Source organism: Zingiber officinale, chromosome 5B (genome assembly GCF_018446385.1).
Source record: "Zingiber officinale cultivar Zhangliang chromosome 5B, Zo_v1.1, whole genome shotgun sequence".
Lineage (NCBI taxonomy): Eukaryota > Viridiplantae > Streptophyta > Magnoliopsida > Zingiberales > Zingiberaceae > Zingiber > Zingiber officinale.
The window spans coordinates 121,748,037-121,818,331 of NC_055995.1; the positions used below are offsets into that span (position 1 = coordinate 121,748,037).

General features: G+C 43.1%; 7 protein-coding genes and 1 pseudogene across 8 annotated transcripts in view; 6 read left to right on the top strand and 2 right to left on the bottom strand.

Moving 5' to 3' along the window:
* LOC121985694 (cysteine synthase-like) overlaps nucleotides 1-1,331 on the top strand; it is a 5,976-nt gene extending 4,645 nt beyond the window's left edge. Inside the window, exons 7-11 of the mRNA XM_042539294.1 lie at nucleotides 66-117; nucleotides 386-465; nucleotides 560-619; nucleotides 711-791; nucleotides 1,053-1,331. Of these exons, the coding sequence (XP_042395228.1) occupies nucleotides 66-117; nucleotides 386-465; nucleotides 560-619; nucleotides 711-791; nucleotides 1,053-1,145 (366 nt within the window). The 3' untranslated portion in view covers nucleotides 1,146-1,331. The remainder of the gene's footprint in view (nucleotides 1-65; nucleotides 118-385; nucleotides 466-559; nucleotides 620-710; nucleotides 792-1,052) is intronic.
* Nucleotides 1,332-17,012: 15,681 nt separating this feature from the next.
* Nucleotides 17,013-18,880, top strand: LOC121985696 (probable galacturonosyltransferase-like 7). Its single transcript, XM_042539296.1, has one exon. The coding sequence runs from the start codon at nucleotides 17,476-17,478 to the stop codon at nucleotides 18,598-18,600; it is 1,125 nt and encodes a 374-aa protein (XP_042395230.1). The 5' UTR covers nucleotides 17,013-17,475; the 3' UTR covers nucleotides 18,601-18,880.
* A 7,383-nt stretch (nucleotides 18,881-26,263) lies between these two features.
* On the top strand, nucleotides 26,264-28,612 carry LOC121985695 (COBRA-like protein 7). The gene has a single exon (XM_042539295.1). It carries the CDS (start codon nucleotides 26,424-26,426, stop codon nucleotides 28,488-28,490), a length of 2,067 nt encoding a protein of 688 aa, XP_042395229.1. The 5' UTR covers nucleotides 26,264-26,423; the 3' UTR covers nucleotides 28,491-28,612.
* A 1,789-nt stretch (nucleotides 28,613-30,401) lies between these two features.
* On the top strand, nucleotides 30,402-31,686 carry LOC121985698 (heavy metal-associated isoprenylated plant protein 5-like). Its single transcript, XM_042539299.1, has 3 exons — nucleotides 30,402-30,602; nucleotides 30,707-30,791; nucleotides 30,856-31,686. Exons 1-3 carry the CDS (start codon nucleotides 30,585-30,587, stop codon nucleotides 31,464-31,466), a joined length of 714 nt encoding a protein of 237 aa, XP_042395233.1. The 5' UTR covers nucleotides 30,402-30,584; the 3' UTR covers nucleotides 31,467-31,686.
* A 133-nt stretch (nucleotides 31,687-31,819) lies between these two features.
* On the bottom strand, nucleotides 31,820-52,450 carry LOC121985697 (phospholipase D zeta 1-like). 2 transcript variants are annotated; one of them, XM_042539297.1, is made up of 20 exons: nucleotides 52,103-52,450; nucleotides 50,076-50,177; nucleotides 49,463-49,584; nucleotides 48,388-48,529; nucleotides 47,775-47,942; nucleotides 47,528-47,701; nucleotides 43,493-43,735; nucleotides 43,283-43,399; nucleotides 41,897-42,036; nucleotides 41,652-41,801; nucleotides 41,375-41,531; nucleotides 40,768-41,292; nucleotides 39,468-39,578; nucleotides 37,242-37,388; nucleotides 36,981-37,178; nucleotides 35,945-36,046; nucleotides 33,846-33,977; nucleotides 33,394-33,459; nucleotides 32,318-32,379; nucleotides 31,820-32,234 (listed from the first exon to the last, which is right to left on the bottom strand). In XM_042539297.1, exons 1-20 carry the CDS (start codon nucleotides 52,322-52,324, stop codon nucleotides 31,985-31,987), a joined length of 3,330 nt encoding a protein of 1,109 aa, XP_042395231.1. In that variant the 5' UTR covers nucleotides 52,325-52,450; the 3' UTR covers nucleotides 31,820-31,984. The 2 variants fall into 2 exon arrangements, with proteins under 2 accessions (XP_042395231.1, XP_042395232.1); XM_042539298.1 differs by lacking the exon at nucleotides 52,103-52,450 and having other exon boundaries at nucleotides 49,463-49,553; nucleotides 50,076-50,183.
* A 584-nt stretch (nucleotides 52,451-53,034) lies between these two features.
* LOC121985701 lies at nucleotides 53,035-55,717 on the bottom strand. Its single transcript, XM_042539302.1, has 3 exons — nucleotides 55,605-55,717; nucleotides 53,552-53,816; nucleotides 53,035-53,482 (listed from the first exon to the last, which is right to left on the bottom strand). The coding sequence occupies exons 2-3, from the start codon at nucleotides 53,576-53,578 to the stop codon at nucleotides 53,141-53,143; spliced, it is 369 nt and encodes a 122-aa protein (XP_042395236.1). The 5' UTR covers nucleotides 53,579-53,816; nucleotides 55,605-55,717; the 3' UTR covers nucleotides 53,035-53,140.
* LOC121985699 (pectinesterase-like) lies at nucleotides 54,094-57,398 on the top strand. The gene is made up of 2 exons (XM_042539301.1): nucleotides 54,094-55,698; nucleotides 56,623-57,398. The coding sequence occupies exons 1-2, from the start codon at nucleotides 54,675-54,677 to the stop codon at nucleotides 57,315-57,317; spliced, it is 1,719 nt and encodes a 572-aa protein (XP_042395235.1). The 5' UTR covers nucleotides 54,094-54,674; the 3' UTR covers nucleotides 57,318-57,398.
* Nucleotides 57,399-57,485: 87 nt separating this feature from the next.
* Nucleotides 57,486-58,958, top strand: LOC121985700 (annotated as a pseudogene).
* Nucleotides 58,959-70,295: the final 11,337 nt, after the last annotated feature.

The following is a 70,295-nucleotide window of genomic DNA, read 5'->3' on the forward strand; positions in this document are numbered from 1 at the left end:
CTTTTAATATTAACAAAAGTTCCAATCACTCTTTTTGATATTTACATCTTTCCCCATTCTCTCAGCTATATGGCGTAGAGCCAGTTGAAAGTGCAGTCCTGTCCGGAGGGAAACCTGGTAGGTTGTTCTTTCCACTGTATTTCTCATCTGATGTTTTCATTTGACTGAATAACTTGCTTGTCTGTTTATTTTCTAAATGCAAACATTAATGTTAAGCTCATAGGGAGGAAATATCAATGCCTGTTTCTATTGAAACATTAATGTTAAGCTCATAGTGTTTGTGTGAATAATACATGATTTCAGGTCATAATAACAATGTCACTTTCCATCTAAAAAAACAAGAAAGTTCTATTGAATCTGATCTAAGTTGATTTATATGTCCCAGGTCCCCATAAAATTCAAGGAATAGGAGCTGGCTTCATTCCCGGTGTTCTTAATGTGGATCTCATCGATGAAGTTATCCAAGTTGGCCTCTCTTCCTAAGAGCAAATTGCTTTCCATCTTGAAATAGTTCATTGCTACGTACCTAAAATTCTTATTTCACATGCTCACTGTTTAGGTTTCAAGTGATGAAGCTGTTGAGACGGCTAAACTTCTTGCTTTGAAAGAAGGGCTACTGGTGATTGTTTCTACTATAGCAAGACCACTATAGCCTAATGTTTAGCACTCAGCCATGTTGATACAAACATATCTTGGTAAAATATTTGCAGGTTGGAATTTCATCTGGGGCTGCAGCGGCGGCTGCTATTAAGCTCGCACAGCGACCTGAGAATACGGGGAAATTGATTGTTGTGAGTTCCTCATGCTTTGTTTTGTTCCACAATTTAGTTTTATAATTGCAAGATGCACAAGGATTCGTATCCTGAGCAAAGAATACAAATTTTTTGTTTCTGCTTACAACCAACGGCGAATCTCAGCTTCATCTTTAGTTTCCTATCCACAAAACCATGCGGCATGCCATCAGTGGCACCGCCTTTCTCATTAGCTTAAACAGTGCTTGCTGCTTTCGGCTTACAGATCCATTCATGCCAATGAATTTTTTGCTGATTTAGGTTGTTTTCCCGAGTTTCGGGGAGCGATACCTTTCCTCTGTGCTTTTCCAGTCAATCAAGAAAGAAGCAGAAAGCATGGTGTTCGAAGCCTGAGAGTTTGTTTGAATACGATCCTGAAGTCAGTCCAGTCGATGGTCCTCTCACTCTTCTCGAATCAAGATGGTTGTATTAATAAGTGTACCACAGAAAGTGTGTTTCTCTTGTTATCACGGACAAACGCTTGCATGAAATACAGTTACTACCTTTACCTGGTGCAATAATGGTATCACTATTTGCTCATCTTATCATGAGAAAAAGAATTCTGGATTTTATGCCATGGGAATCAATGTTAGTGCCGCCATGAGAATTCTTTAGTTCCAACTGCGATCAACATAATCCACTTTTCTCTCTGTGAATCTGCACTGGCATCCAGTTATTCAATCCTGTAGCTCGTTTCTTCCTTTGACTTTGCACATGTCCGGCTGCACGTGCCTCGTGAGGCAGGAAGGCTCTTTAAGTAATAAGTGCACAACTTCAAGCCAATAATGAGACTCAAGTGTCGACGGTTTCCAAGGAATGGAAAGTGAAGGAATTGCCGTACTTGAAAGCAATCCCTTTCTCCCCTTTGATTGCCCTTTCCCAAATGCCAACATTTTTTAATTGTTGTCTCCCAATACCCCAAAACGTTTTATTTACTTGATGATATTAATTTAATAGATGATGTAAAAGAAATTATATAGCCGACCGACCTCATTTTGTCAACCATGTAATCTAATTTTAGTTACTAGAATAATGACAACGTATCAAACTTAAGTTCAATTAAAACAGATGGTTTTGTTAATTAATATATAAGAAAATTCACGTCAAATATTATATTTAAAAAATTTACCATAAATTTAGGATAGGATAGCTAAAAATTTTTTATATTACATTAACTACTCTATCTATTTTTTAAATTATATATTTATGAATAATACTTCTTTAAATTTAGGACCTCCGATGAGACGAGCCTGCAAGCATAAAGTGTTAGTGCCGAGTCAGGGAGTGGTTCCCCAACGATGGCTCTCCGACGCTCAAGTCAGATCTCCGGTGATGGCAACAAGAAAGCAAAGTAGTGAAACGAAAGCAATGGAGTAACAGTAGCTACGGTAGATTATATATACCTCCGACGAAGCTTAGGGCTCCTTATATAGCACCCCGGGAGGGCACGTGCACGCTTCTCGACGTGTTCACACTTCTCAAAGCCTTCCCTAAAAGGACATGCCAGAAAAAGTACCTCTGACGCTATACCTTAATGACCCGAACATATCCTGACAAGACAATGGAAGCTTCTGTCGTACGATTCTCTGCCTGATCTCTGTCTACCATGCCGCAGACCATGCTGTCTGTCAACAGCACGGGTCTTGAGAAGGATATCAATCGATCCTGCTTTTGTCTGCTGGTGGGCCGAGCAGATGATCGCTCGGCTACTTTCGTTGTCCGGGCCGAGCGGGGTGGCCGCTCTGCTATTTCCACTGTCTAGGCTTACTGGGTCGTGTTTCCGCTTCGTTGGCTGTGATCTGAGCTTTGGTCGATCCAGATGTCCGCCCGGCACATGCCCAGCCGCTCGGCACATGACCTGTCGGTCGGTGCCTACTTTGGTGATACTGGGTCTTTAAGCGTCGGAAGTTCGGTGTGAGACCGAGTTGTGATAACGTCGAACCGATCATTCCTTAGTCCGATTGGCTGATGGGGTCGCCCGGTTGGACGCTGGCCTGAGGTGTTGACCGTCTTGACTTTAACCTTCCATGTGGCGCTGACCTCCTACGAGGCGGGGCACCACCTTACCATCGTATCACGTGCCTCCCCTCAAGTATAGTCGAAGGAGCCTACAAATCTGACTGACTGGACAAGTAGTCTGGAGATCGGTTGGTCGATCAGCCATGATGCTAGTTAGACCCCAACCGATCCGTGCAAGACTAATCTTCTGGGCCGCTCGACGATCCGATGGTTTGCACTTAGGAGGTTTTTCCTTCGGCATCTTTGGATGGGCACGGACCGCGCGGCCAAATGCTGACGTCGCTCGAATCTCCTCAGAATTCGTGCAAATCTCATCCATTAAAGACGAGCACACGCCCACGCCTAATAATGGCACCCCTTAAGTGGTCCTGTAGGAGTATGCCACATGTCGCCGTCGCTGCACGTTCGAAGTGACAGCTACTGATGTGACGCTTGACGGTTTGAATTTGACGGCTGGATTTGTACTTCGGTTCCCGTGACCTAGATCCGACGGCTCCGGTCAGTCAAGCTGACCTTTATAAAGCTGCAGCACCACCTTCGTCTCCACTTTGCGTCTTCCTTCCCAGCGACTACCGACGACTTTGCGCGACCAGTGCTCCGGCGACCATTCGTCTTCTTCCTCGGCAACCTTCTCTTTCTGTAAGCCTCTTTGACCTTCCCTGTCGTTTAACCTTTAGCGATCTTGTTCCTTTCATCCCACGCCCGTCTAGCGTCTGTTTTGTGTTTCTTCGATGACCTTTCCGCGGAACTTCTCGTTTCCTCAATGGCCAGTTTGTCGCAACTGTCAAACATTGCTCTCAGACTTTGGTATACCACTACGGAGACTAGATTCGACGCAGGCGACGCTGCCAGCCTCGTAAATGCCTTCAACCTTTCTTCTGACCACAAAATCATTCCGGCCACCCTGTCTGATCGGCCCAATGACCCGCCGACCGGCACAGTCTATTTTTTTCGAGACCAATTCGTGGTCGGTCTTCGATTCCCCATCCATCCTTTCATAACTGAGGTATGCAATTACTTCCGCGTCCCTCTCCCGCAGCTCACCCCTAATTCTTTTCGTTTGATATGCGGCGTTGTCGTGCTGTTCCGGCTGCACGGCATCCCGCAGACCCCGCAAGCTTTCCATTACTTCTATTATCCCAAGCAGTCCGAGTTGGGAACTTATCTTTTTTAGTCTCGGGTCGGCCTTGCCTTTTTTGACAAAATGTCCACTTCAAACAAGCACTGGAAGAGTACTTATTCTTCCTACGCCTCCCCGAGCGGCCGAGCTTTCGCACTAAGTTGCAGGTCGGACTGCCACCCTCACTAGTTCTGAAGAAATACAAGAGCCAGACGAACTACCTCCATGTGGCGAACATGCTAGCCGCCCAGAAGTATGACATCCGCAAGTTTCTACTGGAAGGTGTCATGTATATGTTCGGGTTGAGTCCGATCCGGACGAGGCTCCCGAGCAACTTAAGTATGCAACTTCCCGCCCCTTTTCTCTGGGGTCTAATTGATTCTTTCCTTCTTTTGCAGCCGACCTCATGATGCGTGCACGACCAACCGGTCTAATGAAGCTTAAGAATGTGGAGATCGAGGCGGTCGCAGCCAAGGAAATGGCGAACCTCGGCTTGACTCCGATCGGCTCTCACGAAGGCACCTCGTGGAGAGCGAGGGAACACCGACTGTGGGCGAAGGCACCGCCGAACGGAAGCCCAGCGTAGACGTGGCGACCAACCCCCTCCCGGCCTCCGAAGCGCAACACGCTGCTCGAACCGAAGGCTCGGGGTCTTCAGGTGATGGAGTTCCCCTTTCCCGACGCAAGAGGCGCCGAACGGTCCCCCCCTCCCACTCTGCCTCTTCGGCAGTGTGTGTCTCCGAGCAGGGGGCCAATGTGTCTCCCATGGTCGTCGCTGAGATGGTGGAGACTACTTCCTCCGATCGGACGGCTTCCCTGTCTGCTCTGCCACCCGAGCCCATCGCAGCCCCGCCTCTTGCCTCTCTTCCTCCGATTCAGCGAAGGATTCTTTGGTCTGGCATTCTTCCTACCTCAACTACCCAAGCCTCCAGCCCAGCGTCTTCTTCCCAATCAGCTCCGAGTGGCCGCCGATCCCTGACGACCATCCTCCATCTCCCAACGGAGGAGTTTTTGGCGGCCGACGATCAACCGCAAACTCACGAACATCAGATACTCATCCGCGGACTGCTCGCCAAGGTTTGGGAGGAGGCCCAAGCACGTGCCGCAACCATGCCTCCAGGGTTGCTCGCTAACAGCCACCTGCAAATGTCCACCGGGGTATGTATGCAATGATCCATTAATGATTTTAGCTCTGTTCGGCACTAACATTCTTCGATTATGCGGCAGTACTGGGTGGAGAGAGTGGCAATGTGTCGGCGTCTTGCCTTCGTGGAGGATGAGCTGAAGAATCTCAAAATCTCTAGTGGTGCATCCTCCTCTCAGGGGCCTTCGCTCACCAGTCTGCAGGCTGATCTAGACAAGGCTAACAAGCTTCTGGAGGTTGAGCGGAAGAAATCCGCTGATCAAGCCATAATGCTGGACCGACTCAAGACTCAAGTAAAAACGTATGACAAGAAGATCGATCTGGCTACCAATAGGAAGAACCGAGCCATAACTGACCTGGAGCTGATAAACCAGGAGGCTCGGAATTTGGCTCAGAAGTTAAAGGAAGCTAAAGACCTGCTGGTCACCGAGCAGGAAGGTCATTCGGCTGGGGATGCCGCTCTTCGAGAGCAAGTGAAGACCCTTGAAGATGCTCTGGAGGCTTCCCATACTGCAATGAAGACCTACCAAGAGCACGAGCCAAACCACTTTGCAGCCATGAAACAGGAATACCTTCGCTCAGAAAATTCACGGACAAAGTCGTTCATCGGGTCGTCCGGACTTTCGAGCTGGCTACCACCGGGACGTTCAACCAGCTAAGGGCGAACAACATATTCCCGGCACCCTAACAGATGGCATCATCAACAGGATCCAGCTGAACGACTCCATGCCTGACGACATTTTCGACTTCATTGAGTGAGCGAAGGGTTCTGTAAAGTATTTTTGAAGCATGCATGTAAGCCCGCCGGTCGGTGGTGCCCTTTATCTTTTAATGAATGCTTGTCGTTTGGATTAGCTTTTCTGTGGCAACTTTGTTTTGTATGCTTGCATCGACTACTTCCGATCGGCGAAAAGCGAAGGCCGAGCTTTCCTGATCCTTTTGTCACGACGCAAGTATTTGATCACAGAGCCTTAGGCGGGCTTTCGGGTTTAACACTGCCACTCGATTCTCGGATTTATAGTCGTCACTCGACTGTCGGTGGAGACCGGGGTTTAACGTCGTCGCTCGACTATTTGTTGAAGACTCGGGTTTAAGGTCACCACTCGACCGTCGATGGAGACTTGGGTTTAACGTCGCTGCTCGACGATTTGTTGAAGGCTCGGGTTTAAGGTCGTCGCTCGACCATCCATGGAGACCTGGGTTTAACGTCGCTGCTCGATGATTTGTTGAAGACTCGGGTTTAAGGTCACCGCTGGACCATCGATCCTGGGTTTAACGTCACCGCTTGACGATTTCTTGAAGACTCGGGTTTGAGGTCGTCACTCGACCGTCGATGGAGACCTGGGTTTAACGTTGCACGCTCGACGATTTGTTGAAAACTTGGGTTTAAGGTCGCCGCTTAACCGTCGATGGAGACTTGGGTTTAACGTCGTCGCTCGACGATTTGTTGAAGACTCGGGATTAAGCTCGCCGCTAAATCGTCGATGGAAACCTGGATTTAACGTCGCCGCTCAACAATTTGTTGAAGACTCGGGTTTAAGGTCACCGCTCGACTGTCAATGGAGACCTGGGTTTAACGTCGTCATTCGACGATTTGTTGAAGACTCGGGTTTAAGGTCACCGTTCGACTGTCAATGGAGACCTGGGTTTAACGTTGTCGCTCGACGATTTGTCGAAGACTCGGGTTTAAGGTCATCTCTCGACTGTCGATGGAGACCTGGATTTAACGTCGCCGCTCGACAATTTGTTGAAGACTCGGGCTTAAGGTCGTCACTCGATCGTCGATGGAGACCTGGGTTTAACGTCGCCGCTCAACGATTTGTTGAAGACTTGGGTTTAAGGTCATCGCTCGACCGTCGATGGAGACCTAGGTTTAACGTCACCGCTCAACGATTTGTTGAAGGCACATCATCCAGCACGACTTTTGAGAATCTTTCAATTTCAGTCCTACACTCACAGGGTGTAGGAGTAAAATACATTGATTACATCGGCGCACCTCTCATCCGGCTCGGTATGGCTGGAGGTGGTTCGCGCTCCATGGATGTTAGAGACGTCGCCCATCTTTGTCCTCTAAATAATAGGCGCCCAAGCGGAGCTTTTTCACAATCTTGAAGGGTCTAGCTCACGGAGCTTCCATCTTGGTGACGTCGCTGACCGACTTCACCTTCTTCCATACAAAGTCGCCGACCTGAAATGACCTTGGGATTATCCTTCAATTGTAGGTATGCTTCATCCTTTTCCGGTAGGCCATCAGTCGGGCGGCGACTTTGGCACGTGCCTTATCCACCAAATCCAGCTCCAGGAGCCTCCGCTCAGCGTTGTCCTCGCTGTAGTGCAGTGTCCAATCGGACTCGACACCGACCCCTACGAGGACGATCGCTTCGCCGTCGTACACCAAGTGAAAGGGGATTGCTCCCGTTCCTTTTTTGGGGGTCGTCCGGATTGCCCAGAGCACGCTGGGGAGTTCGTCCACCCAGCTGCCTCTCATATGGTCGAGCCGCGTGCGTAGGATCCGTATGATCTCTCAATTGGCGACTTCGCCCTGCTCATTACTCTTATGGTATGCCACTGATGTGAAGGCCTGCTTAATGTCATACCCTTCGCACCATGCTCTGAGCCCTTAACCCACGAATTGCCTCTTGTTGTCCGAGACGAGCCGACACGGGATGTCAAACTGACAGATGATGTGCTGCCAGATGATGTGCTGCCAGATGAACTTCTTGACCGTCTGCTCGGTTATTCTGGCTAACGGCTCGACTTCAACTAGTTAGAGAAGTAATCGACCACCACAAGTAGGAATCTCCGTTATCCTGTCGTCATTGGGAAGGGCCCCACGATGTCCATGCCCCACTGGTCGAACGGGCAAGACACTGTAGACGTCTTCATCTCCTCGGCCAGTGCGAGAGAGTATGATACTTCTGGCAGGATAGGCAGGTGGCGACCATCCGAGCGGCATCCTCCTTGAGGGTCAGCCAAAAGTATCTCGCGAGTAGAATATTCCTGGCTAATGAGCGGCCACCCAAGTGTTTTTCGCACGATCCTTGATGCACCTCTTGCAGTATATAGTCAGCGTCCTCTGCTCCGAAGCACTTAAGCAGAGACCTAGAGAAGACTTTTTTTGTAGAGCTGATCTCCGATGAGTGTGAACCGACCGACCCTCTTCTTTAGCAAAAGGGCCTCCTCCCGATCGGATGGTATGACTCCTGATTGTAAAACTTCTATCAACATCGTTCTCCAATCATTCGGGAAAGTGAGTCCCTCCATCCGATCGATGTGAGCCACCAGAGATACCTGCTCGACCGGCTGTGCGATGACGATCGACGAGAACGAGCTGGCCAATTTGGCCAATTCATCTGCAGCTTGGTTCTCCGCTCGAGGGATCTTTTGTATGATGACCTCCCAGAAATCAGCCCTCAATTTTTAGAAGACTTCCGCATAGAGCTTGAGACACGCGTTGCTTATCTTGAATGACCCGGCCAGTTGCTGAGCGGCTAGTTGTGAATCCGAATGAATTATGACTTTAAGGGCTCCGACGTGTCGAACAGCCTGTAGCCTAACTATAAGTGCTTCGTACTCGGCTTCGTTGTTGGTAGCCCAATAATTCAACCGAACGGACGACTGCATCCGCTCTTCCTGGGAGGAGATTAGCAGTATGCTGATCCTGCTTCCCTGCCGAGTGGACGACCCATCCACATATATCTTCCAAACAGCCTCTGATTCAAGATTTTGTATTTCCGTGACAAAATCCACCAAAGATTGCGCTTTGATGGTCGTTCGGGGTTGATATTGAATGTCGAACTCGCTGAGCTCCGTTGTCCATTTGATCAGCCGTCCGGAAGCCTCTGGATTGAGGAGGACCCTTCCTAGGGGCCTGTTGGTCATAACAATGATTGAGTGTGCGAGGAAGTAGGGTCGGTGCCTCCGAGCGACGAGTACCAACGCGTAAGCCAACTTCTCAAGACTGATGTAGCGAGACTCAGCATCCTTCAATATATGGCTAAGAAAGTACACCGACTGCTCATCACCGTTCTGCTTGACTAGTGCCGAGCCGACCGTATGCTCAGTCGAAGACAGGTAAATTCGAAGCGGCTCACCGGCAATGGGTTTAGCAAGTACAGGCAATGAGTTGAGATATGCTTTAAGTTCCTCGAACGACCGGTCGCACTCCTCGTCCCACTGAAACTTGGTAGCTCGGCGTAGGATTTTGAAGAAGGGTAGGCTCTGGTTGGACGACTTAGAAATGAACCGTGACAGGGCGGTTATTCGACCGGTGAGCCTCTGTAACACCCCAAATTTCATGATTTGGAGTCCTAAAAGATCTTATTAAAATCTAGAGATATTTTAGAAAATTTCTAGAGATTTTTAGGAATTTATAGAGTATTTTTATGTAATTTTTGGATTTCGTTTGGTATTTTTACCAAAAGGAACAAGTTGCAAAAGAATAAGAAATTAAGCCGAGATTCGAATTGTGAACCTCGGGTTAAATAGAGATTCGCTTAACCAACAGACCAGAAAAGTTTTCATAATTAAATTTATGAAAAATTTATTTAAGTTATAAGTAGAAACGAAGGAAGAAATAGGAGTCGGCCGAGTTTCGAACCCACAACTTCGGCCAAACCGAAGCTTTAAGCGGAGCGGGCTAACCAACTGTCCCACGATTATTTCGTGAACAAATTAATAGCGAAATAGTCTTAAGCCATAAACTTTAGGTTATAAAAGAGGGATAAGTTAGGGATTAATTATCCCGTGACCGAAACCTTTCTCTCCTTCTCCTCTCGCGACGGCGCTGTGCGGGCGATTCCTGCTTGGGCGAAATCGCAGCCGAGGGGTTTTCTCCACTTCTCGACGAGGAGAAGCTGTAAGCACGAAGAAGAGCAGGAATTTGAGCTGCCCGAACCCTAGAACCTTCCTTTCTTCTCGGTTTGAGTCCAAGGATAGGTAAGTTGCTCACTCACCTGCGGTAAGATAGCTTCGAGCCTTTTGATTAGAGTTTTCTTGTTTTGTGAATGTGCCGTGAGGTTCTTGTTTTCGATTGAGGGATTCTGTGATGATCTTGATTCGTTTCGTGTTCCTATGAGGTTTTGGATTTTGTTTCCTTCATGAGGTCCTTCCGAAGCATACTGTAAGAAGTATGTTCTTGAGGCTAACTATTGTGAATTCAATTCGGATTGTTTGGGGTTTGCTGGGAAGGTAGGTTTGTTTTGTAGCTCACGGCAGAATAGTATGCTTTGTTAAGTTAACCCTGCATTACTTGAATTGCAGTCCTATCTTTATGAAATTGTGAAGAACAGCCCATTCCTTTTGTGCTATAAGTTGAACAAGAACATCCCATTAAACCTATCCTAGCTTTAGAGCTTGCATTGCAGATATTTGATTGTCTAGCATAGCAGATTTTAAATGGTTAGCATTGTAGATTAGCATTGCAGAGTTTTTTGGTTTATTCTAGCATGCTGTTTGGGCTTTCCCATTTGCTATTGAATATGCATGATTAGATTTCATTTTCTATTTCGTGGCTATAGGTTTGAGCATGAGTAGATTTAGAGTTCTAGTTCCTTATGTAATTAAATGTGCATGAGTGACATTCCTTTAAAGCAATCAGTTTCTGGTTTCTTTTGTATTGGTTATGTATGCAGAATTTGTCATTGTAGGTTAGTTTTTCCTTGCTAATTCTATGCACATGTTCAGTTTAAGGTTGGTTTCTCCTTGTTAATTCCTTAATTGAAGCATGTGAACTCAAATTACGAGCATGAACAGTTTATGTTAAGTTCAGCAAGTCTAGTTTTGTGTTACACTTCAATTTCAGCAAGTTTAAATTCCAGTTAGTAGATCTTGTTGTTTCATTACTACCTCATTTAGCATGGACAGATTTATTTCGGCTTTAGTTGTGGTTTCCTACTAAAGTACCAAAAGATAAGAGTAAAAAGAGATAAAGAAAAGAAAAGGCCGAGGCCTTAAGTAGATCCCAAAGTCGAGACTTTAGGGATTTTTGGCACACAAGGTGCATATTAAAATGCCAAAGCATTTAAAGAAGAAGTAAATAAGATTATAAATATTTTACTTTTAAGAAGAGGCTAGTACTCGACATCCAAGAGTTTGTCGTTAAACAAATCCAGGTGTCCAATTCCGAGGTCTTGGCCCTGGTAGACCGAGGTCTGCTCTTTTAGGATTGGTGGCTCGCTACCCCAACCTATTAGGGAACGCGCATAAGATGGTACTACGCCTGGGCCCAAGAAGAAGTTGATTAGTATTTTGAAGTATTATAAGTATAAGTTTTTGAACAAGTAAAGCAAGTTTTTACATAAGTATAAAGTATTAAAGAATAAGTCTTTAAACAAGTGAAATAAGAATCAGAAAGTGTTTAGAATTCAGTAAGTTTAGTTCTTTATTCTACCATGTTTATCTAGTAGATGAGTAGATTTCATGTTTACCTATTAGATAAGTAGCATGATTAGCCATTAGAATTACATGAGTAGATTCCTTAGCTTTCTTTGCTATTAGTTTGACATGAGCAGTTATGTTTATGCTTTATTTCTTTTTAGAGCATATAGTTTCTAGTTCTTTTCGTATACATGCACATTCGTGATTTTGTGAGTTAGATAGCGCTTACTAAGCAAATTTCACTTATAGACTACACTTTCTCTTACTGCAGATAAAGGAAAAGAAAAGATTTAGCAAGGAAGGCGACAAGGTGGCGCGGATGGTGTGTGATGCCAGGACTATGGAAGCCTTGGGACTTAGTTTTAAGAATTTATTAAGATTGTCATTTATTAAGAATGTATTAGATGAGTCATTTAGTCTTCCGCTGTTAGTTAATTGTATGTTTTTATTTTGTTTCCGCTATTCATTACTTGCATGATTTGATTTCATTTAACTGCATGGTTGATTGATATGTGTTCCATGTATATTATGTTATGTATGTCAGTTTAAGGTCACCGGTACGGGGGAGACTCTGTCGGAATTTTTCGGTAGGGTTTCCATGTGGTTTTTAATCACACCGGTTAAGTAGAGTCAGTAGATAAGTAACGGTCATCCTTAGAGAGTAGTAGTAGTAAGAAGGGTGGTCGTTACAGCCTCTGTGCTTCCTTCAAATTTCTTGGTAGTGGCATATTCTGCAGGGCCTTTACTTTGCTGGGGTTCGCCTCAATGTCGTGCTCAGTGACGATGTAGCCCAGGAAACGCCCGCTTCTTATGCCGAACAGACACTTATTGGGATTTAGCTTGATTTCGTATGTCCTAAGTGTCTGGCAGGTCTCCTTGATATCTGCACAGAGGTCGGCAACACGGAGGGACTAGATAATATGTCATCGACATATACCTCCATGTTACGGCCGATCTGCCCCCGAAACACTTTATTCATCAGCATTTGGTAGGTGGCTCCCACGTTTTTCAATCCGAATGGCATGACGTTATAGTAGTAAGTTCCGTCAGTCGTGATAAAGCTAATCTTCTCTTGATCTTCTCGAGCGAGTGGCACTCGATGGATCTGCCCTCAAAACACTTTATTCATCAGCCTTTGGTAGGTGACTCCCGCGTTCTTCAATCCGAACGGCATGACGTTATAGCAGTAGGTTCCGTCGGCCGTGATAAAGCTAATCTTCTCTTGATCTTCTCAAGCGAGCAACACTTGATGGTACCCTTGGTATGCGTCCAACATGCATATCAGCTCACACCCGACAGTGGAGTCTACCATCTGATCGATTCTGGGCAAGGGATAGAAGTTTTTTGGGCACGTCTTATTGAGGTCCCGGAAGTCAATGCAGACTCGCCACTTATTGTCGGGCTTGGAGAATAGCACGACGTTTACGAGCCATCTCGGGAACTGAACCTCCCATATGTGACCGGCCTCCAGAATCTTCTCGATTTCTGCCCGGATGATGAGGTTTTGTTCAGCGCTAAAATCTCTCTTTCTCTGCTTCAATGGCCGAGCGTCCGGTAAGACATGGAGTGCGTGCTGCTCACTCCTGGAGAGATCCCCGGAAACTTGTGTGTCGACTATGAGAAGACATCGTGGTTCTGCTGGAGACACGCGATTAGCTTGGCTTTCTGCTCAGCCTCCAGATCAGAAGCTATGAAGGTAGTAGCTTCCGCTCGGCTTGGGTGGATCTGCACCTCTTCCTTCTCTTCGTACACCAAAGTAGGGAGCTTTTCGGTTATGGCGCTTACCTTTAGCCGGGGTGTTTTCTGAGTAGACTTAACCTCGGTCTTGACCATCTCGATATAGTAACGTCGAGCAGCCAACTGATCACCCTTGACTTGTCCCATCCGGTCTTCCATCGGAAACTTGATCTTCTAGCAGTAGGTGGAGACTACCACTCGGAACTCATTAAGGGTCGGTCGGCCCAAGATGACGTTATATGCTGAGGGAGCGTCCACCACGATGAAATTTGTGGTCCTCGTCCTTCTGAGTGACTCCTCCCCGAGCGACATGGCTAACCTCGTCTGGCACGATCGACAAAACTTCATTGCTGGTAAATCCTTACAGCGGGGTTGTCATTGGCAGCAACTCACTCCGATCGATTTGGAGTTGGTCAAACGCCTTCTTGAAAATTATATTCACCGAGCTACCTATGTCAACGAAAATTCAGTGAATAGTATAGTTAGCGATTACCGCTCGGATGATGAGGGCGTCGTCGTGAGGAACTTCCACTCCCTCTAGATCTTTGGGCCCAAAGCTGATTTCGAACCCATTTGCTTGCTCTCGGCTGCAGCCCACTGCGTGGATCTCTAGTCGCCGATCGTATGATTTTCTGGCTCAGTTGGAGTCTCCGTTGGTCGAACCGTCGACGATGATGTTGATCTCACCTCGCGCAGCAATACTTCTGTCCTCTTCCTCCCGAGTGGACGGTCTGCTTCGCTCGCGTGTAGCTCGGGCGGGGTCAGCGCTTCTCCTATGGGGCTGCTGTGGTGATCTCCTTGCGTCATCTCATCGTCCGGCGTCCTGATGCCCGTGTCGTCTTTCAGGAGAGGGAGACCGACGGTGATAACTTCTGGGCGTCGGTTGGGCGATCGAATTGAATCCGCGACAATCGCGGGTGTTATGAGTTGCTGACTGATGGAAAGAACAGAACATAGGGGTCCATACATTCCCTTTTGGTTTTGGATGCCCCGAGACCACATGCTGAACGGCATGGAGTCTTGCTTCTTGCTTCCTGGTGTGGTCGTGTCCCTTCGGCTCGGGGTCCTCGTGGTGGCTGATGGCTGATCGACGACCTCCGTTCGATCGACGCTAATGGTTCGGACGGCGTTTCCTTCTTCCTCGCCGCTTGGGTCTCTTCCATGTTTATGTATTCGTTGGCCTTCTTCAATATGTGATCGTAATCCCGAGGTGGCTTTCGGATGAGAGACCGGAAGAAGTCTCCGTCCACGAACCCTTGGGCGAACGCATTCATCATGTTCTTGGACGAGACCGATAGGATGCCCATGACCACCTGATTGAAGCGTTGGATGTATGCTCGGAGGGACTCTTTGGGGCCTTGCTTCATGGAGAACAAGATGACGCTCGCCTTTTGGTATTGTCTGCTGCTTGTGAAATGTTGTAAGAAGGCCGTTCGGAACTCTTTGAAGCTCCTTGTTGATCCGTCCAGCAGCCTTCTGAACCACAGCTGAGCCGAACCAGAGAGTATTGTGAGGAAGACTCGACACTTTACTCCATCTGTATATTGGTGGAGGGTGGCTGCGTTGTCGAATTTTCCCAAGTGGTCGTCTGGATCGATTGACCCGTTGTATTCCCCGATCGCCAAGGGAGCGTAATGTCTCGGTAGTGGATCTTGCAGTATCGCCTCAGAGAACTGGTGATTGATCCGCTCGGGAGACAAATTAGTTCGAGACGCTTTTTCTTTCCTCGCATCCCGCACGGACGCTTCATCTGAAGAACTCTTTTCCTGATTAGCCTAAGCAATCTCTAAGGGCATTTGAAACAACACCCGGTGGAATGGAATAGGCGCGGGTGGAGCCTCTCCGTGAGTGTCGGTCGACATTTTATTCTACTCCCAGATGGAGTACTACTCCGGTCGGTCTTCATGCGCCACTCGACCTCCCGAAGCTGAGGTCGCCTGCTGTGCTTGCCGATCGACAAGCGCTTTCTTCTGTTGTTGTTGCTCGACTATCTTCGCAGCTCGTGCCTGTGTGAGCCCATCGAGCTCCTCCTGGGTGAGTGTCACAATATGTAGTCGTCCAGCTTCTTCCATCTTCTCGACACGGATGTTGGTGCGTTCCCACAGACGGCGCCAAACTTGATCCTGTTTGAGAGTCGAGACAACGGACGCTGGGGACGTCGCACTCCTATTGACTGTGCGTGGACCTCCGACGAGACGAGCCTACAAGCACAAAGCGTTAGTGCCGAGCGAGGGAGTGGTTCCCCAGTGATGACCCTCCGACACTCAAGTCAGATCTCCGACGATGGCAACAAGAAAGCAAAGTAGTGAAACGAAAGCAGCAGAGTAACAGTAGCTACAGTAGATTATTCATACCGCCGACGAAGCTTAGGGCTCCTTATATAGGACCCCGAGAGCGTGCACGCACGCTTCTCGACGCGTGCACACTTCTCAAAGCCTTCCCTAAAAGGACATGTCAGAAAAAATACCTTTGACGCCATACCTCAATGACCCAAGCATATCCTGACAAGACAGTGGAAGCTTTCGTCGTATAATTCTCTGCCTAATCTCTACCTGACCATGCCGCCGACCATGCTGTCTGTCAGCGGCACGGGTCTCGAGAAGGATATCAATCGATCCTGCTTTTGTCTGCTGGTGGGCCGAGTGGATGATCGCTCGGCTACTTCCGCTGTCCGGGCTAAGCGAGGTGGCCGCTCGGCTACTTCCACTGTTTAGGTTTACTGGGTCATGTTTCCGCTTCGCTGGCTGTGATATGATCTTTGGTCGATCCAGATGTCCGCCTGGTACATGCCCAGCCGTTCGACGCATGTCCTGCCGATTGACGCCTGCTTTGGTGATACTGGGTCTTTGAGCGTCGGAAGCTCGGTGTGAGACCGAGCTATGATAACGTCAGACTGACCATTCCTTAGTCCGATCGGCTGATGGGGTCGCTCGGTCGGACGTTGGCCTGGGGGCATTGATCGTCTTGATTTTGACCTTCCACGTGGCGTTAACCACTTATGAGGCGGGGTCCCATCTTACCATCGGATCATATATATTTTGGATAGAAAAATTAAGATTCTTTGATTAATTATTAGTAGTAGGTGCACTAACTACTAGAGCAACATGTCAACTAACATATAATTAAAGGTAATGAATCTCTCGTATAGCCAAATGAGTTTTCTTTTAACTAGCCAAAAGGTAACTACACCTCTTATCAGTTGAAATTGATTTTATTCAAAGAAATACAAAAAAAAAAAAAATCTTATTAACTATATAAGCTCTTTACTTAGCCCATTAAAATCTGTCCCTTCCCCTAACCCTAATTCATTGTCGGCCCCTAACTAGAATAATTTGTGAGCACTAGGATTCAATTAAAGTATGTGCTTAAATCATATCTAAGATAAGTAAAAATATTTTTTCCTTATTAAAAGGATATATCTTATCTTAAGAACATATCAAAATGGTATCCTATTTTAATATTTTGATTTTAAAATGTTTTTAATAAGTAATAATATTATAGCAATTTTAGCTAAAAGTAATTCGATGTTTACCAAAACTATTTTAAAATTGTTAAAATTAATTTAATATTATTTAAAAGTGCTTTCTAATTTAGACGGTTTAAAATAGTTTTAATCAAAAGAGAGCAGTCTAATAAAAAGAATAAATAGAAAAGAATTTTTAGAATAAAAGATTATTTTAATATTGTTTAGATACAGGATCTAATGATAATAAAAATGAAGAGAGCTGATTAAAAATTATCATTTCCAAGCGAACCGGTTCGGCTCCTTTTGGCCGGTTTGGTTCATTCAATTAAACGTCCTCCACCTGTCTCTCTCTCTCTCTCTCTCTCTCTCTCTCTCTCGCGGAAACTGCTTTTAGAATAGAAATTAGGAAGAGAGGCTGCGGCGAGGCGAGCAGAAGAGCGAAAAAGAGAGACACAGAGAGAGAGAGAGAGGGAGGAGCGGAGGAGCTCACCGCGAGTGGGCTTACCGCATCGCTTCCTTCGTCGCCTCCTCGTCCATGGATTCTTCTCTCTCTCTTTAGGGTTCCTCGCGGCTTCCCCACGTCTCCGGCGATTGCTTCGGGCTCAAGGGAAGTGACGAGGACCCCAATTGGTTCCGCCGGCGCTGAGGCCGTGGTCCTTGCTCATCCCATTGGTTGTAGGGCCGATTCTCCTCCTCCGCCTCTTCGCTGGCGGCGATCCGGCGATCCGTCGCCCTGCTCGCCAATCTGTTGCATTTCAAGATCCGGAGTTGCAGGCGCCGCAAGGCCTGCGGCCGCGGCCTGCACTTGGGGGCCGGGACCATGCTCTGGCTCGTCCGCCTCTCCGGCCTCTGCTCCGCCGCCATGCTGATGGTCGTCCTCTCCCCTTCCTTCCAATCCTTCCCTCCTGCCGAGGCCATCCGGTCTTCGCACTATCTCCGGACCCCTGGTGGCAGGTACCACCGTGTCGCCGCCCTATCCGATTTCACCGACGTCTCTGGATTTCGGCGCGCGCCGAGTTTCCGCAATGCCGGCGATTGCGAGGTCCCTTCGGCCAATGGAACCTCGGTCTGCGACCCGTCGCTCGTGCACATCGCCATTACCCTAGATGAGGAGTACCTGCGCGGTTCCATCGCAGCGGTCCACTCGGTGCTCACCCACGCCCGGTGTCCAGAGAGCGTCTTCTTCCATTTCTTGGTTTCGCAACCTGGCTTGGAGACCGTTGTGCGATCCGCCTTCCCCGGGCTCCGATTCAAGGCGTACTTCTTCGACCCGGATCGCGTCCGGGGGCTGATCTCGACGTCGGTGCGCCAGGCCCTGGAGCAGCCCCTCAACTACGCACGCAACTACCTCGCTGACATCCTCGAACGGTGCGTGCGCCGAGTGATCTACCTGGACTCGGACCTCGTGGTCGTCGATGACATCGCCAAACTATGGCGGACGGGGTTAGGGTCGCGCGCCGTGGGAGCGCCGGAGTATTGTCACGCCAACTTCACCAAGTACTTCACCCCCCGCTTCTGGTCCGATCAACGACTCGCAGCGGCGTTCGCCGGTCGCCGGCCATGCTATTTCAATACCGGGGTGATGGTGCTCGACCTCGTCCGGTGGCGACGCTCTGGGTACACGCGGCAGATCGAGCAGTGGATGGAAGTACAGAAAGGCGGTGAGGCACCCGGCGGCCCGGGGCGGATCTACGAGCTGGGCTCGTTGCCACCTTTCCTTCTCGTCTTCGCCGGGCACGTGGCGCCCATCGAGCACCGGTGGAACCAGCACGGGCTAGGCGGCGACAACATCAAAGGCAGCTGCAGGGACCTGCACGCGGGGCCGGTGAGCCTCCTCCACTGGAGCGGCAGCGGCAAGCCGTGGGTGCGGCTCGATTCAAATAGGCCGTGCCCGCTCGATCACCTCTGGGCGCCTTACGATCTCTACGGTCCCGACGTCGCTTGACACTACATTCACGGCCGCTGCTCTCCGGTAAATCCTCTGCCTCGTCTACTTCTACTGCTCCCCATCAATTTTCATACAAAAAAAACATCAGGATCGTCGACTATTTCAAAATTTCACGTTTGTTATTCTTTTCGGTTTTAATGTGGATTTAGTGACTTCTCTCTTCGCTTCCCTTACTTTTGCTCCCAAACCCCGTTCTTGCGAGGCGATTTATATTTTACATTCCATTGTTACTGCCTCAATGAAATAAAAGGGAAGCAAGATGATTAAATTTGTTCCATATTGAATCCCTTTCTCTCAATTTGTGTTCGCCTTGTTTTAGTTCATCCAATCTAGTAATAACCACGCATTGGGTTAATCGGGGGAAACACAAAAAAAAACAATGCCCAAGTCCAACTTCTTGGTTTGGATGTGCAAAATCTGTTTTTTAGCCCTTGTAAGGGTTTAGATTTTGTTGATATTTCCAATATCAGAAGAAAGATTCAACCTTGTGGCTAGAAAAAGGGGAGGCCATGGATGTGTGGCTCAACGTTCGTCAGCAGCTAAAAACCTGTGAAATACCTGGTAAACGCGCCTCCTTTTTTGCCCCTGTTCCTCTAATTTAGCAATTCAATGAATGATAATTAGGTGCTCCATCGTTATCCCCCTCGATATATCCCGTTTGTAATTTAATTGTTTTTTTGTTCTCCAGTTTGCTGTCGGTGAGTTCCTGTGACGGAGACTGCTCCGTTTATGGCCACTTTTGCATATCTATCTTATTCTCTTTAGCAGTTGGCATCCTTCCATCATCACACGTTAACAAAGAAGAAAATTTGTATTATTCCACTCATCTCTCTCTCGATTTTAGGACAAGTCGGGCTTTTGAGTTAGTCAACCATTGAGCGGCTGACTTTTCCTAGATTGTTTATGAAGCGGCTAGTGAGCTGGAAGGATCGATTGATTAAGAAGAATATAGACAATTTGGATGCTCTCTTTAGGAGTTCCCTTTAGCAAGGAAAAATAAATGGCGGTCCATATTCTATTCGGCCACATAATTCCTGGGTCCATTGATTGATTAAGCAGCATTTTAGGGTTTGATTAATACTCTCTAACCATTATGAGGACAGGGAAATCAAATTTGTCACGTGTCGATGAATGATAGAGTTGTGCCAGGTCTGTTTCTTGAAGTGGCACTCATAGGTTTTCATTTTTGGGGAGGGAAAGGGATAGATTGTGTGTTACAATCGATCGAACTTGTATTCAGAAATATTTTGGATTTAGGGTTTAGGATTTAATAATTCATTTGCCCTCACCGAAAGAAATAGACGAAGAGTTTTTGCATTTGTATAACTTGTTTAACCTCGAAGTAGGATGAAATAGTAAATGGTTCAAATTAGGCCTGATACCTATTTGATCTCGTCTTGGTTTAGGTACGACGAGAAGTTATGTGGCTAGCCAAACTTCTAGTGTTTGGTAACGACATCAACGTTAGCTGAAAGAGAAGGATACATATACATCCAATTGTCTTTCATTTTTGTTTTTAATGATTAATTTTGTGGTAGAAATATTGTGCCATTTTTGTGGCCAATATTTTGATTATGAACAACAATTTGGTTGTTAGGAGGCTTCCATCAGCTTATATTTCATTTCCCTTTTAAACAACCGTTGGATGTGCTTTCTTAATCGAATTACAACCTAATCATTAAAGAAATATTGCTCTTGTTTGAAAGATGAGAAGTTTTTTGACACTTCCACCATCATGATTTTTCTATATGGAACAATTTATGAGCGACAATTAATATTATGCAATTAGAGAGTCCCGGGGAAATTTCGGATCATATTGGGTCAATTGTATTACCTTGTATAAGAGATTGTTTTTATAACTCATTTCAAGATCATGTGGTAGTAATTTAGGGTTGGCAAACTCCCCTTCAAAAGGTCTAATGTTATTAGCATATATTTAAATATTATAAAAATAAATAAATAAAAACTAAAGGAGATCTTATTTTTTATCGTCAGTTGAAGGTGTCTCATATTGAGAAATATGAAAGGATATCTCATCCTAATTTTTTTATATCCTAATTCAAATATAAAAAGGTCTAACAATGATGTAGCAATTTTAGATAAAATTGTTTCAACATTAGGTAAAACTGCTTCGTCAGTGATCAAAACAATTTCAATGCGGATAAAATTATTTTAATGTTAGCCAAAATTGCTTTAATATTGATTGAAAAATAAAACTATGTTGATATTGATTAAATTTGTTCCAATATTGATCAAAATTGCTCTAATACTGTTAAAATTACTATAATGATGGTCAAAATAGTTCATATATTGATTAAAATTATTTCAATTTAATTAAAATTATTTCAATTTAATTAAAATTATTTAAACTTAATCAAAAACTCCAACACTATTATAGTAATTTTGATAAAGGTACAATGTTGATTAAAATTGCTTTCACATTTAGATCAAAACTATTCTTATAATTTTAATTAAAATTATTTTAATAGTAATTAACATTATTCTAATACGGATTAAAATTGTTATAACTTAATTAAAATTACTCTAATTTAATTTAAAGTATTATAATAATTTTAATCAAAATTACTATAATGTGAAGTATGTTTTTGTAGTTAGCACTATGTATTTAGTCCTTCGGATGGATTAATACTAGAGATGATTGATTTAGTTTCATAGAAATTTTTTATCAGTCATCAAGATAAATTCAGAAGTACTTATAATTGATAGTTTAGTAAACTAATATCCTAAGCTTATTATTCCGGAGAAAAATATCTTATAATATATCATAGTTGAAAATCAAATTATAAATATTTAAAAGATTACATAGATACACTGCCGCTAGGACTAAATGTGAAGCAATTTTGATGGTCTTGTAGAAGCAAAACAGATAATTTGAATGATATTTCAAAATATAAAAGTATTTTAATATATTTTTTAAAAAAATAGAATGTATAATAAAAGTAAAAAGTGCTTCTGTGGCAGAGATAATCGGTACTACATGGTAAAGTCAAGTCAAAAGTTAAACAGAAATTGACAATCAAGTCAAACTGAGTTCGAATCAGATCAAACTGAGTTTGAGCTACGTCTCACCAAGTCGGCCCTCTTAAAAGACCTTAAGTCAAGTCCCTCCCAGTCGGGTATGCCCCAATTGAATTTCTAATTCGACACGGTAATTATTGAAACGCCAATCATCAAGAGATATGTCCTCGGAAGAGATGTGTCCTCTCAGTCATTAGAAAAGAGGTGTGCCCTTTAGAATCAACCTCATCTTTTCACTTTCTAGTTAAAGGTACTGATAGCAATATCAAGAAAACCTCATCTTTTCTCTTTATTGTTCATTTTCATTTTTTTGTTTTCAACATTTGTCTTGGAAATCTCACTTGAATGTTAGAGCGATAATTTATCAAAGGGTGCACGTAGAGATTTAAATTTATTAAAAGGTGTATATTATTTTGGTATTTACCAAAGAACGTATTTTTTTAAATGCATTTCCTATTTTACCCTTATGATAATTTGACTTTTTTTACTGTTTTCTTTTCTTCACTATATTTTTCTTTCTCTTCTCTTTTTTATGGGCAGAACATATGAATAACATTAGTCAATTTTTTAACAACATTTTAATACATTTGAAGAAGCAAAAATAAACAATGAATAGCATATTTGAACTCCTTGCAATTTCAGAAATCCACTGGAATTAAAATGAGTGTAATTGGAGCTCTCTAGGTCGATCAGTGGATTTTGATCGGACCTAGAGAGTTCCGATTGAACTCATTTCAGTTCCTATGAATTTCTGATGTTACAAGGAGTTCAAATATGACGTTCATTATTTATTTCGGCTTTTCATAGAGGTTAACATGCAAAATCAAAGAATCGGCAAAAAAATCTCACGTTGGGTTTGATATAGATGTTAACATCTATGAAAAGCCGAACTAAATAATGGACATCATATTTGAACTCCTTGCAACATCGGAAATCTATAAGAACTGAAATGGGTTCAATCGAAACTCTCTAGGTCCATCAGTGAGTTTTGACCGAAACCCACTGATGGACCTAGGGATCCGATTGCATCCATTTCAGTTCCTATAGATTTCTGATGTTGCAAGGAGTTCAAATATGATGTTCATTATTTATTTCAATTTTTCATAGATGTTAACATGCAAAAATAAAAAATCAACAAAAAATTTCACGTTGGACCTGATATGGACTCATATCAGGCCAACGTGGGCCTGATATGATTTCATATCGGACCTAATTTTCATCAACACTACTAACCTAGTCATTAGGCATTGGCCTCTTTGCCAGCATCTCATGGGTTGACACTGTAAAAATGTTTCATGTACTGAATACTTACTCCTAATGTGTGGCTTATAAAATTCTTTGGTGTTTATTTGATCTTTAGTTCAAGACACTTGTTTCTATAGCCAAGCCTTGATGTGAAAAATATTTGTTTTACCCAATGATTATTGTCTTGGCTCTGACATTTCATCATATTGATGTCATCTACTTATTTAATGGAAATATCAGGATTCTTGATATTTTATATTTATAATTTTTTCCTCCAACTCCTACAAATATATATATATGCAAATTCATATTTTAAGACATTATTTACCTCAGGGACCAAGGATGGTGTGGGATGTTTTTTTGTCTTGTTAAAGAAAATGCACCGGTAATCATATTTATTGATGAGGTTGATGTTATTACTACTGCACGCTTTGATGCATAAACTGGAGCTGACAGGGAAGTTCAACATATCCTCATGGAATTATGGAATCAGGTAAAGAAATTTAGAGGAATATGTGATGGAAGAATATTGGTTTTGTATCAGGCCCACGTTGGGCCTGATATGAGTCCATATTAGGCCCAACGTGAGGTTTTTTTTATCGATTTTTTGATTTTGCATATTAACATCTATGAAAAGTTAAAATAAATAATGAACACCATATTTGAACTCCTTGAAACATCGAAAATCCATAGGAATTGAAATGGGTTCAATCGGAGCTCTCTAAGTCCATCAGTGAGTTTCGGTTAAAACCCACTAACCTAGTCATTAGGCATTGGCCTCTTTGCCAACATCTCATGGGTTGACACTGCAAAAATGTCAGAGCCATAGACAATAATCATTGTGTAAAACAAACATTTTTCACATCAAGACTTGGCTATAGAAACAAGTGCCTTGAACTGAAGGTCAAATAAACACCAAAAAATTTCATAAGCCACACATTAGGAGTAAGTATTCAATACATGAAGCATTTTTGCAGTGCCAACCCATGAGATGCTAACAAAGAGGCCAATGCCTAATGACTAGGTTAGTAGTGTTGATGAAAATTGGGCCTGATATGATTCCATATCAGACCCACGTTGAGCCTGATATGAGTCCATATCAGGCCCAATATGGAGTTTTTTGTTGATATTTTATTTTTACATGTTAATATCTATGAAAAACTGAAATAAATAATGAACACCATATTTGAACTCCTTGCAACATTAGAAATCCATAGGAACTGAAATGGATGCAATCGGAGCTCCCTAGGTCCATTAGTGAGTTTCAGTCAAAATCTACTGATGGACCTAGAGAGCTCCGATTGAACCCATTTCAGTTCCTATATATTTCTGATGTTGCATGAAGTTCAAATATGATGTCCATTATTTATTTCAGCTTTTCATATATGTTAACATGCAAAATCAAAGAATCGGCAAAAAAACCTCACGTATTAAAAGTTGAAATAAATAATGAACACCGTATTAAAAATTTATTTATTTCAGCTTTTCATAGATGTTAATATGAGTCCATATCAGGCTCAACATGAGTGTTTTTGCCGATTCTTTGATTTTGTATGTTAACATCTATGAAAAGTTGAAATAAATAATGAACACCATATTTGAGCTCCTTGCAACATCAGAAATCCATAAGAACTGAAATAGGTTCAATCGGAGCTCTCTAGGTCCATCAGTAGATTTTGACCGAAACTCACTAATGGACCTAGGGAGCTCCGATTACATCCATTTCAGTTCCTATGAATTTCTGATGTTGCAAGGAGTTCAAATATGATGTCCATTGTTTATTTTTACTTCTTAAAATGTATTAAAATGTTGTTAAAAAATTGACTAATGTTATTCATATGTTCTGTCCATAAAAAAAGAGAAGAGAGAGATAAATATAGTAAAGAAAAAAAAACGTTAGAAAAAGTTAAATTGTCAGGAGGATAAAATAGGAAATGTATTTTAAAAAATATATTCTTTGTAAATACTAAAGTAATTTACGTCTTTTGATAAATTTAAATTTCTATATGTATCTTTTGATAAATTATCGATGTTAGAGGGACTTTGCCAAGGCCGCCTTGCCCTTCTAATATCTTTCTGGTGTCTTTTCATACTCCTAACATGAAGAAAGGGGCGACCTCCTGACTCAATCCGATTGGTATCCAACCGACTAAAAGTATGTGATTATTTAATGTAGTCATCCTATCTCTCGATCTCAGACCAAATCATGTACTATATTTATATTAATTTTAATTTTAATTTTTCAAAAAAGAATATTGCCTGAACCAGCTGATGTAAAATGCAGAGAGGGAAAGAATACACACGTCTCCCCTTTCGTTGCAAACTACGCGGAAACCCAACGCAACGCAGGAAATCAGGAATCTCTGCCGCATCTCCTCTGACCACCAAACATCTTTAATGGATTCTCATCAGGCTTTTTGTAAGCCCATCAACCTTTTCCTCGATTGAAGCTCCGAAGTGGGCCACGCTCATCAAGGCAAGCAGGCCTGGCCCTTTCGCCGGCCCCCGCAATCTGTATCCCTCTCTTCCCAACTAATTTACCAGTTTTAATTAGAGTTTTCCTCTGGATTATTAAAAAAAAACAATTTTAATTCACCCCACAGCTTTACCTTTCACTTTGCCTATAATCATTTGACATGAATGGAATTTTACTTTTGGCAAGTTTCGAATTTTAGATGAATTTTCAATTAAATCATTTGATGAGATTATTTTAGGACAATGAGTTGGCAGATGGGAGGATGGATGCCTTGCGCCTGAAATAGTAGACATTCTTAAATAGGAAAACAAATAAAGAAAATTTTAAAATACTTTAAATATTTTATTTTTCTCTTTTTTAGTGACTGCTTAGATTGCTCATTTTTTTCTTAAAATATTTAAATAATAAAAATATTCGTAACAAATTTAATGGTTACGTAGGACAGGAAACAGGCCGTCACCATCCTGGACGATTGTGGACACCACGCCGCGGGGCCCTCTTGCTTGCCCCGCCCCATGCGAATCGCCAGCTTTGGAGTCACACTTTCTTCGCTCTTTTCTCCGCGTACGGATGTATTTGTATTTGAATTAATGTAAAGAATTTCACATTGAAGTTGTGCACTTTGCCCCTCTAAGTTTAGTAAAATAATTTCACAAGTGATATTTAAGCTAGTTGCCTCTGAATTACGGGATAAAATGTAAATTTCTAAACTATAACGGAGAATTAGAACAGTATGAGAAACTAAGGGCGTAAAGTGAAATTTTCTCAAAGAAAGAAAGAAGACAACTCACGTCACACACCAGTCACATGCTAGTGACGTCAGCGCCATTTTTCAAAATTGCAAATAGTCCGAAAGCCTCCCTTAAAATTACGCCTCCATTAAGTTCCCCTTCCGCCTCCTCCGCCTATCTTCCTCTTCCTGCTTAATTTGGTAGCGAAACAGAGTGAGAAACCCTAACGTGCTTCTCTTCCTTTCTTGTTCGTTCTCCCAGCGATCCTGCATCGAGATCACGCCAAGCTTCACGAATCTTGTGTTTCTGTGTGATCTGGAAGCGATCATATGATGGATCATTCGCGTTCTCGGCCCTCGGTTTTACTTTTTCTTCTCGTTTGTTTGCTTTCCGCCGACTCTTCTTGGTCACAGCGAACTAGGCCGCCGTCAATCGCGGCGGCGCCGGTGCTCGTCCCTGCCCCTGCTCCGGCCCTTGCTCCTGCTCCGGCCCTTGCCCCTGCTCCTGCCCCTGGCCCGTCGCCGGAGTCTCAATGCAACGGCATCTACATCTCTTACGTCATCGAGAAGCGGGAGAGGATCTACCCGATCACCAGGAACCCGGCGGACCAACCCTACTCCTTCCGTGCCACCGCCACCGTCCTCAACCACGGCACCGCCGACCTCGTGTCCTGGACGCTCCTCGTCCCCTTCCGCCACGATGAGCTCCTCGTCTCCATCGACGGCGGCGTTCTCGCCAACGGCTCCGCCTCCGCTCTACCCTACAACACCACTATCGATGCAAATGTCACTGCCTTCTCCGGCTACCCAAACACCGATCTGAAGACTCCGATCGAAACGGCCAACGATCTGACGCAGATTCAGGCTAAGATTTCCTTGGTGGGCACCCTCTTCGGCTCGCCGCCCCCTGCGGTGCCTCTGCCTGACTTCCTCGATCTCGGTGACCCTTCCTACAGCTGCGAGCCCCTCCCCGGTTTCAACGGCTCCGGCTCCGTTGATAGGTGCTGCCTCCGCGATCCTAATTACGTTCCTATACCGGCCAACATCACCGGCTACCTCGATCGCCGATCCGGCGATTTAACAATCGCCTACGACGTGCTTCAGTCCTTCGAGAGCAACTACCTCGCCCTCGTCACCATCGAGAATCATAACCCCATCGGCCGCCTCGACCACTGGTATCTCTCATGGGAGTGGGCGCGCGGCGAGTTCATCTCCTCGATGAGGGGCGCGTACCCTACGGTCGTCGACTCTTCCGATTGCATCTTCGGCAAGCAAGGGCAGTACTACAAGGACTTCGACTTCACCAAGGTGCTCAGCTGCAAGCAGAATCCCGTCATCTCCGACCTAACCCCATGGCAATACAATGACACCAATCTCGGCCGCATCCCCCACTGCTGCCGCAACGGCAGCCTTCTTCCTACCGAGATGGACCAGGAGCAGTCCATCTCGGCCTTCCAGATCCAGGTGTACAAGATGATGCCGGACCTCAACCGCTCCGTCCTCTTCCCGCCGGTCAATTGGAACATCTCCGGCTCGGGTCTCAATCCCGACTACAAGTGCGGCCAGCCCATCCGCGTCAGCCCGGCGCAGTTCCCGGACCCGAGCGGCCTCGACTCGGAAAGCCTCGCCCTCGCCAGTTGGCAGGTGGTCTGCAACATCACCCGCCCTAGGGGCACCAGCCCCAAATGCTGCGTCTCCTTCTCTGCCTTCTACAACGACTCTGTCGTCCCCTGCAACACCTGCGCCTGCGGGTGCTCAACCAGCAACCGTGCCCGGGCCTGCAACGCAATCGCGCCGGCGATGCTCCTCCCTCCCGAAGCTCTCCTGGTGCCATTCGACAACCGGACGGAAAAAACCCTCGCCTGGGCGGAGATCAAGCACTACAACGTGCCCTCCCTCATGCCCTGCGCCGACAACTGCGGCGTCAGCGTCAACTGGCACATCGTCACCAACTACGAAAAGGGGTGGTCGGCCAGGGTGACGCTGTTCAACTGGCGCGAGGACCAGTTCGCCGATTGGTTCGTGGCCGCCAAGATGGAGAAAGCCTATCCGGGCTTCCAGCAGATGTACTCCTTCAACGGGACCAAGATGGGCAACGACACCATCTTCATGGTGGGCATGCCCGGACTCAACTACTTAAACGGAGAAACAAACGGTACCAGGGACGGCGACCCCAGAGTGCCGGGAAAGCAGCAGTCCGTGATCTCGTTCACGAAGAAATTGACGCCGGGCATTGACATCCTCGCCGGCGACGGCTTCCCTTCGAAGGTCTACTTCAACGGGGAGGAGTGCTCGATGCCGGACACGATTCCTACCAGCTGGGCATTCAGGACCAGTCGACCTCGAATCTTCACTGCTCTGGTTTCCTTCTGCTTGCTGCTTCTCTCATCTCCCTAGAGCTGTAGCTCTCACTTGCCCGTTTGTCACTTGGAGCAGAGCAAAGCACGGCGTTGGATCTCTTGTTCATAGAATTGTTGCATGATATCTATTTAATATATTAGAAAATTGAATTAAACCAAGAAGAGAATTATATTATATATTATATATACCTTTGCTCTCATGCTCAATGTTGTGGCAAAAGTCTATGCGCATGTTTCTGATGATGAGTGGAACGTTTTAACTCAGAGAATGAACCCACAAGAAGAATTGAGGGGGCGTTTGGTTTAGGGTAATAGGAGTGAGGAATGGGAATGAGAATCATTGATTCCCATTGTTAATGTTTGGATTATAGGAATAGGAATACAAATAAGGGAATGAATCCTTGAAATTGGGTAATAACTCATTCCCATGTATCTCCCCTTCAATGAGCCATTACCCTTTTTTCATCAATCAAAATATTCCCTTATTCCAAAAATATCCTTGACTTAAAACTAAAATTTTCTCCATTAATATCAAATATCAAAATATATTTATTTATTTTTTCTTTCATATCACTTATCTCTCCTTATTCTCTCTCATTATATTTTCTCTCTCATCATAGTTTCTCTTTCATCATTTTATCACACACTTTCTCTCTCCTTAATCTATCCTATCACACTCTCTTTCCTCTTTTTTCTCATTACACGTTCTCTCTCATCATACTTTCTCTCTCCTCAATCTCTTCCATCGCATTCTCTTCCTTCTTCTTTTCCTCATCACACTTTCTCTCTCATCATGCTTTCTCTCTCCTCAATCTCTCCCATTACACTCTTTTTTTTCTCATCACACTTTCTCTCTCATCATACTTTCTCTCTCCTCAATCTCTCTCATCACACTTCCTCCTTTTTCCTCAACACACTATCTCTCTCATCATACTTTCTCTCTCCTCAATCTCTCTTATCACACTTACTCCTTTTTTCCTCAACACACTTTCTCTCTCATCATACTTTCTCTCTCCTCAATCTCTCTTATCACACTTACTCCTTTTTTCCTCAACACACTTTCTCTCTCATCATATTTTCTCTCTCCTCAATCTCTCCCATCATATTCACTGTTCTTTTTTCTCTCACCATACTTTCTCTCTCCTCAATCTCTCTCATGACACACTCTCTCCTCATTTTTTTCTCACTATATTTTCTCTCTCTTCATCCTCTCCTATCATACTTTTTCTCACATCATATTTTCTCTCATCATGCTCTCTCCAATCACACTCTCTTTTTTCATTTTCTCTCATCACACTTTCTCTCTCTTCATTCTTTCTTATCACACTTACTCTCTCATAATACTTTCTCTCTCATCATTCTCTTTCATCATATTTTTCTCTCACATCTAATTTTTTCTCTTATTTTCCTTTAAGGGTAAAAAAGGAAACTTTGATTTATTCCGATAGAAGATATACAACTAACCAAACATTGCTTTTAAGAGTGATATCCATGCTCATACCCATTCTCATTCCACAATACAATGATTTCCATTCCGATTCCTATTCCTAGGAAAGAACCAAACGCCCCCTGATTCTTCCTCCTAATGTGGTAAATCACCAGCCAAGTATCAACTGCGGCTATGCTCCTGGGTGTTTTGTCTACACTGAATGTTTAACTTGCCATACGCAAGAATCTACTTTCTGTATTCACATCATCGCCATAAACTTTTTACCCATATTTTAGATAAATATTCATCAAATGCCCATTCAAATGAATTATAGGCATTCACTTGTCAAAACTAGCGATAGCTATTCTTTTCTTTGTCCGGAAGGATTCTTCTTCGGTGGACATATCCCAAAAACAAAACAAAGATTTTATTTTATTTTTTTAATTTTTGACAGAAAAAACAACAAAAGAAGAGAAAACAAACCCCATAATGCTCTCTCTTTTAATCCTTGTGGTCGGCTGATGGATATATCGCCAAAGCAAGTTCTTTCCGGGATGCGTTCCATAACCCCAAACCAACCAACCACACTACTCCACCACGCTTTCAGCGATTCTCCCCCTTCGAATTCCTTTAGTACAAATACGCAGCCGACTCTCATCTTTCAGTTCCATCCCAAGAACAACGCTTACACAAGAGCTAGCCATGGTTCCGGAGCTTGAGGTGAGTTAGCACGATGGCCATTTTTCTGTCTGAACTCTGAACTCATCGTCGCCTGTTCTGATTTTTTTTTCTTCTTTTTTTTTTTTTTCAATATCGAATTGCAGAAAGCTCGAGTGACGGAGCTGCATGTCCGAATGGACTGCCGTGGCTGCGTGCAGAAGATCAAGAAGGCACTGCACAGCATCGACGGTGAGAATTCCTTTCTGGGAGTAAGCCAACGGTCGAATTGGCTAAACTTGGCATTGGTCTGCAGGAATTTTCAGCACGAACATCGACTTAGCCAGTCAAAAGCTGACGGTGGTGGGCACGGCCGAGCCAGAGGCGATCGTGAAGGCCATCAAGAAGGCGAGGAAGATTGCGACGGTCTGCTCGCACACGGAACCGGCCGGTGAGGCCACCGGAGGAGCAGCAGAGCCAGCAGCAGCACCGCCGCCTCCGGCAGCTGAGCCACCGGCGAACCAGCCTCCGGCGGAGTCTGAGACAACGCCACCCAAGGAAGAGGCACCACCTTCACAAGGCCAGGCTGCAGCCCCCGAGGTGAAAGAGGCAGTACCCGGCGAGCCCAAGGAGGTGGGCGCGATCATCCCCGTAGTCCATCACTATCCTTACGATCGCATCCCAAATTACTATCACTACAACGACCACTGCTACTACCCTTTTCCTCGGAGATATGAGCCTCCTGACTATGCATATAGCGGTTATAGTCACTACAGGACCTCGCCTTATGCTCTGCCGCAGCGTGTTCGCTACATCCAGGATGGTGTCGCCGGAGACGACTACAGTTATGGTGGCAATTACCGCCGTGGAGGAGGAGAAGTCTGCGTCTTCAGTGAGGAAAATCCGAATGCGTGCACCATCGTGTAACGGTTGAAGAATCGGAGGCATGTCTTCCTAGCCACAGCAAGCGAAGTGATGGAGATGACTTTTTTTCAAGTTCTCTCTGTCTAATTTCTTGTACACTGCACTATTTTTGTCTTTTAAATCTGAATTAAATAACATCGAATAGAGGAAGCAGAAGGACAACTTTATCGAGATTTAATTATGAGCTGCAGAGGAAATTGTCAATAAACAAAACAAACCAGTTAGCTATCTTCGAGTGGAAAATGCCTAGATCGAGCATGTTTTCCAACATTTTGACGATCATGCAAGATCAATGATAGATTACATCAAAATTATGCTATAATGGTAAATTAACCCAGGTAACAAAAGGACCGTCATTTTGAAAAGGCTTTTATTCTTTAGCCTATAAAAATCAATGAATGATTTATCTATCATGTATAGCTTACTCTGCTCCTGCACGTACAAGTTGAGAACATTTACAAGCCATGGGCTGCTGTGGTACACAATATACAGTGTATCGAAAAAGAATGTAAGTTCATAAGCTAATGAAAAACCTGAGAGGACGCATAGAACTCGCCCTCACTGAAACCAGGCCTCAAATCCTCATTGCACATAAAATCCAGAGGAAATGAAACCAGGTGACCTCTAACCATCTGTAGTTTCTCCATCGGATCCATGTCTTTGACATCTCCATTCTCGTATGTCTCCAACTTTTCAGGACATATTCCTAAATCAATGGTGGTATGTCTGAGTTTCTCTTTACAATAATTAGTGCTCTGTCGGAAGGCAGATCTGCATATTTGATCATTTTTCAGAGGAAATGTGAAAATAGAACTGAGATGCTGGAGCAAAAATGTTCGAGAATATGATTGTACCTGGTGTGGATAAGATCATTGGGAACGCATGAAAAGATAGCCTGGTATATCATTGTGTTTGTCTGACAGAAACAGATTTACTACCTTTAGTTAGAGCTAGTATCAGAAGCACACATGCATTTTTTTTTTCTTTAAAGGCAAACAAGAGTTTTATCCCCTTTCTTGTAATAATAAGCTAGTTTGCAAGAGAACAATGTGTCTCCCTATCTTGTAATGGTATGTATCTGGATGATGAATGATACAAGGAGTGTGCAAATTTCCGATGTCAGAGTTTTCTGTGCTAGGTGTCGGGAAAAAAAAAAACAAGCAAACTTGCATGCAATCAACATTACCCCATGGGACGAGAGAGGTTTACCAATTTGGAATGTCATTCCTGTGTCATAATTAGAACCCTCAGCTAATGCATATTTAAATGTTCTTTTTGTTTTCCCTTTAATTTCATTTAAAAGACTTTCATGCTTGCAATATACTTTAATAGGGAAATTCTCTTTTATCAAGGCAAGGGCAAAAGGAGAAATCACAGATCTTTCAAACACAGCTTGATAATGATGATAGTTCATTTTAAATTATTCAAAGGAAAGATTGACATTTCACATTTCTTCTGCACAAATGCATCCTTAACAAACCCTAAGATATAAATAAATTAAATAAAAAAATAAAAGACAATATTGAGGTTTCATTGATTATAATTATCTCTAACTATCAGATATTAACTAATCACGAACTCAAGTTATGATAAAAGATGATTTCTCAAAGTTAATAAAGTGAAATGGAGAGTGCAAGCAAAGATCCATGTAGAATGGAGTGAGATGATCAACCTTTTATATTGGCAGGTCACACAATACAGCTTGAGTTTGTCAGACTGAATGTCGGACATGAGTACCAGGATAGACAAATAGTCTAATTATGACAATGACTAATATATTCTGTTCCAATATTTTTGGAAAGAGAAAATATTACACAATCAATAACTAATGTTGGACTAAAACTTCATGATAACGAGCATGGTAGCGCACTGATACAGGAGTAAAGCAAACAAGTAATTGGATGAAAGAAAGAAGATACACTTTTCTCACCTTAGCAGTTGTCATCCATATATCCCTGTATGTGGCCTCAATGACAGGATCTCTAATCTGACTAATCTGTGAAAAGAAAAAGGTTTTAAAAGGCTAACATAACAAGATCTCTAATCTGCGAAAAACAAAAAAAAAGCAAAGACAAGAACTTATGCATATTCTATTTGACTGTGGCTCAAGTACAATATTCAAACTTTGTATCACTGTCAGTCCAGTAAGATATCTAAATTGACAAGTTGCAATAAAGAAGACTGATCTTGCATGAGGCAGTAAAAATCAAAATAGGTGCTATTGTGGGATATATGTGAACCTTTAGAATTAAAAAGAACGCCAAGAAATAATTTCACAATTCAAAATGAAAATTAAGTTGTTGAGATCTGTAGGTACAAGATCATCCATAGTACACATGGTAGAGAATAAAGTTTCAAGAATAGCAGAAAATATCTACTAACTTCATCAGCACGAAGACCCAAATGTTCCAGCCACAATGAGAGGCGAAGGCTAAGAGAAAACTTTCCAGCTTTCCATGGTTTGCCATTCATAAATGACTCAACAAATTGTTTATCTTCAATAAGAACACCGATCTGAGCAAGGCAAAAGTTCATTAAAATATAATTAGCCACATAAAAATCAGAACAAAATATATTTGCCTAGGGAAAATAATCAAAAATATAAAAAGGAAGCTTGGCCAGAAGTGTGTATGCAGAGTTTAACTCCCTCACATTTTGTCATATGCACTTTGAACATGCACTCATGCAGTCAGACCATATATGTGGTTGACTTAGCATGTCCAGTTTGCATGATGCATATGGTGTTGCACATTTCTGTAGGTAATCAGTTGCAAAGCAAACCTTTTATCAGGTACAAAACCAGATTCATATCTTCTGGCCTTGAGCTCTAACTTGATGTTGATTAACTTCACGTGTTCAGTGTTTGTTGGATGACCATAATCTCAACCAACTTATATATATATGGTCTAACATTCCCTCCTAAGTCCAAGCAAGATCAGAAATAGGTTAGGCTAATGGAACTTAGAGAGTGGTACAAACAAAACCTGAAATCACACCGCAAACTAGTGATAAACGGGGTGGGCCAAAGCATGGACTCGTATCCTATGCACTACACCATTTCAAGGTTGGCCATAATCTCAAATGTGGTACCTTTTGGACGTCATGCTAAAAGAATAAGCTGGCAACTTTTCCAAAAACATAAGCTATTAGATTGGTAACCAATTTTTATATTAATGGCCTTTTTGATAATAATTGTATATTGTTTTCTTAAAAATTGCTTACTTAGATTAAGTTATTAATAACTACACGAATTATGACTATATGAAGATAATGTTTTAAATATTCATGGTCTAGCATTTTCCTGATGTAAAGCTTTCCTGATGTAAAGCTTTCCAGAATACCCACCAACTCCATAGTTGGATGACAAAATTTACATCTTGTAAAAAAGTAACTTGTCTTCATCTAGGGAAAATATAGAATCTAGCTTTAGAGTTCAGCTAATGAGCAGCATGGAAGTTCTTTTTCCATACATTTTGGGATGATTAAATGGTGGGTGAAGTTCGCATGTGTGCCAGGATTATGAATAATTGTAAATCGCAGTAAAGAAACAAGTCTACAGGGACAAGTGGAAGCACAAAACAAAACAAGGAATATATATTATATGCCAATGTGAACACATATTGTGACTTGGAAACTCAAGTTTATAAAAGAATGATGCATGAAAAATAGAAACATGTCCTATTATGGTGGAGGAAAGTGGATGGAAATGACAGTTATCAGCAGTAATAGTAATTAGTAGGGTAGTTAATATTTTGAAGGAGTAGTAGTTGTGTCCTGTTTGTGACTATAGGGAAGGATTCAATTGTGATCACACAATGTAAAGGGGTGTGCTTATATATGTCCGAGATATACAGTGTTCTCCATTGTAATTTCTATCATTTCTCTCGTCTTGAACATCGTATTCTCTACTCTACGAATGAGGCACAACATGGCCAGAGGAAGCAGCAGGAAGCCCCAAACTTACCCTTTCTGAGGAATAAACCTGTTCTTCCTGTCTATTGACAGCAGTTTAGAGTCTCTCATTCGATCCTCCAATTGGGCCCAGACCACTACACTAGATTTAGACAATCTGACTGGTATGTAGAAAAACAACTATCAAACAAATACCAAAAAAAAGGACAGCTTGGTGCACGAAGCTCCCGCCATACGGGTCCCGGAGAAGGATCCATTGTACGCAGCCTTACTTGCTTTTTGCAAGAGACTGTTTCTAGGATTCGAACCCGTAACCTTTTGGTCACATGGCAACAATTTTACCATTGCGCCAAGGCTCCCCTTCTAACTATCAAACAAATACAATGTTTAAAAAAAAAGAGATAATAGAATGAAATCTACAAGTTAGCATTTAAAAGAATATAAGAAAATCAACCAAAGCATTTGACTAATCTGACCAGAGACATACAGGTAACATAAATGCTCTAGCATATGTTGTGCAAATGAATATTTATTAATTTAGAAAGGCAAATATTAAAGTAGAAGGATACCTCAGAATCTCTAGATCCTAACAAGCTTCTATCATTTATGTTAGCTGAACCAACTAATGCCACCCGATCATCAACTATCATCAATTTGCTGTGTACATATATCTGAAAGAACGAATTCCAAAACTTAGGAACTTTGGAACAAGATTTTTTTTTCAAAAAGTGGAAAAAAAAATGTTAAAAAAGAGTTCTTTCCTGCTACTGAAATTGAATATAAAAATTGTGGATGCAAAAGTTTCAATAGAAGCATATTTTACATGCCGATGGATATAAAGCACAATGACAGTAATACATATCAATAATTGCCTCAAGAAACAAATATTCAATGTAGCTGAATAACTTGTCACTAAGAATTAGATCAGATTATATAGTCAGTACCCAATATAATTATTTGCTTTTTTGTAATAACCAGGCTGTGCATGTTTTATTGATAATTAGGTTGTACCTCCCTCCATATCCATGAGGCCGGCACTAGGGGGGCCGTTAATGTAGCGGATCTACATTTTTATTGATAATTAGGTAAAGATAGATATCATTTTTGTGAAACTAAGAATACACGAATATAACAACAGATTTTTCAAAAAAAAAATAGAATGTTATTAAGATGTTTGTAATTTAAATCCAGTTATTTCATTTTCAATATTAATCAATAATCTACACTAGAAGAGTATATGAGGCATTTTTGGGACACTGGCAGATGATTGGCCAATGCAGGGGCTGACTCATCATGCCTAAGGCATGTGCATGGTCAAGGTATGTTGAGCTTCTAGCCATGGATGCTCAGCAACAGCATGTCATAAGTTTGCTTACCTAAGTTGTATCACTCACAATTTGATGACAAATCCAATCAGTTCTCAAATTCAACAAGGACACATGAACGATAAGAGCATTCAGTTAGGTCTACAGATTGCGTTCAGTAAAGCCTACAGATTGGATGCCATATCTATCTTATGGGAGTGATATGTCAGATATAAGCAACTGCTGTGAGAATGAATTATTAAACATGATAATTTCAAAGTGTTGACTATTAAATCTTCACCTGATTTGTCGCCAAAGGACCTCCATCAGAAAGTCTTCCATATGATCGAAGGCCATAAAAAGAAATGTAATCATGTGCTCTAGGACCCATCAAGTCATATAGATTCTGCAATATTGAATTTGGGCCTCTACAAATGGTTCGATATTGCCAATGCATTATTGCCCTCACAGATGCAGCACCGCCATCATCAATGCCACCCTGGGACAAAGGTTGTCAGATGAATACCAAGGAAAAGACAACTAAATTATTAATATATGGTACCTGGAATCCAGGTAACAAGGGTATCACTATTATGACCCTGAAACACATCTTTTCCCTCTCGGCTCTCAGAATTCTCTGGTATAGTGCATCTAAGACACGGTTCCTTATTATCACATCGCCTGAGAGCCCTGATATGAAAAACTGATTCTGGGAAAAAAATATAAACAATTTCAGAAAAGGTACTCCCATACATTGACAGATAAGCAAAATATAATGCAAACATGAACCAATATATATAACAACAATATTTTTTTGTATGGATGGATTTATATAAAACCTTGAAGAAAGAGTGGCACATGAAAAAGAATTTGAACAAAGGAGGCAGCAACTAATGATCAAAGGGATTAACTGGTAAGCTTTAAAAAAATAAAGAAGAAAAGAGAATATTTGATCATAGTACAAAATGCCACAGTACTTACTGAGAGCCTGTTTACTTAAGTGGATGGACAGGAGGGAAGAGAGGGAGAAGGAAAGTAGAAAAGGCAAAAAATAAAATAAAAAATCATGCTCCTTTTTCCTCTCCATCCCTCTTCCCCCCATGTACCTACTCAAGTAAACAGGCAATAAAGGGCCCACCAACAGATACCAGCAAGAAAGAACCTTCAAATGATGGAATTTTCTTGACCCATAAAACTAATGAACACTTTTAAGTCTTGTAGACTGCTATGCTAATTATGGTTTTGAAGGACAACTTGACAAGAAGTCACAAACTGTAAACAGGTACAACATACTGAAGGAGAAATGATTTTTAGTGAGCTTCAACTCCTATCAACTCTACATGATTAGGAAAATACTTCCCTTTTATGAGGGATAATATGCACTTAGAAAGCCACGAGTTCCACTCTGTCCTGTTTATCTTTCCCTCCCTCCTCATGTTTCTTGGGTGTCTTTAATCTAGTCTTTATGACCAAGTTATTCTGCTATCACAATTTGCTTTATGAATTTATATTCTACAAGCCATGATCATCATTTAACAAACTGCTCATTAAAAAAAACACTTCAAGGAGGCTAGTAGCACTTATAGATATCAAATTTTATTGTATTTAAATTTTTGTATTTTAACTTCGAACCAACAAATTAGGTTTTAGGGGAAGAGCTGCAGTGAGATTGGCTTTGAAAGGAATCTGTCATGTAAGCATGATGAGGATCACGTAGGCATGGTTTAAAGTGCCGTGCCGAAACGGTCGAAACGTCTCGTTCCGCTCGGCGACCGGCACGACCCCGGCACCAGACCCACGACAGGTGCGACGTGTTGCGCGACCCCGTGGTCACAGCAGAGGGGTCACTCTGCAACAGTAGCGGAGAGGTCGCATAACCCTTCCGCTGCTGCCGTGGAGGCATCGTGTGGCCGGGGTTGCACAACCAACGTGGTCGTGCCGAAGGAGTCATGCAATCCCCGTGGCCATGGCTGGTCGCGTAACCCTGCGATAGCACTGAAGTCGTGTGGGCTTGCGAGTGGTGTCGGATTTCAGATTTTTTTTTAATTAAAACTTAGGTTCATTTTTTTAATCAACTCCTAGTTATGGTGGAGATAATCTAAAGAGACTTAATTAAACCGTAATAAAATTATCTAATTAATTTTATATTTCATTTATTTTAATTTAAAAATTATAATAAAATTTTTATTTATTTATTTATCTATTTTCATATCTTTTCCTTTTTTTAAAAGATTATTTTTTATATTGTTTATTTTTTAAATATTTATGTTAAATATTTAAGTTTTTAATTAATATATTTTTATATTTAAAAAATACCAAAACTATATCGGCACGGCACGATACGGTACCGAAACTGTATAGTTCCGATCAAGGACCGAAACCTCGACACGGATCCAAATTTTAAACCTTGCACGTAGGTTCAAATCAGGATCATTTGAATCATTTTGGCCAATTTAGGATTGAAATAAGTGTTTATTTGGAATAATGCAGTTTAGGTGCATTAGGTTGGTGAAATTTTTGAGTGGTTGGGAGTTGGGACACATATATATACTTCTCTCTCTCTCCAGAATCCAAAAGGCATATGCAAGTCTTTTAGAAGACCTTAGAAGTTACAAGCTACTAAATATGGTAGTCACCTCAAACAATTAGTAGCAAACAATTATGCAGTTCACATTACACCTTAGTAGCCACTTACACATTGAAGCCTTTTTAAAGCCATGGGTCTATTGCAAACAATTAGTTGGAAATCTTTATAACAAGAGCATTGCCAAAGGAAAAAAATTCCTACCTCAATGTAAATGAAATAATCTGCTTTTTCAATAAGGGAAATATAGGCATTGTGAATGCTCTCTTCAGTCTGGCTTGTTCCAGCTGACCATTGACCTACACTTCTAATGATCTGTAACCAGTGAAATCAGTAAAAAGTAAGAGAATGACTGCATTCATCTAAGTAAACACTCGATAAACATGCCACCAGACACATCCTACATGCTATATATTATATGAGAATGTAAAAAATAAACAAAAATATAATTGTGAGCTCAACTCCACAAAAGGTCTCCCATGTAATTTTTACTTCCAATTCATATGTTAGGAGTCTAGGATTGCAGCACAGTTAAACAAATATAAGCAGGATAATCACATGATGATTGAAATAGGTATTCTCTCAAATGCTAGCTTAACTGTGAAATCTAACTGTGTGACTACTTAACGAGTTCCCCCTATTCTTAATAACAAATTGAACTAAACGAATATCAAAATGAAGAAGGATATTTTTCACATACCCAGAAGCAAGGTTAAGTAATTAGTTTTAGATATCCCTGCTAGCAATTTAAACCTGAAAGTTGGAAGGATCATAAAAGAGAACAAGGTCGCAGATTTGCATGTTTGTTGTTTCTATGCATTTTACTAATGTTGATTCCTAACATGAGATAAGGTTATCATGACATCAAGCCCTGAAGCTATAATATATTTGTGAGACATATTAAGCAGAAGATCAAAAGTTGGTACAATTACAATAATGGTCAGACAGTACGTCTCATTCAAGTTACTCAGTGGTTAGTTGTACTATAGATTCTTATTGCTCATCATTCCTCCCCTTATTACAAACATGCTAATTTCAATCACTTAAAAAAGAAATATAAATTTTCCAATGAACAAGCTCACACTTTAGGATTTTTTAAATGGCACAGAATTGAGAATCTCAACAAACCATCAACTTATAACTAACCCTATTCAAGTACCATAAGTTGCCATGAAATGCTAGGGAATTACTTAAAATGTATAGAGAAATTTTCAAACATATGAATGAATTGCAATACCTATAGATAGAAATGATGGCACTGCAATCATACAAAACATCTAATTTGGTTCATATCCTACAGGTCTAGGAAATCAATGCATGCTTTATTTTGCTTCAACAGAAGAAACATACTTTCCGAAAGAGAGATTCCAGGTAACAAATTCAAGAAAACAAACTATTTCTCCAAGTAGTCTCAGAAGAAAAAACTAAAAGTTGAAATCTATTGTTAAGAAAAACTATGTATAATGTAGAATAGTCTCTTCTATGCAACTTCAATTACACCAACCTGACAACGGCATAGTGTGCGAGGGCCAACTTGTCTAGCTTCATCTGCAGACACAACTTGATCGCCTCTCTCTTGTGTTTCCCACCACTCATCCATATTTTGAGGTGGGGCGATCACATCATAATGGTTTCCCCTCTCTAGTTGGGGAGATCCAAGGTTATCAACAAAACCTTTCATCTGCATGTCTTGAATAGGATGTTCAACTTTGATTCTCCTCAAGGGAAAGGGTTGATTCTGGTTGGCTCTATTTCGATTATCCAAAAGACCACATGAATTTTCCAGCACATATTTTTCTCTATCATTTGCTGCTTCTAGCCCATCAGGTTCTTGTGGTAATAGCAGTGGAATATCTTGGTATGATGTAGACGAAGGGAATGACCTTGTCTTTTTAGCATCTTTGTGATTTTGAACTTGTTCCTTGTTTCGTACATCGACTTCTCCACCATTTCCCATGTAATGTGGAATAACCATGTGATGCTGAGGCATCAGCAAGGGAATTGCTTGCTCATTTGCAGCTTTGTTTCTCTAGGAAAAAAACCATTTCCAAATGGAGTCAGAACAGCAAAAGTTGGAAGCAAAAACTTCCTTTCAAGTAACATGAAACAACCTTAGCATAATTCCAGCGCTGAACAAAATGCCTTGCAACATCACGACAGGGTGCCCCCCAGAGAGCACACTGGACGTCATGCCAAGGCATTCGAGGATATTTTTCACGATCTAATTCTTCTTTCATAGTATCTTCCCAAGAATTAGGTTCTGATTCCCTAATTGAAAGAGACAGAGAAAAGATTTTGTCAAAATGCAGAACAATAATCAATTATCAAATTAAATATACCAGAGTGGGCATTATTTAATTTGATTAAGAATCAAAGCATAAAAAGTACCTAGGGTTGTAATAGTCCTTTCCAGGCCACATAAGAGGTGGGAAATCACCTACTTTGTGTTCAAAGTTGTCATAGCGTCCAAAACACAAATCAAGCCCTCCAATGAAGCATATTTGATTATCCACAATAACAATTTTCTCATGATGAGACCTATTTTGTAAATGAAGCAGTATAGACACACCATAGAATCAGCAAGACAAAGTTATCCATAATCAAGCAGATAAAACAATTTAAGGGTTTCATACCATAAATAAACACCACTTGAAAAATGATCTGGATAGCGTAAAACTTTTACATTCTCATGGATGTTCAGTAATCTTCTCTTACTGTATTCGCTGTTAATCTTCAAAGCAAGAGCAACCTCTTTGTAAAGAAGAATATGTATCTACATTTTATGAAAGAGAATGTTGTCAATTGCAGGCAAGCTAAACCCACGAATAAAAAGGTTAATTAGTTAAAGGTACGACATGCTAATTTTTTTGGACATGTATGTTAGTTATCTGATGAGATGCCATGAATTGTGGAATAACTAGTGTCAGTTTGTAGAAAAGAAATGGAAGATCTCCACTTAATACATATAGTATTCTGAGGAAACAAACAGATGACTTTTCATTTATTCAAGCAATATTTCTGCAATGTGTGTGTGCGCGCGCGCATACATTCTCATAACTCCTTAACTGAATGAAACATGCCTCCTGCTTCTAAAGATCCATGAAGAAACAATATCCACTGCCAGATACATGCAAATAAATTAGTTCATTGTGGATATGATGCTTCTTCATTGTGTTGGTAGAGTATTTTGATTGATTGCATGATAACCAGCATAACTTTTACTTGACTCTTGATTGATCTTTTTGACGACGGATATAAAATGAAATATGTTTAAATGATTTTGATAGTTAGAAACCAATACCTAATTAAATTAAGGACTACAATACAAACAATAATCTGGCAAATTTATAATATGATAAGAACAAGCTAACCTCATTAAAGGATATGAGTGAATGAAAGAATGATTTACTTCATATGATTGTTTTGTGATGAATAAAGAATTCCAAGTAGATATTAATACCATTAAAGTGTGATTAAATATCATACCAACAAACATGGAAATTCTAGAAAAATTACATTGCATACATACGTACTGAACTATATCATATAGTTTAAAATCTTTACCATACTATCTATCACACAGAAAATATCATACAGAAGCCCATTTTTCAGTCCATGCTTTACAACATTCAAACAAAAACATGAAAATATTTCTTTCTTGTATGTTCAAAATAGGAAAGGTAGGATCAGTTAGCATGCCTTGATACATATTCAGATTACATGTACTAAAAGTATGAAGGGTGAGTTAATTTAAATTGAAGAGTATAAGGTGCCAATAAAATGTAGAAAATAAGCAACAAGAAACAAACTTGAAATGGTTGAGGAAAGAAGACCACAAGACTATAGTTCTATTTAATGGAGAACCAAATTCTTAGAGCATGGTATACAAACTAGATGTTACCATTTGAAAGTTCAATTAAAGCATCAATTATGGACTCAACTCGCCATAACAAAATTACTAGAACATTCCAAAAGAAGAAATTTGAAGATTCTTTTGAAAGAAATGTTTCAGAATGTACCTGAACACCTTGTTTGGCTTTTGCCTCTAACATCGCATCAAGTCGTGAAGATCCATGAACACTAAAAGGGCGTCTTAAGTACAATTCGGGGCACAACCACCAGCCAGTAATGAATATCTGCAATGGACTTCCGTTGATACAAAATTCTGAATTACAATAAAAAATGCCACCTAATAGTAAATGGCATTAACCTTTAAAAATCCTTTGTACCTCTGATTTCGCATCCTCGATTGAACAAGCAATTGCTTCGAAAGAAGCTTTGCCATCAATGAACCATTGAACATAACTATCATCTTCAGTTAAACCTCTTGGTGGTGCAAAGGAACCAAAGCGGTGAGGATAACACCACCCTTCCGGAGGCCTTAACCCAGCATCATTTATTGCAGCAACCCAATCCCTAACTTTTGCATTACTTTTCATCCTTATACTTACAGTACGATTCCCACAAGATATCTTGTGAAAGAAACTTTTATTAGACATGCAGGAATCTTGATATCATTAATAACCAGGATGTCTACAATTTTTTTTTCAGTAAAATGCTAATTGCCTTGTGTTACCAGATGACAGTAAGCTACTTGAATCAAATATTTAGGCAACTGTTTAACTCAAATATGTTCAGAAAAAAAGTTGAATATCTCATGAATATCCTAGCAAGATCATATTTTCACCAACCATGGAAATGATGAAAAATAAAATCCTGATCAGGTTGGATAGACGGCCATAGATAATCAGAAAGGTGTTCTTCATGTATCAAGATAATTATTGTTTAAAATCCTAGTAATATGAGAACTTTAAGGTTGGTTTATTTCAAAAGCTATTCTAGGAGGATGAGAATGAAACTATTTCACCAAAATTCTTTATGTATTTTTCACATTGAGAAATTTGAAGAGGCTTATACCTTTTCTCTTTTCCTTGAAAGCAACCAACATTGAATACCAAAACAAATCAAGCATGTTTAACAGAAACAGTCTAGTAGCACAAAGAAACCCTTGCTCATGAAACCATGTCTTATATGCTAGGCTATCCAAAACAGTCAAGGCTTTTTTTAACCTCAAAATGAGAATTTTCATATTTTGATAGAAAAGAATGACAATTTTTTTTTTTTGCTGACCAGTTACATAGATAACTCATTCTTCTTACATGATTATTTTTTAAAAAAAAACAAGATTGAGATCAACATTGAAGATGGCATTGCATTTACTCCATTGAACACCTTTTTCACCACTATCATCAAGCCAAATACATCTCAACAATTCGGGGTCAGCTATATGGATCTTTTCTCTTTGCTGAATTGTAATCACTAGCATTATTCATATTAATTATGTCATTTTTGTTATCTTAAATAGACCTATCTTTGGTATTCCTCTACTCCTTGCAACTTCCAGTCTAATCTATTCAACTTGTCTAGTTTAGACTAATGGTTGTTTTGAAAAATGCAAATCTCATCTCAACCAACCTATATATAGATTTATAAGCTATGAACAAAGAGTTGGCCTCTTATATTTGTGATGTTTATGCCAATTAGAATTTTTAGCATCACAATGAATAACAAAATGCATTGTGCAATGTGTAATCCAAATGTTAAGTGTTTGTCAAGTTAAGAATTTCTTTAGTGCTCTTTCATAAATTAAAAACTAAAGTTCATGCCTCATGCTAATTATTATGAAATAAACCACCTAATATTAGTCATTTTAAAATCTCTTTCCCCTTTCATGTCCTCCACGTGACATCTCAACTTCTGAATTTCAACATAAGTTAGAATTTAGTTAAAATAATTTAGTTTGAAATTATCTTCTGGGACATTTACAATTTTACAAAAAATAATGTTCTATATGCATCTAAATTTAGGCTAATCAAGTACCATAAAATTAAAAGACTCAATTAAAAGCATATTAATCTACATCCAATTGTAAAATTGAGAAACTCATTTGAATACTGTATTCGTAGAAGATTCAGATTTGTCCCTAGATCCACAGAAAGCATTACTCTCCTTAAATTAAGCAATTATAAACTAAAGAGTTAGATTATCCTTACTCTTGTCCTCCATCAATTTTAGCAATTTATGATTTATAAAAGTAAAAAACAAAAGGGAGAAGTTCTCATCATGAGACTATTATGTATTTGTTAGTACTTTTTATTTTATTTTCCCTTTATCAGTGTTTTAAAAAATTATTTGAACACTTTTTTATAAATAGGATCATTGAATTTTTCATAAAGGGCAGCCCGGTGCACGAAGCTCCCACCATGCGAGGTCCCGGGGAAGGATCCATTATACGCAGCCTTACCCTGCTTTTTGCAAGAGGCTGTTTCCAGGATTCGAACCCGTGACCTTTTGGTCACATGGCAACATCATTGAATTTTTCATAATATGTCTAAATGAGTTGAGGAGTTATAAATTATTGTTCTTCACAAGTATAGGATAGTAAAAGTTCCTATCTATCAAAGTTATATTAATAATACAAACAATTCTTATATGAAAAAACATTAATAGATAATGTCCATCTGGCTACTCAAGATTGGGAAAATAAACACTACGAACAAAAGATGAAACAAGTACAAAAATTTCTATCAGATCTTTTAAAATGACCCCGTATGATCTTGAAATTTATTGAGCAATATAAATTCATCTGATCTGAAGTTATCTTATAATTTTTGTCAATAATTTGAAGACTGCCTATCTGAGAACGGATGGCATGAAATAGATGACCAAAGTAGTATGCATATTACTAATGCACCTTAAAAACACAGATTTTAGAACTTATATAGTTAGCGTACATCCCAATAGATAACCAAAGTAGTATGCATATTACTAATGCACTTAAAAATACAGATTTTAGAACTTATCTAGTTAGTGTGCATCCCAATTCCAAATGAATCATGGATTCAAATATCCTGTTGTGTTGGTCGGCTCAGGAACAAATTTTCGTTCCGCCTGTGGACAGGCACTAGCATGGTGTCGCAGATGAAGCCGCAACTTCATGGCATCCATCATGAGGTCACGGAGACAACCGCGACCTCAAGGCATCACGGAGGCCGTCACGACCTCGCGGAGACCGCCGTGAAGTCTCCAATTGTTATTTAAATTTATTTATTTTACATTTTTTATTTTGTTAATCTTTTAAAATTTATTTAGCTATTTTTTTTATTTCTAACTGTTAATTTAAATTCCTTTCCTTATTTTTTTCTTTTATTTTTTTTCGCCTTGATTCCTTAATTTTTTTCCTCCTTTGTTATTAATTTTTTTCTCCTTCCGTCCACGAAGGTAAATAGAGAGGAAAAAACCTCTTTAACAATGGTTAATTTTTTTCATCTAACTATCCATGAAAAAAATTAGTCTTAAACGATGGTTAATTTTTTTCCCTCTATCTCTCCATAAAGTAAATAGAAATGGATTCTCAGAAAAAAAATATAATAATATATATATATAATATAATTTCTAACTTTATAAAATATATTAGAATTAAATTATTATATATAAATTTAGTTTAATTTTAAATCGATTAAAATAAATCTAAATTCAATTCAATTTAAATCTACTTGCCATTTCTACGTTATGAACTTTGATATTTTACAAGATAATATCAAAATTTGAACTCAACTTTCAATAACTCAAAGATAACTCGATAATAAGTATCTATAATAATCAAATATTAATAAAAATATTTCTTAATTAATATATTTATATTTTAAAAAGTACCGAAACCATATCAACATGACATGATACGATACCGAAATCATATCGGTCCGGTCATAAATCAAAACTTCAACTCAGCTCAAAATTTTAAACCTTGAGATGAATAGTTATAAAAAAAAATTAACTTTTACCCAAGTTATATTCCTATTCTTTTCCTTCCATTCCCTTTTTTGATTCTAGGTCACCAAACAAGGCTAAAAGATTCGAACCCTACATAGAAGAAGCTGAAAAGGATGATGAATTCATATATATTATATAGGAGTTATCCAGAACATCCACATCACAACAAACGTACAAGTGAATGGATTCCTAAGTTGAAAATTTCCTGTTATTGTTGATTATTCTATTGGAGAAACAAAGCCTTTGTTTTGCACTTCATGCAAATTTAATTGGACGAGAAAGCTAACTCGATAATGCAATCATGACTAGCATGGCAATACATTGAACTTGAACAGGTTGCCTTTGTGTTTAAAAGTAGACACCAGACAAGCAGTTTGACAGGAAAAGCAGGAACGAGAAACAAACTGAAATAAAATTAAGGGCTAGCATACTTGAAAGCCAAAGCGGAGAGGATTGCGTTCCTTTGTCTCTTTTGCTAAAAGAACACGGCCTTCCCCATTTCCATCTGAAGAAGGAAGTACATCGAAAATAATAATGTCCAAAAGATTTGTGTCATAAGGATCTTCCAGTAAAGCCAAGAATCCTGGTTTCAGTACAGCCCAGACCTACAGAGGTGTTAGGATTCCCATTTGTGCACATGATTTAAAATATTACAATTAACTTGATTACAATAGATACCTTCTGCCAACTGCCATTACAAAAACTAAACAAGTGGCCAGAGCAACATTTTCCATCATCATCATTTTGAATCTTTGGCAAATGTCTCACCATAACATAATCTTCTTTTAGCTTGGGTCCATACTCAGGCAAAAATGATAGCCTTGAGACCTCTAAAAACCTACAAACCTGCAAAATTTGTACAATTGCTGCATAAGAAAGAAACAATGAACACCAAAATATATTGCAACTCGATAAGCTTCAATCTCAGGAACCAAAATGTGCTTCAAAATCAATGAAAGATAAAGAGAATAGCCTTGAAGGCACTCCTATAAAAGTAAAACATTTTCAATGTATAATTTAATGTCACGAGAATATCCAAATTGATGCATCAAGCCTAGGAAATGATTAATATTAATCAATCTAACAAACAGACAAGTAACTGGAATAACTCAGCAGCAAATATCCAAAATCTAGAAGTTCATATTATCAGTCATAAGATCATATTTATAAACAAAATATTTTTCCTTAGATCTTTTCCAATTCCAATATATGATTGATTCATTCACACCATCCGCATAATTTGCTTTTATGTTGTTATAGACATTTAGGGTACTCAGACTCAGTTAAGTACCTCTTCAGAATTCACAATATCCAAGTTCCCCAAAAAATGATTCAAATAACCTTGCATAGCCACTTTTGCCCTGTCAGAAATGGAATGTTGTCTCCCTAGTGCAGGCCGAATAATTGGAAATGCAGCGCTAGAAGGCACATCTCTGGAGGAAAGAAAAATGTGTAAGAATAGTTTTGAGGCCTCATTTGGGCCCAACGAAATGAAATTTTCTAGTTTGTAAGAACTTAAGAAAAGGAGTATATAGAGTTATTAACCAAAGAATAATTCAGCTGTGCAATGGCGAGCAAGTTGTGAGAGTTATTTGAACATAAAGATGAATTTTTGCATTTCAAGTTTGGTGAGATGAGGAACATATAAAGCATCCTAACATCTATAATGCTACATTGAAAAGAAAAATTCTCAAGACCTAGTAATATGTTGTGCCAAATAAGGAAAATCAACCGGTTCATGCTCGCCCATACCTAGTTGTATTCCCCTACAATGGGCCGGTAAGGTAAGGTGAAGTAGCAGTACCATACTTGCCCGACCAAGAAGTATTAGCACTGGACTAAGATCTTAAACCACGCTAAGTACAACTAAATAACGTCATGTTTTAGTGTTCTAAAATGTACTATCTCGAATATCATTCTAATCCAATATTCCAACGACCATCAATTATATTAGTTCATTTTTTATATTTTTAAAAAATGTTCATGCAAGAATCCATCCATATTTATCAACTTGACAACCAATATATCATGAATGTTTTTTTATATCCTAGACATTATCAAAGATAGTCAACCAGATAGAGTCCAACATAACCAGTACTTATTCTGGTTTTGTATCTGAACAATGTTTTTATTATCTGAATTACTATTACAATCATCTGTTAGTGTATCTGAAACAAAAGAAAAAGGTTCAACATAACCAGTACTTATTCTGGTCACTCCACAGCTGTCAGGAAGGAAAGTTAATTTTTTTTAGGGATACAAAACTATTTGAATAAACAACCATAACAACTTATCTGTTAATTATTTTAGCATTCTCATTCAACAAAGTATTAGCAAGGACTCAGATTAGGAATGCCAATAATCACCTTTTCCGTGCTGATAAAGTCTCCTCTTGCAGTAAAGGAACAGGCTCATCGTCCGCTTCATCATCAACTTGCATAACAGTTGTATGATCCCCTATACCAAGATTTTGAAGCCATTCTTTAACCTTCATTATAAAAAAGAAAATAATATCAAATTTCATTTGAAATAAAACACATGTGGATTCTGGTGTCCAGATACCTTCATTTTGAGCAGAGAAAGGAATAAAAGCAGAAATGAGAAATAGAACTTTGAAGAACACCTTCTAATAATGTGAACAAAGACACATATAATGTATATATGAAGCACAACTAAATGAGTAGACTTTTTTTTTTTTGCTACAAAAGATTTGCCCCTTCTATGAAATAATATAAGATGGTTCATCAGCACAATAAATAAAAATAATGAAACTTAAAAGAAAGAGTAATAAGGAAATTGTATTAAGATAGAGTTGAAAGCATATAAATAGTTTGGGAACCACCATAACTTGCAAAATTTTACTTCTGACCTCTAATAAGGCAAAAACCAAAGTAATAACAAAGAAAACTAATAATGTGGAAACAATGAGACGAAACAAGCATACATGAGTGCAAAAAAAGGTTAAAATAATAGATTCACCTGCTCCTGCTTCTCATGAAATTCCTCAATAAACGCTCGCTTTTTCAAAGTAAGATGTAGATATAGAACATGTGAAGCTTTCTTTATTAAGCGCCATTTGAACTGCTTAACAAATTACAGAAGTTAATAAATGACGAATACAATAGATGATCGTTTACATTCAAATATTCACAATAGTATGATAAACTGATAAAGTAACATAGATAATGCCTAGATATTTGAAAACCGTCATTGCAAAAAAAGTAAGCAAACAAATTCCAACAATAGCATACTAAGTGTTTTGATGAGCAAAACAAATATGAAACAACAAAATGATCATACATTGTATTTGCAGAATCCAAAGTATTTTATTTGCAGGAATATAAATGCAACTATTGTGGAATATGAAGTTCAATTTCCCTAGAATGATATGTATAAAAGAGCTTCAAGCCAATGCCAATCAATAATTCGGAAAACAAAGTAGTATAAAAAGAAAGACAAAACAATGAAACAAATGAAGACACAAGATTTATTATGTGAATGTTATCCCACTGGAGACAAAATACAATGGACCAAAAAAAATTAAAATTAATAGGAAAAGTACATTCAGCTAGAATATTACTAGTGACATAAAGATTCATATAGCTAACCTAAAACAATAGGAACTAACACCAGTTGATGGTAATGATAGTATTCAATTGGCGAACAAGGTACATGAAGCATTAGAGATATTGATTTTTATTTTATCAATGTGTATTTTGGTGTTTTAAGAATCATAGGCTAATACCAATAAAGAACTATCAACTAATATGAAACTAAGGTAATCCAGATGGTAGGAAAAAAGCACTGCTAGTTCAAATTAAATTGTTCCAACACTACATTAAGAATATAAATTTGATTCTTTAGTAGTTATGTATTACTGTTAAGCATACATGTGTTCCTCACAAAAATGTGACAAAACCTACATGAGAGTATTCCAAATTTTCATGTCCCGGACTTTTAACAGGAACTTGGTCAAATTAAGTAAATTGGACTACAAGGGATCAAAGTTATTCCAATGATAACAGTGAAAAACAAGTGAAGTCAGGGGAAATTCTCCCTTCCCCCTATGATTGCTAGTTTTTGAATTTTTCCACCCTGATGTTAAAAAATTCCGCTTGTGTCCCAACAGGTTGCAAATTTTCGCCACTTTATTCACCAAGCCAGAATCTTCAGGGTTATCTGTAATCAGGCACATATGCCATTCTAAAAGCCTATGAGAAATGTGAAAGGAAAAATGTTGCACTTGCTTATTCTTGCCAGAATAAACACATTTCAGGCTAGGTAGTTGTACATGAATCCTAATGGATAGAGTGTAGGGAAAAAGTGACAAGGGTTCACAAACATTATGGTAAACTTGACACTTTTATAACTTTGAGAGACCAATTGTAGAAAAGTGGAAAACATAGGGGAGTGAAGTTTCCCTTAAATATCTATGCAACCAAATAGTGTTGGAGGATTACGCAACCGTGAGAAGAAACAAAATCCTCAATCAATTTAATAGTGTAACAAAATGGGAGAGACAAATGTATATACTATGCTTCCCGCTCTAACGAAAGATACTAAAGAAGCCCTATCTATCCTTGAAGAAAATGCATATTCGGATATTTCAACAGTAAATCAGACATGCCGGAACTTTTGTTTCTTCCAACACTAAACGAATATTCTAAAATCCCCAAGCACTTTTCTCTTTTCCCGTCGTATCATCAATCAAAGTGAAAAAAAAAAAGTCACACTACTCCGCAAATTCGAAGTATGGATACCATTAGTCCACCAAAACACATCTGATCGACAATTTTAACATCGATCCAGTAAAGGAGTAAACGGAAAACCAAAGACGCAATTTTGAATCGTTAAATATCATCATCGACCCAAATGGTTAGCCCCAAATCACAGATTATACAACAACTCACACCTGCAAATAAACAATCTAGCAAGTCCTCTTTTCTTTTACAGTAACATCCGAATCAGGGGAGAAAAGGGTGAAGCAATACGACGTAGAGAGGCACCTGCTTGTAATGGAAGTCGATGGTGTAAGTGAGGAGCATGGGGCTGATGTCGCCGGCATCGGGTCGGGACACGGAGACTATCTCCGCCACGGGCAATTCGTTGAAGATCCGCGGCTGATCCGGCAATCGGAACGAATGCGACGGCGACGGAGACGCCGACGGCTCCGACTGCATCTTCACGTAGCGGTGGCCTGCATCTTCACGCAGCAGATCCGAAGACATCCTCGGACGTTCAGGCAGCGACGGATCGGGCGAATCCGCCTCGCCGGCGCGACAAAGAAGGGCTCTCTCCCACAAAATGCGTGATCGTTTCCTATCTTACTTCCTCTTTTCTCCGCCTGCTTATTAAATCGTTAGTTAATTGATTAATTAATTAACCTTGTGGACTCAAAAAAATCGCGTGGGCCGCTTGGCTTCGGATCTACGGAAGCCTCGTGGCTTCACATGTGATATCGTGATGCGAGCAAATGAGGAGAAATTTGATGGTAGGCGGTTTGACTGGAATGCAGATTAATGAAGGGATGGGTTGACTGGAAAATACTGACAAAATTATGGTTAAATTTTTTTAGAACAAATAAATTATCCTACTATTATTATTACTAAAATAATTATTTTATATTTCCTTTTAAGATAATTTTGTAATGAAAATCTTGAACAATTAATCAAATAGTGACGTTGCAAAGCAGATTTTAACCCTAAGTGGACAAGACATGTGTGGCGTACGTTAGCATGGACATCAAAATTCGAGTTTTGAAGCACCAGCTTGCACTTTATTGGATTTCGACGCATTATAGAACTAATTTAGGCGTTCATCGTCGAGATCAAGAGCATCGATGCCTGGAAATGTGCTTCATCGAAAGCAGGCCTTTTTCCCAGTTCACGCCTTCACCTTTTCGGCTTTTCCTTCTCGTTTTACTTAAAAAAATCGAATCTTGGACGCGAGAAATCTAACGAACACATTGAATGGAACAATTCCACCGGCAAAAAAAAGCGTTTTCCGATAATTCGAGAGAAGGGAGAGAAGGGAGGATCTCTGGTTCAGGTAACGATGTAGATGGGCGCCGCCCGGTGGCCTCCGCCGGGGTCACTAAGGCTCCGATAGGCCATCCCCGCTGCCGCCTCGGCCTCCGCCGCCGCCAGCAGCAGCGCCGCCTTCGGCCGCCTCGCGCCGCGGCCTCCGCTCTCGGTGGCGTACACGGGCGGCAGCTGTGCGTGGGAGCGCCACTGCTCGTCGGACGAGCCGCCGGCGGCCGCCTCGTGGCTCTGCTTCCAGAAGAGCAGGGCGGACTTCCACCACCCCTCCCGGCGGCGCTTCTTGGCCCTGGCGTCGTCCTTGAACAGCGGCTTCTTCAGCTTGCAGCGGAGCGAATCCAGCGGCCGCTGCACAGCAAAGGCGCGAGATCAACTCAAGCGAAGAGAACACACGCGAAGCGGGAAATGGACTCGTACCTGGAAGTAGCGGTTTGCCGCCGCCATGACCGGAAAAATCGGATTTTTGCTCGTGGTCTGATCAGGATCAGGGAGAAGGGAATCAAAGATGAAGCTTGTGTAGCCGAAGCTTGATTTGGTTCTTCGAGATCATAATCTTGCAATCACATCGCGGAGGCGATACAGGGAATGGATTTGATTAACTGCAGGTCCAATAAATTGGAGGGTAGATCGCGAGGCGGCTCCTGACAGTTATAAGAATCCAATGCCACTGCTGAACCAGTGTCTGTGTAGATCCACAGGATCAAGGATAAGATTGAGATCTCAGCATAAAGGATAATTGAATTGAGATCTATAATCTACAAAAGATGTCTAATACTACAGTTGATACGATCATATTAAAATAAACTATTTAAACAAAAAAAGACAAGGACTAGTGATTCTGTGACATTACCGTGCTTATCACCTTAATAGAAAAGGAATAGACCCTCTACAATAAAGTCTTTGGATTTATATTTGCATTGTAAAGAAGTTGTATTCAATAACAAAGGTCTCCCATTTTTGTATAATTATATTCAATAGAGTAGCATAACAAAGGTTGGGTAGGTGGCCTTTGCCCTAAAATGAGGGGAAATCTCAGAGTTATAATTAGTCACAATTGTTCTTCTAGTGTTTGTACTATTCTACCAAAAGTTTCATCGCATGTGCTTGCAAAGATTACTCTTCATTTTAGAGAGTTCCAGTTTAAATTCAGCACAATCTGAATTCACCAGCCAGATCTAATAATCTTTTCTCCAACACATTTATGACCTCAACATTAAAGAAACTTGGCAATATTAACAGAGACAATAATCCATAGCATGTAAATTCTAAAACCTTGCCAAGAGCTGGCACGGAGGCAGTTTTAGCAACAGAAGCCACCCGGCACCTTCTTCTTAACTCTACTCGAGCATGCGAGCAATCCATCAATGAATTCACGTGAACCCTCTCGCCTTTACTAACCACCAACCTCACCCACAAAATTCTACCCTTCCTCTTATCAATTCCTTTCCATTGCTTACAGCTCAATCTCCTAATTGTCTTCCTTGCTCTGCTCTCAAATTTCTCATTCCAAAGAGTGATCATTTGATCGCCGGCGGTTACTATGCCGACGATTTACAGTGTCTGCACAGGAGAAAACAGGGTGTTCTTCTTGTGTCTCGCTTTTTCCTCCCTCTTTATGCTTCTGATCACAATATTCGCCGATGTTATGAATATTCCGGTGAAGGTTCAGGTAAGTGACCTGCATTCCCGCCGGAGGATGATGCAGGTTGCCGCCGGTAAGTATTGCGATGGCACTCTGTACCCGGATCTCTGCGCGTCGATGGTTTCTGCAATTCCGGATTTACCCGCCAAGTCGCTCCCCGAGGTCATCTGCCACACTGTGAACTCCACCGCCGGTGCGGTCCGCAACGCCGCCAAGAACTTCACCGACTACCTCCGCCGCCACGACGGGCACCTCGACCCCCGCCAGGGGGTCGCGCTCGCAGACTGCCTCGAACTCTTCGCGCAGACGCTCGACGAGCTCGACGAAGCCTCGGCAGGCCTAGCCGACTCCGACCCCGCCACCCGCGCGGACGACGTCGAGACGGTGCTTTCCGCCGCCATTACCAACCAGTACACCTGCCTCGACGGCTTCGCCTACGTGGGCGGCGGCGGGTACCGCTCCGCCATCCAGCGGCGGCTCCTCCACGTGACCCGCCTCGTCAGCAACTCGCTGGCGATGATGAAGCGCATCCGGCGGCGACGCCGCCGCGGCGCGCTGGAGGCGGGTGAAGCGGGGGGCTTCCCGGCGTGGGTGCCGGGGAGAGACAGGCGGCTACTGCAGGCTCCGGCAGCGAATACGACGACGACAGCGAATACGACGACGACGATCACCCCCGACTTGGTGGTGGCCAAGGACGGAAGCGGGAACTTCACGACGATAAGCGACGCTGTCGCTGCGGCGCCTAACAACACGGTGGGGAGGTTCGTGATCTACGTGAAGGCGGGGGCGTACTTCGAGAACGTCGAGGTGGGAAAGAGCAAGGCGAACCTGATGATCATCGGCGACGGCATCGGGAACACGGTGGTGAAAGCGAGCCGCAACGTGGTCGACGGATGGACCACTTTCCGATCTGCCACCTTCGGTAACTGTGCCCCTTTTTGTCACCTTCTTCTCCTTATCTTCATCTTCCATGATCAGTTTACTACTCTCTCAGCACAATCTCTACACTGTAGCTTACACATCAAGATTAGCTAACCATTTTATGACTTTTGACTGCAACTTTTTACTCTCCCTTCCCCATAATTTACCGAGCTGTTCTTACTCAACGGAGTAGAAGTCTGCTATCCCCTCACGCGGAGAGCTAAAAAACCACTGGACCTGAATGCCTGAATGAACTCGAGAGACGCGCTTTGCCTGTGTATCGATCGCCTTCTTTGGAGTGGTAGATCGAGCCATCGAGGGATGTCGACGAACAAAGTCATCTTTTGAGAAAATGAGGACGGGACAGGTATCTAGTTGTTCTTTGGATTCTTCTCAAACTGGAAGAAGGAGCTGATTATTGTTCTGTCCCAGTGTCTCGTCTTGTTTATTGACTGAAAACAGAGTCCCTTGACCTTTCGCAGAGAATGAGTTGTCGTCGGTGGCTTAATCTGCCATTTTTTGATCAATCATTTTTTGATCAATCATTTTCAGTCAGGCTAAATTGATTCCAGTAGAATAGATCAATCTATCTACTCAATATATTTGTCCTATGACTCCTATCAGGTTTTAACTTGTCATGTTGACTGATTCAGCATATCTATCTTGGATGGTACATTGCAGGGGAAAGGTGGAACATTTGAAAGTGGTAATTGAATCATGGACACAACTTTTTTCTTCGTCTGCCACGGAAATGAGCTGTTTAACTGGCCACTACCTTGCTCTCATCGATTGACTGTCCCTTGTTGCATTATTTTGCTTCTTCTTGAATGAGCAACATATGTAGATGCGAAGTTCCAGATGTTTTTTATCAGATTAATATATAGATCAGAGTGATTAATGATGGTGAAGTTGGTGTAATTTGCAGCGGTGGTGGGCAACGGGTTCCTGATGCGGGACATGACGATTGAGAACGCGGCGGGTCCGAGCAAGCACCAAGCGGTGGCGCTCCGCGTCAGCGCCGATCTCGCCGTCTTCTACCGGTGCAGCTTCGTGGGGTACCAGGACACCCTCTACGTCCACTCCCTCCGCCAGTTCTACCGCGACTGCGACGTCTACGGCACCATCGACTTCGTCTTCGGCAACGCCGCCGTCGTGCTGCAGGGCTGCAACCTCTACGCGCGCCGCCCGCTGCCCAACCAGCAGAACATCTTCACGGCGCAGGGGCGGGAGGACCCCAACCAGAACACCGGCATCTCCATCCACAAGTGCAAGGTGGCGGCCGCCGCTGACTTCATACCGGTGCAGGCCAACTTCTCCACCTTCCTCGGCCGGCCCTGGCGGGAGTACTCCCGGACAGTGTTCATGCAGTCGTACTTCGATAGCCTGATCGACCCGACCGGGTGGACCGAGTGGAACGGCACCTTCGCGCTCGCCACGTTGTACTACGGCGAGTACATGAACCGCGGCCCGGGGGCCAACACCACCAACCGGGTGACGTGGCCGGGGTTCACGGTGATCACCAGCGACGCGGAGGCCAGCAACTTCACCGTGGCGGCGTTCATCCAGGGCGACCAGTGGCTGGACTCAACTTCCATGCCGATTACTTTAGGTTTGAACTAATTAAACTAATGGATGGCCTCGACTACTCCTTACATGTAATCTCCTTCTGTTTAATAAATTGCAAGCGACGAATTAAGTTCATTTTTTTTCAAAAAACGGAAAAAAAAACCATACGATATTTATTACTCTCTCTAGATCCGTCCTAACACGACAAAGCTGGAGATTCGTTGCACCGTTCCTTCACCGCCATAGAAAACGACGGCGCGCGCTATCCGGAACACTTTTCTACTTCCGGTGTGCGGCCCCAGGTTTCGTGACGCGAGAATGCTCCAGATTTGCGCCGGATCGTTCCCGCTCCAACTGGGGAAGGTAAGAGGGAACAACTCAAAGCCAGATGTTTATTTCTTTTAATTTACACTATCCAAAATATATATATATTTTAAAAAAAAAAATCAGATGTTTATCTTGAATTCAAACACGCGTAAGTTTTGGCGACGGATCACGGAGTCGGTGGTCAACTTGTTCGCAGCTGTGAAGCGACCACTGAGAAACGCCTCCTCTGCGTGGTGGTCACGCTTCTTTCTTCCTCTGTTTCACTATATATTTATAAACAGCTAAACGAGCATTGCTTGACTTCTTCGCTGATTCTAAGCAAGATGTGTGGTGGATCCATCATATCCGATTACATCCCTCTCCAGACTAACCAGCACCGCCGCCGCCATGACCACGACCGCCTCCTCTCCGCATCAGACCTCTGGCCGGAGTCCTCGGCTGCACCCACCGCCCAGGACAAAGGTAACGTTTTTTGATTCGATTTTTCTGGTTGTTTGATTTGATTTTGCTTCTTTTTTTTTCCTTCTTTTTGCCAAAAAGGCGCCGCCTTGATGGCTAAATCCATCGATCGGTTTTCAGTGTCTCGCAAGCGGGAGCGGAAGAATCCGTACAGAGGAATCCGGCAGCGGCCGTGGGGGAAGTGGGCGGCGGAGATCCCGACCCGGTGAAGGGCGTCCGCGTCTGGCTCGGCACCTTCGCCACCGCCGAGGAGGCCGCCCGCGCCTACGACCGCGAGGCCCTCCGCATTCGCGGCAAGAAGGCCAAGGTCAACTTCCCCAATGAGGCGGAGCCGGAGAAACTCGAGCAGCGGCAGCAGCCCGTCAAGGAGGAAAAAGAGACCGCCATTGCCCCTCCCGGCGACGCCGACTCCGACGGCGAGGTCAGGAGGCTTTCGGAGGAGCTCATGGCCTACGAGTCGTACATGAGCTTTTTCGGAATTCCTTACATGGACGGCGGAGCGGAAACGATGACGGCGACTGTGGCGTCGCCGGATGATGAGGCAGTGGCGCGGAACGGAGAGGAGGCGTGTAATCCGGCAGTGGCTTCCGGCTCTTCCGACGAGCTTTGGAGTTTCGACGACATTCTGCAAACTTAATTAGATAATTTCTTGCATTAAGCTCTTCAATTATCATCCTTTTAGGAACTGACCGAGGCTGAATGTTTGTAATCATGTGCATAGCCAAATTTTGAAGGTCTTCAAATAGTTTGTAGTTGTAGATTCATAAGGTTCATGTTTATGTATTCATTATTTACCTCTATAATTTGGGCACTGAATGTGAGGTGGTGTATGTATAATTATTTTTTATTATCATGTTTATGTATTAATTTTTATTATAAAATCATATAATATATCATTTTTTTATTAAATTTGTCCTTTTTAATCTGACTATTTGGCTCAATTTTATGAATTTAATTTTCTCTGATTTAAAATTGAAATGGCATCATAATTAAATAAAAAAATTCTTGATATTTTAATTTAGGATGTCATGGGTTTTATTGATATTTTAGTGACAAATCCTCTTTTAAGTGGCAGAAAATATAAGGGATAGACATATAAAAGTGATAGGGCTATAAAAATAAAACTAGTGGGTCATGTTTATCTTTAAATTTTTTTCTAAGATTTTTTTTCTATATATTATTACTCTTTATATAATTTAAGATCTCTTATACCTTTGGTGACTTTTCATTCTTCCCTAAGAATTGGAATGAGAACTGCTATCATAATATTATGAAATAAAAATAGGTATGAGTTTAGATATCATTCTTAAAAATAAGGTTTGGTTAGTTGAATTTTTTCAATTAGAATGAACCTAAACTTCCTTTTTTACCCTTAGAGAAAAATAAAAGAAAAAATTAGATGTAAGAGAAAGTTGAATGTGAGAGAAAGATATGATAATATTTTAGTGGTAAAATATCATCATATTTTTCTCTCACATTCAGAATGATGAAAGAAAAAGTGTGATGGAAAAAATGAAGAGAGAAAAAGTGTGATGAGAGAAAATAAAAAGAGAGAGCATGATAGGAGATAGAAAGTGTGCTGAAAGAAAAAATATGATAGGAAAAAATGAAGAGAGGGAAAGTGTCATGAAAGAAAATAAGGAGAGATTAAGGAGAGAGGATGTATAATGAGAGAGAAAGTATGATGGGAAAAAATAAAGAGAGAAAAAGTGTGATGAGAACAAATAAGAAGAGAGAGAAAGTGTGATGAAAAAAAAATTAGAAGAGTAGGGCTGTAAATAAACCAAACGTTCATGAACAAGCTTAGTATTCGACTTTGTAAGAACTTGTTTATGTTCATTCAATATACACAAAATGAATTAAACAATCAAACTTGAACAACTTGTTAAGTTAAACAAACAAGTTTGAACACATGTGTTCATCTCGTTAACGTTCGTGAATAATATTTGTGAATAACGTTCATGAATAATGTTCATAAATCATGTGTTATTAATAAAACCCTTTTCAAATATGTTAAATAAATAATAAAATAAAATAAATAAATTTAAATTATCAAGTTTAATAATTATGAAACAACTAATAGTTTTAAACAATCAAACAAGTATAATTGAGAGCTCGATAACATCTAAACGAACCAAGATCGAACCAAGCTCAAGTCAAGCTCGAACCAAGCTCAAGTTAAGCCTGAATTGAGAGTTTGATAACATCTAAATGAACCAAGCTCAAACCAAGCTTCAAACAAGCTCAAGCTCATAAAAAATAAATCAAGCCAAGCTTGAACACTTATTTCAAAAGTTTGATTCATTTTAAGCTCGGCTCAACTCGATTCAGTTGTTGGTGCAATCGACTTCTAGGGTTTCGATGTTTGACAATATGACCAAGGCTTGACCTTTTGGGAGAGAGAAGTCTAGTCAGAACTAGATGACTAGCAAAGGTAAGTCCTAACCAAAGTTTAGGCAAAGTGGAATTCCTGGTGAGTGAAGTCAAGCCCTAGTAAGTAAAGCTAGGTGATGGAAATCCCGGTGAGTGAAGTCGGACCCTAGTGAGTGAAGCTAGGTGGTGGAAGTCCCGGTGAGTGAAGCGGGGTCCTAGTGAGTGAAGCTAGGTGGTGGAAGTCCTGGTGAGTAAAGTCGGGCCCTAGTGAGTGAAGCTAGGTGGAGGAAGTCCTGATGAGTGAAGTCCGACAATGGAAGTCCTAGTGAGTGAAGCTAGGCAACCCTAAGGGGAGATAACCTTATGTTATACTTGAATTCTGTTAACACTATTTTTTTGCTAACTCAGTGTTGCAGGGAAGTTCAGCTAAGTCAACGGGCTGACCAAGTAGCTGACACGAAGTTCAGACGGGTCGACAGGCTGACCGGACGTCTGACAGGTAAGTTAAGGTAAGTCACTGGAGGGGAGTGACTGTGAGGATGCGTTCCCAAGAAGGGAACTTAGGTGCCGATCCAACTTAGAACCATTTCGAAACTCTAAGTTGAGATCTTGACTAGATTCCGATCTCAGTGAGGCGGAATCTAATTAATACTATGTGATCCGGTGGTAAGAACAGGGGACCCCGTTCGGTGAGGTCAACGCCACGTGGGAGTCAAAATGGAAGGATGCCCGTCCGGAGATGGGAGGTCCGAACGGCCGACCGGCCGTTCGGTGGAGTCAACGTCCGTAGAGGGCTGGGTCCGACCGGACGGCCGTCCGGCCGGTGTCGGGCTGATGGTTAAAGGCGCCCTGAAGGAAGTCAGGGTTCTGGCGCTCAGGGGGAAAGATCGCAGGGACGAGCGGACTGCACGCTCGGCCAAGGCCATAAGGTAACATACTGCTAATGGTCTCCACAAAGCACGTGATGGAGAATCTCCCCAAGTAAATCACCGCATACGTCCGGCGGGATGTTGAAGGAGCTGGCCGACCGGACGACAGATCTGGAGCAAAGGGGAAAAGGTCAAGGGACGCCTTTTTCTGACAGCAGGTATGTTTCACGCGCAAGCCATGCTCCAAATCTTATGACAGGAGATTTCGCTGTCCCATCAAAGACATGCTTGGACTGTAGCAGTATGGGTCAGGGAAGCTCACTGACAAGCCCTTACGGGGGTATGGGCCATGGACACATGTACACCTCGGTAGGTGTACACCCACTTCTTCGCTGCCCTATATAAAGGCCCTCTTACTTCGCCGGAGGTACGCGCTCTACGAGTTTTGGAGCCCCTTTCTCTCTATTGAGCTTCGCCTGACTTGAGCGTCGGAGGGTCGCCGCCGGGAACCCCTTCCCGGCCCGACTTCTGTGCAGGTTCGCCGGAGCTTTGGAGGCCTACGCCATCGACTAGGAGAGCGACACGTGCCCAGCGTCCTTTGGTTCGGCAATTCGGACAGGATCAATTTGGCGCCGTCTATGGGAACGCTCCTGCTTCCGACCGGAAACAATGGACGAAGCTGGACGACAACATATGGTGACGCTCTCGAATGAGGAACTTGACGCTCTGATCGAGATAAGGGCCGCCAAGCTTGTGGAGCAAAAACAGAAAACAACACCCGAGCATCCAGAACAGCAAGCAACGTCGATGTCTGGTGGCCGAGCGGAAGCACCGCAGACCACCGTTGCATTTCATCGAGCCCTATTTCGCACCCCCGAAGCCACAGTAGCTCATAGAGATCGGGGATCCTCTTCGGATGAAATGCCCAGACGAGACGAGAGAAAAGGAAAAGCCCCCCGAGCGGATGCATCGCCCGAGCGGATCAATCGTCAATTTTCAGAGGCTATTCTACGAGATCTTCTGCCCAAGCACTACGTACCCCCGGCGGTCGGCGAGTACAATGGGACAACCGACCCGGATGATCCTCTGGGTAAGTTTGACAACACAGCTACTCTCCATCAATACACATATGGAGTAAAGTGCCGAGTTTTCCTCACCACCCTCTCTGGGTCGGCTCAACGGTGGTTTCGGAGATTGCCGGACGGATCCATCACAAGCTTCAAAGATTTCCGAACGGCCTTCCTCCACCATTTTGCTAGCAGTCGACGCTACCAAAAAACGAGCGTGAGCCTGTTCGCCATCAAACAAGAAGTCCATGAAACGCTTCGAGCTTACATCCAGCGGTTCAACCAAGTGGCGATGGACATTCCAACGGCCACCTCGGAGACCATGATGAACGCCTTCACACAAGGCCTAGTGGATGGGGATTTCTTCCGAGCGCTCATCCGAAAGCCGCCCCGGGATTATGATCACATGTTACACCGGGCTAACGAGTACATCAACGTGGAAGAAGCGCAAGCGTCTAGGAAAAAAGAAATTCCAGCCGAGCGACCCCCTCCGTCCGAGCGGAAACAACATGCCGCTCATCAGCCGCCCAGAGGACCGAGGGACGAAGCAATCAGAGCCCCTCATGTCCGATCCCACGTGCAAGAGGTAGCTGCCGCTCGGTCAAAGCCAAAGAAGAAATGGACCCCGATGTTCTGCTCCTTCCACCGGACGGATACGCACAATACAAGAGATTGTCGAAGTTTTCCCTTCGTGGCTCATCCCGTGCCCCGGAATGCCGGACGACGGTCTCCCTCAGTCGACAGGCGGCAGAGAACTCATGACGACGAACGAACACGAACCGATAGGCCACAGCAACAGGCTCCCGATCGGCATCGTTCTCCAAGGCAGGAGAATCGCCGAGCGTCCAGAGAACGGTCCCGACCTTCCGCTCGGGAAGAGGAAAATAGAAGCAATACTTCCCGAGGTGAGATCAACGTTATTGCTAGCGGGCCGACCGGAGGAGACTCCAATCGAGCTAGAAAGGCAAGCGTCCGGCAGCTCCAAATTCATGCAGTCGGTTGCAGCCAAGAGCGGGCGAACGGACCGGAAATCAGTTTCGGGCCAAGGGACTTGGAAAGAGTTGAAGTACCCCACGTCGATGCTCTGCTCATCAAAGCGGTAATAGCCAATTACACAATTCATCGCGTATTTGTTGACACAGGGAGCTCAGTCAACATCTTATTCAAGAAGGTGTTCGATCAACTGCAAATTGATCGAGCCGAGCTGTTACCCATGACAACTTCGCTATACGGGTTTACGGGTAACGAAGTTCAGCCGGTCGGACAGATCCGGCTGGCTACCTCGTTGGGAGAAGAGCCGCTCAGGAGGACAAGGACAACAAACTTTGTGGTGGTCGACTCTCCCTCGTCCTACAACGTCATTCTGGGACGACCGGCTCTCAGCGAATTCCGAGCGGTCGTCTCAACCTTCCATCAGAAGATTAAGTTCCCCGTGGAGGACAAAGTGGGAGAAGTACGGGGAGATCAGCTAGCAGCTCGGCGATGCTACATCGAGATGGTCCGAGCAGAAGCCAACTCCGCTCGGAAGACGCCCCGGATCGAGGTAAACGCCATCACTGAGAAGCCACCTTCTTTAATTTATGAAGAAAAAGAGGAAGTGCAGATTCACCCATCCCGATCAGAGGCCACAACCTTTATTGCGTCCGATCTGGAGGAGAAGCAGAAAGAAGAGCTGATCCAATGCCTCCGAAGAAATCATGATGTCTTCGCCTGGTCGACACATGAGCTGCCCGGAATTTCGCCGAGCATAGCGCAGCACGAGTTACATGTCCGACCGGACGCTCGGCCGGTAAAGCAGAGAAAAAGATATTTCAGCGCCGAGCAAAACGTCATCATCCGGGCGGAGGTGGAGAAGCTTCTGGAAGCTGGCCATATTCGCGAGGTTCAGTTCCCGAGCTGGCTGGCGAACGTAGTATTAGTCTCCAAACCGGGCAACAAATGGAGAGTGTGTATAGATTTTCGGAATCTCAACAAAGCTTGCCCGAAAGATTTTTATCCTCTGCCCCGGATAGACCAGCTGATGGACTCTACGGCCGGCTGCGAATTAATCAGTATGCTCGACGCCTTCCAGGGCTATCACCAAGTGCCGCTCGCCCGTGAAGATCAAGAAAAGGTCAGCTTCGTGACGGCCGACGGCACTTATTGCTATAATGTGAGGCCGTTCGGATTGAAGAATGCAGGAGCCACATATCAGCGTTTAATGAATAAAGTGTTCAGAGAGCAGATCGGGCGGAACCTAGAAGTTTATGTGGACGACATTCTCATCAAATCAGTCCGAGCGGCAGATCTCTTCAAAGACATGGAGGAAATCTTCCGAACGCTGCGCAAATATGGAGTCAAGCTAAATCCCCAGAAATGCCTGTTCGGAGCAAAAGGGGGGCGTTTTCTGGGGTACATAGTGACCGAGCGGGGAATCGAAGCAAATCCCAGCAAGGTGAAAGCCCTACAAGACATGCCGCCCCCAAGAAATACAAGGGAAGTGCAACGTTTGACCGGACGGATAACCGCTCTATCCAGATTCATCTCCAAAACCGCCGACCGGAGCCTTCCTTTTTTCAAGATCTTACGCAAAGCTACAAAATTTTACTGGGACGAAGAATGCGACCGGGCGTTCGAAGATTTGAAGGTATATCTGAATTTGCTCCCGGTATTAGCCAAGCCGACTATTGGTGAGCCACTTTGTATTTATCTATCCTCGACCGAGCACGCTGTAGGCTCAGCACTTGTGAGGTCGAGCGGCAAAGAGTAGCCGGTGTATTTCCTGAGCCACATTTTAAAAGATGTTGAATCCCGTTATACCGGGCTCGAGAAGTTGGCCTTTGCTCTGGTTCTAGCAGCTCGGCGCCTTCGCCCATACTTCCTGGCGCACACCATCATCGTCAAGACCAATAGTCCGCTCGGACGTGTGTTACTGAATCCAGAAGCATCCGGGCGGCTCATCAAATGGACGACGGAGTTGAGCGAATTCGATATTCAATACCAACCCCGCTCGGCAATCAAGGCACAATCCTTGGCAGATTTTATCACCGAAGTGTAAAGGCCAGAGCCGGAATCTATGTGGAGAATATATGTGGATGGGTCGTCCACTCGGCTCGGAAGCGGGATTGGAATATTGCTGCTCTCCCCACAAGAAGAAAAGATGCACCTATCCGTCCGGCTGGATTATAAAGCTACCAACAATGAGGCGGAGTATGAGGCCCTCATAGCTGGCTTGCAGGCTGCCCGGCATGTGGGAGCCGGTCGGGTAACGCTCCACTCGGATTCACAGTTGGCCGCTCAGCAGCTCTCCGGTACCTTTGAAATCAACAGTGCTCGGCTCAAGCTCTACGCTGAAGCCTTCGAGAAGCTGAAAATCGATTTTAGAGAAGTTATTGTCCAGAAGATACCCAGAGCAGAAAATCAAGCAGCTGATGAGTTAGCCAAACTCGCGAGCTCAATAACGCCGGTCGCCATTCAGCAGCCAATTGAAAAAGTACTGTTGGTAGCGCACGTCGACCGGATGGAAGGCCTCACATTTCCAAGCGACTGGAGGACGCCCCTCATAGAGTTCCTCCGCTCGGGCGCCACACCATCCAATGAGTATGAAGCCCAGCTGCTAAGGAGGAGAGCCGGTCGGTTCACACTCATCGGCGATCAGCTTTATAAAAAGGCTTTCTCACGCCCGTTGTTGAAATACGTGAGCTCGGAGGACTCGGCTTACATCCTCCAAGAAGTACATCAAGGATCATGCGGAGGACATCCGGGCGGACGAGCACTAGTTAAGAAGATCCTGCTAGCTGGATACTTTTGGCTGACTTTACAAGCAGATGCCGCTCGGACAGTGTTGACATGCCTTTCATGCCAAAAGTACCATAACTTCAACCACCGACCGGCAGAAGAAATGAAGGCATCAACAGTTTCCTGTCCCTTCGATCAATGGGGAATGGATATTGTTGATCCATTCCCGATGACGACCGGGCAACGAAAATTTTTGCTAGTGGCGGTTGATTATTTCTCCAAGTGGGTGGAGGCCGAGCCGCTAGCCAAGATCACCGAACAGATGGTCAAAAAATTTATCTGGCAACACATCATCTGTCGGTTCGGCATCCCTCGCCGCTTGGTCTCAGACAATGGGCGGCAATTCACAAGGAAGATGCTAGAGGATTGGTGCAAAAGCTACGGCATCGAGCAACACTTCACGTCCGTGACTTATCCCCAAAGCAACGGTCAAGTCGAAGTGGCCAATCGGGAAATTCTTCGTATTTTGCGCGCTCGGCTCGACCATTTGGGAGGAAGTTGGCCAGATGAAGTGCCGGGCGTCTTATGGGCCATCCGAACGGCTCCAAAGGAAGGGACGGGCGTCACGCCTTTCCACTTGGTGTATGGCGGCGAAGCGGTCATTCCTGTTGAAGTCGGAGTCGAATCCGCTAGGATTCAAAGCTATGATGAGGGCAACGTCGAGCGGAGGAACACAGAGCTGGATCTGGTCGAAGAGGAAAGAGCCAAGGCGTCCGTCCGGCTGATGGCGTACCGGCAACGGATGAAGCAAAATTACAATCTCCGCGTAATCCCCAGATCATTCCAGATCGGCGATCTTGTTTGGAAGAAAGTCAAGCCGGTCGGCGACGTCGGCAAATTGGAGGCACCGTGAGGCGCATATTATTTGGAGGATGAAGCCGGACGGCAGCTGGATCGACCGTGGAGTGCAAATCATCTCCAGCCTTATCGAGCTGGCTGAAAGGTGCACGAATGTAATTCATTTTTGTGTATGTGCTAGTCGCCTATGTACTTGTAATGCAGGAAGCAAAAAGATGAAAACACATTGAGCATTCTCTGCCGAACGGCTTACTGCGTGAAGACCCCGTGCCGTTCGGCCGGGGCATATAAATATACGAGCCGAATGTTCGAGGACGAAGACCCCGCGCCGTTCGGCAGGGGGAATTGTATCCGAGCCAAGGGCTCGATATCGAAGGCCCCGGACCGTTAGGCCGGAGGTATATTGTACGAGCCGCACGCTCGATAACGAAGACCCCTCGCCCCTCGGCAGGGCGTATATAATCAGTTAAAGTTAGCCGTAAAGGCCGTCGAGCTCCGACGTTAAATATCGAGAGACGAGCCGGCGTCTATAAACCCTCCGAGCGGAAGACCGTCGAGCTCCGACGTTAAATATCGAGAGACGAGCCAGCGTCTATAAGCCGGCCGCCTTCAATTGCCTCAGCTCCTCGTCCACCATAGCCAGGCGGTTGGAGACGGCTATCTCTTCCACCCATCGCTGATGCAAAAAGGCGAAATTGTCAAAGGCCGAGCGAAAAAATGCAAGTGAAGCTTAATAAAAGAAAACTTACCCCCGTGGACTCCTGCATATGGCTATTGGCCAAGTTCCGGAGGGGGATCATTGCAATGCGCGCCCGAGCGTCGGCCCACATCTCGGCCAGGGGCCCTTTCAAGGTGATGGTATGCTCGGGCGCGGTTGGCAGCAATTCTTCAGTCGGGAGATGAAGGGTGACCCGTACTGTGCGGCCGTGACCAGGGATTGTCCGACCGGGATCAGAAGCCGGCGTAGAAAACTGCGAATGGATAGTTGAGCGCTTGACCGAGTGCCGAGCGGGTGGGCGGGTGCTGACCGGAATAGCCTCAATGGGGGCTTCCGGCTCGTCCCATTCAGAAGGAGTCCGGTCGGACGAAATGACTTCGACCTCTGGCGCCTTGCCTCGAGCGACGACGGTTGCTCGCTCGGATGGTTGAACCGTTGATGTGGCCGAGCGCAGAGGAGTCTCCACTCGGCGCCTCTTTTGTAGAGGCTGCTCCTCCTCCCGAGCGGAACCTTCCTCGGGTGAAGTTCGTTCTTGGGGAGGGGTGGCTCCGCTGGCCACATTTTGTTGAGAGGCCTGAGCGGCCGACTCAGCCTGAGTCCCGCTCTCCCCTTCGTGGGATCCGACCGGATGGATACCCAAAGCTTCCATTTCTCTGGCCGCCGCGGCTTCCAGAGCGGCCGCCTTTCTCTTTAAAACGCCGGCCATCACTGAATCCATGACGATGTCCGCTGCAAAAGAAAGAAAGGAAATCAGTTAGCGATCAAAGCAAATGTCCAAGTAAAGTTCTTATCGAAGCTGGCCGGAAGAGGAGTCCGTATAGGACTCAGACCGAAGATATACATCACTCCTTCATGAAGGAGCTTATTGATGTCGAGTCGCAGACCGGCTAGTATGTTTGCAGCGTGGAGGTAGTCCGGTCGGGTCTTGAACTTCTTCAGTTCGGGAGTAGGGGGCAAGCTGACTTGCCACCTTGTCGGGAAGGTGGCCTGATCGGGCATACGGATGTAGAAAAAATAATCCTTCCAATGCTTATTGGAAGAAGGGAGTTTGTTGAAAAAGACCAAGCCGGGTCGAGCTTGGAACATGAAGGTACCCGGCTCGGCTTGCTTAGGGTAATAGAAATAAAAGAAGACCTCCGGTCGGAGGGGGATGTTGTGAATCTTAAACAAAACGACAACACCGCAAAGGAGACGGAAGGTATTGGGTACTAGACTGCCGAGCGGCACACCGAAAAAATTGCAGACATCTATGATGAAAGGATGTACAGGGAAGCGAAGACCCGCGGTAAACTGGTCTCGGAAGACACAGAAAGCTCCGCGCGGCGGCCTATGAGGCCGAGCGGAAGGACCGGCTAAACGAATTTCGAAATCCTCTGGGATTTCGAAATTGTCTGTCAAAATATCAAAGTCCCGCTGTTCGAATCGGGACTGCATGGTGGTGTACCATGGGCCGAGCGACTGGTCTTCGGGATTTGAAGACCTAGCCATAGGCCGATCGGAAGGAATAAAAAGGCAAAAAGGCAGGAGAAAAAGGACAGCAAACGAAAGGAGGTTTCAAGGATCGAAACTGAGGAAAAAATGCGGAGGAAACACCGGAAAGGAGGAAGGAAAGATATAAAATCTTACTGCGAGGAAAGGGATCGCGAAAAAGGCGCCGGAGAGCGTCGGAGAGCAGAAACAGGATCGTCGGAGCTCCAAAGCACTGGAGGCAGTGGTCGAGATCGCGGAAGCAGATGAGGGAGAGAAGGAAACGAAGGCTTTATAGGGCGGAGGTCGGCCGGCCTCCACCGTTGGATCCAGGTCACGGGAATCAAAGTGTGCATCTTGCCGTCCATTTCGAATCGCTTCGATCGCATCAAAACACCATGCCGCCGCCGCTGTAGGCTGATGGCATTGCGCCACGTGGCATTCTACCATTCGGAGCATTTAATGAAAGCATACTCAACCTTAATGTCGAAGATTGGCGCAAAACCCGAGGAGATCCGGTGAATGCCATTGTTGATTTGTTCAAGGCCATCTCTGCGGTAGGCCGATCGAAGGATACTAGCACGGAGGAGCTGCCCGGCTAGATTCGCAGTCCAGTCAGTCGGACAATTCGCCTCCTTCGACTAGACTTGAAGGGGAGGCAAGTGATCCGGTGGTAAGAACAGGGGACCCCGTTCGGTGAGGTCAACGCCACGTGGGAGTCAAAATGGAAGGATGCCCGTCCGGAGATGGGAGGTCCGAACGGCCGACCGACCGTTCGGTGGAGTCAACGTCCGTAGAGGGCTGGGTCCGACCGGACGGCCGTCCGGCCGGTGTCGGGCTGATGGTTAAAGGCGCCCTGAAGGAAGTCAGGGTTCTGGCGCTCAGGGGGAAAGATCGCAGGGACGAGCGGACTGCACACTCGGCCAAGGCCATAAGGTAACATACTGCTACTGGTCTCCACAAAGCACGTGATGGAGAATCTCCCCAAGTAAATCACCGCATACGTCCGGCCGGATGTTGAAGGAGCTGGCCGACCGGACGACAGATCTGGAGCAAAGGGGAAAAGGTCAAGGGACGCCTTTTTTCTGACAGCAGGTATGTTTCACGCGCAAGCCATGCTCCAAATCTTATGACAGGAGATTTCGCTGTCCCATCAAGGACATGCTTGGACTGTAGC

What these genes read in the sequence shown, in the direction of transcription:
- LOC121985698 (XM_042539299.1), top strand. An exon ending in GGCACTGCACAGCATCGACG is followed by an intron (nt 30,792 to 30,855) that starts GTGAGAATTCCT and finishes ATTGGTCTGCAG; the next exon opens with GAATTTTCAGCACGAACATC.
- LOC121985697 (XM_042539297.1), bottom strand. Translation starts at nt 52,324, where the DNA reads ATGTCTTCGGATCTGCTGCGTGAAGATGCAGGCCACCGCTACGTGAAG. An exon ending in TCGACTTCCATTACAAGCAG is followed by an intron (nt 50,178 to 52,102) that starts GTGCCTCTCTAC and finishes TTTGTTAAGCAG; the next exon opens with TTCAAATGGCGCTTAATAAA. An exon ending in GTAATGGCAGTTGGCAGAAG is followed by an intron (nt 47,702 to 47,774) that starts GTATCTATTGTA and finishes ACACCTCTGTAG; the next exon opens with GTCTGGGCTGTACTGAAACC.
- LOC121985699 (XM_042539301.1), top strand. Translation starts at nt 54,675, where the DNA reads ATGCCGACGATTTACAGTGTCTGCACAGGAGAAAACAGGGTGTTCTTC. An exon ending in TTTCCGATCTGCCACCTTCG is followed by an intron (nt 55,699 to 56,622) that starts GTAACTGTGCCC and finishes TGTAATTTGCAG; the next exon opens with CGGTGGTGGGCAACGGGTTC.
- LOC121985695 (XM_042539295.1), top strand. Translation starts at nt 26,424, where the DNA reads ATGATGGATCATTCGCGTTCTCGGCCCTCGGTTTTACTTTTTCTTCTC.
- LOC121985701 (XM_042539302.1), bottom strand. Translation starts at nt 53,578, where the DNA reads ATGGCGGCGGCAAACCGCTACTTCCAG. An exon ending in CGGCAAACCGCTACTTCCAG is followed by an intron (nt 53,483 to 53,551) that starts GTACGAGTCCAT and finishes TTTGCTGTGCAG; the next exon opens with CGGCCGCTGGATTCGCTCCG.
- LOC121985696 (XM_042539296.1), top strand. Translation starts at nt 17,476, where the DNA reads ATGCTCTGGCTCGTCCGCCTCTCCGGCCTCTGCTCCGCCGCCATGCTG.